This window comes from Palaemon carinicauda, unplaced genomic scaffold, assembly GCF_036898095.1.
Source record: "Palaemon carinicauda isolate YSFRI2023 unplaced genomic scaffold, ASM3689809v2 scaffold280, whole genome shotgun sequence".
Lineage (NCBI taxonomy): Eukaryota > Metazoa > Arthropoda > Malacostraca > Decapoda > Palaemonidae > Palaemon > Palaemon carinicauda.
Window position 1 is genome coordinate 118813 of NW_027170458.1, and position 72089 is coordinate 190901.

At 44.1% G+C, this 72089-nt stretch overlaps 2 protein-coding genes and 1 pseudogene across 4 annotated transcripts; 1 reads left to right on the forward strand and 2 right to left on the reverse strand.

The window, feature by feature from the left end:
- Positions 1-9663: 9663 nt before the first annotated feature.
- LOC137636374 (uncharacterized) lies at positions 9664-58773 on the reverse strand. Of its 3 annotated transcripts, XM_068368785.1 has the most exons (4): positions 58669-58773; positions 53845-54066; positions 50125-50366; positions 9664-17121 (listed from the first exon to the last, which is right to left on the reverse strand). In XM_068368785.1, exon 4 carries the CDS (start codon positions 12806-12808, stop codon positions 10088-10090), a length of 2721 nt encoding a protein of 906 aa, XP_068224886.1. In that variant the 5' UTR covers positions 12809-17121; positions 50125-50366; positions 53845-54066; positions 58669-58773; the 3' UTR covers positions 9664-10087. The 3 variants fall into 3 exon arrangements, with proteins under 3 accessions (XP_068224886.1, XP_068224887.1, XP_068224888.1); XM_068368786.1 differs by lacking the exon at positions 50125-50366; XM_068368787.1 differs by lacking the exon at positions 53845-54066 and having other exon boundaries at positions 58669-58747.
- On the reverse strand, positions 26286-26404 carry LOC137636376 (5S ribosomal RNA; annotated as a pseudogene).
- An 11361-nt stretch (positions 58774-70134) lies between the features above and the next one.
- On the forward strand, positions 70135-71805 carry LOC137636375 (uncharacterized; the record flags this gene model as incomplete). The annotated part of the gene is made up of 6 exons (XM_068368788.1): positions 70135-70221; positions 70671-70765; positions 70892-71000; positions 71123-71210; positions 71435-71538; positions 71682-71805. Coding segments are annotated over exons 2-6 (492 nt in total), but the record flags the coding sequence as incomplete, so codon positions are not given.
- Positions 71806-72089: the final 284 nt, after the last annotated feature.

Here is a 72089-nt window from a genome sequence, read left to right on the forward strand (position 1 = left end):
GAGCCCTTTGCAATTGTAAATAATTTTTACAGAGCTAATGATTTAATTCTTATTAAATGAAATATTTTTAGTAAATATTTTATGATAGTTTTTTCTTTGAATAGTCTTCGTACTGTTTCAAAGATGAACTAACGTTTAGTTTATTTATGCTACGCAGTTTGCGCTCTATCGTTACGATAGAGAGAGAGAGTATCACGGTTTCACTTTGCAGAAAGAGTAAATCGATTCTGACGTTTTGTTCTTTTTTCTTTCAAAGCTTAAATGTTTTAAAGACTATTTTAAAGGAACTTTTAATTGAAAAACCTTTCAGTTTTTTCCTTTGGTCAAATAACCTGTTTATTGACGAAAGGTAAGTGGGCTCTTCTCTTCGGTGCGAAATCAAGAGAGAGAGAGAGAGAGAGAGAGATAGAGACGGAGAGAGAGAGAGGAGAGAGAACGTTCCGATCTTTATCTCGTCCCAAGCGAGTAACGTTGTTCTCGAGTTACTCTCGTCCCTATTCTCTGTACGGGGAGAAAGGATAAAACGTTTTTAGTTTTTATTCTCGTCCCAAGGCACTTACGGTGAGAGATTGAAAACGTAGTTTTGAATGAACTAGTGTTTAGTCTCTTCCCCAGCCACTGATTTTTTTTTTTATCTTAAAATATGTTTACTGGTTTTTTGCTGGTATTAATGTTCTTACATTATACGACTGATTTCGCAATTATAACCTTTTGATAGAGGGTAGATTTGCGTGCTTCAGGTAGAAATCAGTTTTATTCATACCTAATGTGAATTGTTAAAAAATTCGATTTCAGTGAATTAAGTGCAAAACAGAAAATCGTAGTGATAAAGTGATATTGCGCAAAGTGTTATCAGTGTTGCGACCGAGGGTTCGTCTGTTCGTGCCTGTCGTTCGCCTAGTCCGGGACCTCTTGCAAGCTCCCAAGCCCAGGGGAGAAGTAATGTCGTACGACTTATGGGTTCGAGAGGCCTTGATCAGTGAACAGACGTTCCCTCAATGGTATCAGGTGTATCTTACCAAGATCACCCCTACCATAAGGCGAGAGAGACGATTTTCTCCTCGTCATCCGAAGGCTTTTCGCATAAGAAACCGTGGAACAAGGTTTCGAGGCCCTTTAAGCGAAAGTCAGTCCTTTCAGGACAGGTCCAGCGTCCTGGTTTTAACCATTAGGACAGCTCTGACCCTATGCAGTCATCGGAAGACTGCTCGCCGCCTAAACAAAAGCGTAACACAGACTCCGAGAGTCTTTTTGTAGGCAAGGTTTTGCAGTCACAGACGTTACCCATGTCTCTTACCGCAACCATTCCCGTTGATCCTGAATGGGTTGTACGGCAAGACATGCAGAATAAGCTTGCCTCCCTTATGGAAGACTATTCTGCCGATAAGTCCGTTGAGCCTAGCCGTTCATCTCATCGAAATCCTGGCCTTCAGCCACCCTAACGTTCCTTTGTGCGTCCTGTTGACGTTGGCGTAGCCAAGTCACGTCAGTCAGGTTGTTTAGAACCACACTCGATGCGGTCTCGTGAGAATTTTCAGCCACATTTGGACGTTAGGCCACTTGCTGATGCTCCTGTTGACGTTCAGGACGTTCGCCAACAATCGGAGTTGACTTGTTTTGACGCTGAGCGTCAACCTCCGCATTCTAGAGTTGTTTTGACTGCTCAGACTAGGCGGTCAAAGCAGTCTCGAGTGGACGCTGTGTGTCCTCACGCACCTGTTGTTGTTGACAGTTCACAGACTGTCAAGCAGTTACATGACGTTGCGTCCTGGTCCGCTACTAATGCACCAGTGTGTGTGCTCAGACTAGGCGGTCAAAGCAGTCTCGAGTGGACGCTGTGCGTCCTCACGCACCTGTTGTTGTTGACAGTTCACAGACTGTCAAGCAGTTACATGACGTTGCGTCCTGGTCCGCTACTAATGCACCAGTGTGTGTGGACTCTGCTTGTTAAGCATTGCCACCACGGTAGGTCTCCCTTGCTTGAGACTCGGCTATTGTCGGACAAGGTTCCTTCAGATGAGGAAGTTGCTGTTCCCCCTCCTACTGATATTCTCTTGAGGACTCTGTCAGACGGAGAGGAGCCTAAAGCTGCTTAGCCCCCTATGGACTTTAAATAAATCATGCTGATTTTAAGGATCTTTGTCCGGATCTTTTTGTAACTGCTGCTCCTCGTTCGCCTAAACGTCAGAGCTTACACTAGGCCTAGCTACTTCAAAGCCGTTGTTTTATAAGCTAGTGCTCTCTCGCTCTTCTAAGAGAGCTTTACGTTTGCTAGGCGACTGGTTTATCACCAGGAGGAGTTTGGGGGAGACAGCCTTTGCTTTCCCTACTTTTAAGCTGGCTTATAGAGCGAGAGTCTGATATGACACGAGAGAAGTTCTCGGCTTGGGAGTTCCTGCCTCTGCCCAGATAGACTTCTCAAACCTCATAGGCTCTCCCCAGCGCTCAATGTGTTCATTGTCAAGACAAACTTCACGATGAAGTCTAACAGGCTGTCTTGACAGCATTTATGGAAGGCGACTGGATGGTCTCTCTCGACCTTCAGGAGGCATACTTCCACATTCCTATACACCCGGATTCCCAACCGTTTCTGAGGTTTGTTTACAGGAATGTGGGGTACCAGTTTCGAGCCCTGTGCTTTGGCCTTAGTCCTGCGCCTCTCGTGTTTACGAGGCTCATGAGGAATGTGGCAAAATCCCGCCATCTATCGGGGATCCAAGCCTCCCTGTACTTGGACGACTGGCTTCTCAGAGCATCGTCCAGTCTTCGCTGTCTGCAGGATCTACATTGGACGCTGAGTCTGGCCAGGGAGTTGGGACTTTTGGTCAACCTAAAAGTCCCAACTGATCCCATCCCAGATTATTCTATATTTGGGGATGGAGATTCGCAGTCAAGCCCTGCTCGAAGTCCAACTAATGCTGAAAAGAAAATGTTTATTCAGTCAGGAGTTGGAACAGTCTCGTAGGGACTCTCACATCCCTGGAGCAGTTTGTCTCACTAGGGAGACCACCCCTTCTGCCTCTCCGGTTCCATCTAGCCTCTCACTGGAACTAGGACAAGACATTAGAGACGGTATCATTCCCAGTCTCCGAACCAGTAAAGGCATGCCTGAAATGGTGGGACAGCAATATCAGTCTGAGAGAGGGACTATCCCTAGCAGTCAAGAACCCAAACCACGTGTTGTCCTCAGACGCGTCGGATTTGGGTAGGGGTGCGACCCTGGACGGTCGGGAATGCTCGGGTCTGTGGACCTCAAGTCAGAAGAGCTTGCACATCAACGGCAAGGAGCTATTAGCAGTCCACTTGGCCTTGATGATATTAGAAAGCTTCTTCGAAACTTAGTGGTAGAGGCAACTCAGACAACACCACAACTTTGGCGTACATCTCCAAGCAAGGAGGCACACACTCCTTCACGCTGCTCGAGATCGCAAGGGACCTTCTCTTATGGTCAAGAATTCGAGGCATCTCCCTGTTGACGAGATTCGTCTTGGGGGACTTGAACGTCTTGGCAGACTGTCTCAGTCGGAGGGGTCAGGTGATACCCACGGAATGGACCCTCCACAAGGACGTGGGCAAGAGTCTTTGGGCTACTTGGGGTCAACCCACCATAGACCTCTTTGCCTCCTCGTTGACCAAAAGGTTACCAATCTATTGCTCTCCAGTCCTAGATACAGAAGCAATCTACATAGACTCGTTTCTACTGGATTGGTCTTTTCTGGACTTATATGCATTCCCACCATTCAAGATAGTCAACAAGGTACTGCAGAAGTTCGCCTCTCACGAAGGGACAAGGTTGACGTTGGTTGCTACCCTCTGGCCCGCGAGAGAGTGGTGCACTGAGGTACTTCAATGGCTGGTAGACTTTCCAAGAAGTCTTCCTCTAACGGTAGATCTGTTACGTCAGCCCCACGTAAAGAATGTCCATCAAAGCCTCCCCGCTCTTCGTCCGACTTCCTTCAGACTATCGAAAGACTCTCAAGAGCTAGAGGCTTTTCGAAGGAGGCAGCCAGTGCGATTGCAAGAGCTAGGAGAGCTTCTACCATTAGAGTATACCAGTCGAAGTGGGAAGTCTTTCGAGACTGGTGCAAGTCAGCATCTGTGTCCTCGTTCAGTACCTCTGTAGCCCAAATCGCAGATTTTCTTTTACATCTGAGAAAGGTTCACTCCCTTTCAGCTCCCACGATTAAGGGCTACAGGAGCATGTTGGCTTCGGTCTTTCGACATAGAGGCTTAGATCTTTCCAACAATAAAGATCTTCAAGATCTCCTTAAGTCTTTCGAGACCTCTAAGGAACGTCATTTGCCAACTCCTGGATGGAACTTAGACGTGGTCCTAAGGTTCCTCATGTCAGACAGGTTTGAGCCATTACATTCAGCCTCCCTGAAGGATCTCACCCTCAAGACACTTTTCCTAGTGTGCTTGGCTTCGGCTAAAAGGGTCAGTGAACTTCATGCCTTCAGTAAGAACATCGGCTTTTCTACAGAAAAAAGCCACTTGTTCACTTCAACTTGGTTTCCTGGCCAAAAATGAACTGCCTTCTCGTCCTTGGCCTAAATCTTTTGATATTCCTTGCTTATCAGAGATCGTAGGCAACGAACTGGAAAGAGTATTATGTCCTGTTAGAGCTCTTAAGTTCGATTTAGCTCGTACTAAGTCATTACGAGGGAAATCTGAGGCATTATGGTGCTCAGTTAAGAAACCTTCATTGCCTATGTCAAAGAATGCTTTGTCATATTTTATCAGATTTTTTTAATACGAGAAGCTCATTCTCACTTGAATGAGAAAGACCGATGTTTGCTTAAGGTTAAGACGCACGAAGTTAGAGATATAGCAACCTCCGTGGCCTTCAAGCAAAATAAATCTCTGCAAAGTATTATGGACGCGACTTTTTGGAGAAGCAAGTCAGTGTTCGCGTCATTTTACTTAAAAGATGTCCAGACTCTACGAGGACTGCTACACACTGGGTCCATTCGTTGCAGCGAGTGTAGTAGTGGGTGAGGGTTCTACCACTACACTTCCCTAATTCCAATATCCTTTTAATCTGTCTCTTGAAATGTTTTTAATATTGTTTTATGGGTTGTTCGGAAGGCTAAGAAGCCTTTCGCATCCTGGTTGATTTGGCGGGTGGTCAAAGTCATTTCTTGAGAGCGCCCAGATTAGGGGTTTGATGAGGTCCTGTTGTATGGGTTGCAACCCTTGATACTTCAGCTCCTTGGAGTCTTTCAGCATCCTAAGAGGATCGCTGGGCTCCGTGAGGAAGACAGACTTACAAGGCAGAGTAATCGTCTAAGTCAACTTCCTTACCAGGTACCTATATATTTTGGTTTTGTTATATTGATAACTGTCAAAATGAAAAAACTCTTAGCTTATACGCTGTAAACTTAATTATCTCTGGTCTCTACCCACCGCCTTGGGTGTGAATCAGCTATTATATATTCACCGGCTAAGTTAAATATTTAAAAATTATATTTTAATTATAAAATAAATTTTTGAATATACTTACCCTTTGAATATATAAATTAAATGACCCTCCCTTCCTCCCCAATAGAGACACAGCGGGACGAGAAGAATTGAAGGTTTTGTTTACATGCAAGAGTGGTATCTGGCCGACAGTTGGCGCTGGTGGGCACACCCGCAACCTTCATAGCGATCGCTCGCGAGTTTTTTTAGTGTGTTTTCTGTCGAGCCGCAGAGTTGCAGCTATTATATATTCACCGGGTAAGTATATTCAAAAATTTTTTTATAATTAAAATATCATTTTAATGTGTTAACCGTAAATTTAGTGTTGGGGTATTCTTAGCCATGTCAGTTTTGTTGCTTGTTGTGCTCTGATACTCGGAGGCTTCCTTGTTATCATGTTTGTTTAGCCTTACGCTCACTATGTCCTGTGGCTATTTTATGATTTATGCTTACTTACCTTAATATAATATATGGTTTTCCTTACATGGTGTTTTTTCTCTCCCCTCATTACTAGTTATTATTGGGCTTGGAAGGCATTCTCTGGTACATTTTCACCGGCCGCCACAGGTCGATCTAGAAAAGGGATTTTGACGAAGGAAAAATCTATTTCTGGGGAGAGGCCTGTGGCGCCCGGTGAAACCCTTCCCTTTTCTTTTGCACGATCCCACCCTTTCCTTTTCAAGCCATCATGTCCAATACAGAAGGATGTTGTTCAGATGGCGCTCGCGTCGGGGCGTGGGTGGCGTGGTTCGGGTAGCGTAGCTGGTGCCTCTATATTGGCCCATCCCTTTGACGAAGGAATTAACTAAATGGAAGGCAACCTGTGAATAGTGGCTTTCACGCGCCTTTGCTTTATACACGACACCCACAAGGTGCTCGCGCGAGGGTAGTAACCTCTGCATTCCATGCTTTTATCTTTCTCTGGTATAATTGGAAGGTTTTATCAGAAAAGGTATATTAGAAGGACCCCTTTTCACCGGCCGCCACAGGTCGACCCAGAAATGTCTTTGTAGATCTTTTTGATCTTTTGATCAAGAAGATAATCTAATGAATTGTTTTTCATGTTGAAAAGGACGCTGAGAAACAGGTGTTGTTGGTTGACATCTGTGTTCAAATGTCCAATAATGATGAGGGGATTCACATCCTCTGGAAATTATTTTATGGTCATCTGTTCCTTTGATTTGCATCTGGAACCTTAAGGATACACCAATTGGTCCATAGTTAAAGTTTTGGATGATAAAAATGCAGCGAGAGGAGACAATAGATGTGATATTTATGCTTGTATGTTGATGGAATCATTTTAGTTTGTGGATAGTTGAAGGTACTGGAAGACCTTCAGGTCATTTCAGGCTTTTGGGGGAACTTGAGTCATATTTATCCAAGTTGACCGCATTTGCCAGGTTCAGTGATGGGAGGTTGGTAGTCTTCATCCAGTTTGGTACATTGTTGGCATTGTATATTAGTTTGTAATTTGAGAAGTTGAGAATTACTGCTCTTTGCTTTTTGTCTTTTTTGCCCTTTCCTAACAAAGTTTTAGGAGAATATGAATGGATAACGACATAGTGATAGATTATGACTCTGAGAAAGTGTTGTTCCTATATATCCAGGTACAAGTTTTGTCCTCAATCGTCCTCATATTCTTGTGGGATTATCTCAGAAAACCTCTTTGGTATTATCTCTACATTTTTCTTTACTTTAATTTGGATTTGACATTCTCTCTTCTTTATGATCTAACTCCTGCTTTTGCTGCAATGAGATGTCAAGAAGTTTTTCAATAAACGATGCTCTTTGTCTCGATTGCGATTTCATTAACTTTCTTTCAGTGTAATAATGGAAAGATTATTTCTAATCTGGAAGGAAGGTCACATCTTAGACAAGTTTTATGAGAAGCCTTTTCTCTGCAGGGCAGATACTCTTATGAAAATACTTGTTCTAATAGATATTATTTCATGTGTCGTTCATAAGGACTTTTTGTCAATATTGGTTGTCTATGACCGTGTTTTGCAGTCAAGTTTCTTTGTTACAGTTATCTCCTAGACTTTGGACTTGTCCACCTTGGAGTAAAAGATTGTTTATCCAGATTTCAGTAGAGAGGCAACTGAATACCATTGAAGTATGGTACTTTATAATGAAACTACTTATCGTGAAATTTTTGAAGCAGAGCTTCTGTTTTGCGATCAAACATTTGCGTTGTTACAGAAGCTGTCTGGACTGATGAAATGACTATGCATTCCTGTGCCTTCAGGTTCTGTTCTGTACTGTATTTTTCTTCTTTGGAATATACATTATGTTGTTAACATTCCAAAAGCATATGAATTATATTGAATTCATTTGGTGCATTGATACTTAGAAGTGTGTTTCTGAGGTTGGTTCAAAAACATGTCACTGGTTGAAGAGAGGCGACTCAAATACTCTGGACATTAGCATTCCACTTTAAAAGACTGGAAGACAGTTTAGATGCTGATTAACTGTACCAAACCTACGCAAGTGTTCCATATTCAGCCGATAATGTTTTCCTCACATAACCCTGACAAGCGCTTGGGGATACCATGGTTCTTCTATTCAGGATTTGTTACAAGTCTAGTGTAAGAGGTTCGCATAGGATTCGGTCGACTACAGGCTGTGGTTTTCTTTGGAAAATTGTCTTTGGCTCTAGAGATGGAAGCGTGTGACCCATGAAGTATTCTGTGTCTTTGTCTGCACAATTTGGTGTTTATGGTTCCCGTGTAATTTATAATGGAATTTTAATAGAAGTATTTCCGCAATTATTGCCGATGCAAGAATGGCCTTAATGTCTTTTGATACTGTTTTATTGAAGTGACTTTTACTTGCATTTGACTGAAGATGATATTTTAGATAAAGATTTGTGTATCTCATCTCGTCTGAATGTATTGTGGCGTTTTAGCAACCAAAGAAATTTTAAGACGCGTAAATATAAAAAATTTATTTTGTTTTTTTAAAGAATTTCTCATAAGATTGTTCAACCAGGGAGATCGAAGGTCAGAATGTAAGCAGTAAATTAAGCAGTTCAATCTTATACATTAATGTGAAACTGTATATGACAATAAATTGCAAAAAAAAAAAAAAAAAAAAAAAAAGATGAAGAGAAAATGAAAACATTCAAGGACTTAGTAACACCTTTCTTAAAAGAATAAAAACTGCTTTAATCCTTTGTTACTAGGTGGGACTTGGGGAGGGCCTTGGTTGGGTTTTCATTTTCTCTTTTTATCTAAAAGAGAATCTTGTAAAGTTTTTGAGACGGTGGAGAAGCATTTTAAATAATTCCTTATCCATGTAAAGTCTTTTAAGAGTTATTTTCTCATACAAATATACATCAAATCCTGTACTTGTGTTTCAGTCACTCACCATTTCTAGATTCGCATTTGAACATTCTACAGAAATAACATCACAGGTTAACTTATATTATTCATTAAGAAACTTCTGTATAAAAAATAAGTCATATTTTCTCATACAATACACATCAAATGATGTACTAAATCATTTCTATATTGCTTTATACAGAAATATCACAAAGAAAAAGTGATATGTATTCATTAGAAAAGTTAGGTACTAAAATAATTGGATCAAAATAGCAGCACACAATGAGTAACAGACAAATGATTTTGACAAATGCAATACAAACTTCAGTGAACTACTTATTTTTCATCAAGAACATCATTAGACCTTTTTTTCAAATGAACAAATTTACTGGCAAGAACTATTTAAGGGTCACTCATAAATGAAGTATTCCTTCAAGTCAATTTGACTGATGAGGCAAATACTAAGTCGTCATATTTCAGACCAAAGTTACAGAACTGAACATCTGGAGGAAAATGATTGAAACAGAGACTTGGGTAAGAGAGAGAGAGTGAGTGGGACACTGAGGGAAAGAATCAGAGAAACTCGCAAATCACTAAGGAAAAGGGGAGGGGTGAATGAAGAAGTGTCTGGGATCCCATACCTCCTCCCCACCAACTCCTCTTCATCTACTTTCCTTTTTCCTCCTCTTCAGGTGGGTGGCCACACTGCACTCCCTGCCCCATGCAACCCAAGAGGTCCTTTTAGGCATTTTGACTTGTATAACAGTATTTGGGGTTAATAAAATTGCTGTCTACTTATGAATTTTTATTGTATCTTCCTCTATTAATTTTCTATTATATTGTATCTTTTTACTCACAATTCATTACTCCACCCCTTAAAAATTGATGTAAAAGCATTTTGTAGCAAAGTTTGCTCCAATCTGTGTAATTTTTTTCCTACACTATCTTGCAAATCAACTTTGAAAAGCCTTGACAATTAATTTATTTTGCAATAAACTTCTTGCACTAAATGCTTTAACATAGCTAGCTGCAATGATATCTTTGTGGGTATTCAGTAAACTATACCATTATCAACTGGTAAAGTCTTGACCTCTTTGAATATGGCCAACATCTGTGGCTTTTATTATTTCAACTCTACACATCGAGTATATTGGGTGACAGAACATTACCTCATTGTGTCTAGGCAGTTAGTCTGAGAGGTGAGGCAGCACTATTTACAATTGAATAGCTTTGTTCGTTTAAGAATGCCTTGCTTTATGCCATACATGGGCTCTTGCATTGACAGCCTGTAAAAAATAGCTCCAAAATTATTGGAGAAAAAGAAACACTGTTACATGAACGGATGAATTTGTATGAAGAGAGAGAATCACTTTGACAAACATCTCTCCAACATTGTCATGGACGTGAGGAAAAGACTCTGGATTGGCCTGCTTAATGAAATACAAGATCTGTTGTCTGATCCCTTTCAAAGTTATAGTCCCTCCCCGCTCCCTGATGAACAAGGGTCCCGAGGTCTTATAGGAAGTCCTTGATAGAAAGGACTTTAGAGTGGTAACCGGGCATAGGGAAGGATCCTGAGGGAGAGGGATAATTTTCCAGGAGGACCATCTATTCTGAGGGTCTTCATTTTTGGCCGAGAAGACCTTGTCTGGGGAGAGGAGGACCTCTCCTGACGGAAGGAACTCTATGTGGCCTGGGTCCCTTGATAAGGCAGCTAATTCCGAAATCCTGGCACCCGATGCTAAACTCACGAGAAAGAGAGTTTTTCTGAGTAGAGGGATATACTCACATGAATCGTTGACGGTTTCTGACGCTAGTTTAAGAACATCATTGAGAAACCAGGAAATCGAGCTAGGACGAGAAGATGGTCTCAGTCTGGCACAGGCTCTTGGGATCGAAACTAGCAATGAATCTGTTAGATCTATATCAAAGCCGATTAGAAAAATCTTCTTCAAGGCAGACTTGATGGTAGTAATAGTGTTAGCTGCTAAGCCCGACTCAAACAAGGTTCTAAAAAAGGTTACCGTTAGGTTTAGTGTCATAAAGTCATTATTAGAATCCTTCAAAAACTTTGCTAGTTTTTTGACCGCTGAGTCATATTGACGAAGAGTGGAGTCTCTCTTGTCATATTCTAAAAATAAAGTATTCTGGGGGTCTATGTTAGCCCCTTTGTGTGCCGCAAACTTCATGAAGTCCATAAAGTTAGGGTGTTCTGAATGTTTAAGGAAGCGAACACAGTGCACGTTTGTACTATCTGGGTAAAAGTCGGGTTGGGAATCTGGTGAGGGTGGAGATTCAGCTCCAGTAAAAGAGGAAACCAATTGCTCTTGGGCCAATTGGGGGCCACCAGGGCTACTTGACCTTTGAAGGTTCGAAGTTTGTCCAGCACTTTCATCAGTAGGTTCACCGTTGGGAAAAGGTAAATCCTTTCCCAGGTGTTCCAGTCGAGAGACATGGCATCCGTGGCGTAAGCCCGAGGGTCCAGGTTGGGGGCCACATAACATTTCAGCTTGTGGTTGGATTCCGTCGCGAAGAGGTCTACCTGGAGATCCGGCACTTGGGAGAGGATCCATTGAAAGGATTTGCGATCTAGTGACCATTCTGACTCCAACGGTACCGTCCTGGAGAGTGCGTCTGCCACAACGTTCCGAACTCCAGCCAGATGGACGGCGGATAGGTGCCATTGGTTTGAGGCCGCCAGGGAGAAGATTGCCACCATCACGTGATTGATGGGACCTGACTTGGAGCCCCCTCTGTTTAGACAACGGACTATGACTTCGTTGTCGAGGACTATCCTCAGATGTTGTTTCTTGGCCAGGGAAAGACGTTTCAAGATTAGTAAGACAGCCATGGCCTCCAGGACGTTTATGTGGAATTGTTGGAACATTGTGGACCAAAGGCCCTGAACCTTCCTGTGTTGGGAGTAGCCTCCCCAACCTGATAGGGAGGCATCCGTGTGGATGACTATCCTTGGAGGGGGGTACTGCAACGGAACCGACTTTGATAGGCTCTTGGCGGTTGTCCATGGGAGAAGCCTCTTCCGAAGAATGGGAGGAAGGCGTGTCTTCTTGTCTCGACATTTGTTGTTCGCTCTGGAGCGCCAAACCCGGTTGATGTCTTTCAGTTTCGCTTTCAGAAGGAGGTCTGTCACTGAAGCGAATTGTAGGGACCCTAGAATCTTCTCCTGGTTCCTTCTGGAAGTTTATCTTTTCCCCGAGAAAGCGTTTGGTATTTTTCGCAATCTCTATCCTCTTGGACCTGGGGAGACATAGAGTGTGAGAACGTAGGTCCCACCGTAATCCCAGCCACTGAAATTTGGTCTCTGGTGTCAGACGAGACTTTCCGAAGTTTATTTGGAATCCCAGAAACTGAAGATATTGGATCACCTTGTTTGTTGCCTTGAGACAATCCTCGATGTTGTCTGACCAGATTAGCCAATCGTCCAGGTATGCGACGACTTGGATTCCATGGGATCGGAGTTCCTGAATGACCGATTCCGTCAGTTTCGTGAAGATTCTGGGCGCGATGTTGAGCCCAAAAGGCATCACTTTGAACGTGTAAGCCTTGTCGTCCAGTCTGAATCCTTGGAATGGGCGGAAGTGTCTTGCTATTGGAACGTGATAGTAAGCATCGGTAAGATCGATGGAGGTGGTGACGGCCCCACGGGGAAGCAAGGTTCGCACCTGCGAGACGGTAAGCATGTGAAACCTGTCGCATTGAATGGACAAGTTTAGTCGGGACAGATCGAGGATGACCCTCCGGCTGTCGGAGTCTTTCTTCGGAACGCTGAATAAGCGACCTTGAAACTTCAGATATTTCGTTTCCTTGATCGCGTTCTTGCGAAGATCTTGGGTAAACAGAAGTAGGTCCGGTGTCGAGGGTTGCAAATGTAAAACTAGGTGGAGCGTAATACTAAAAGGTTTAATAATAATAAGTGAGATGGTCGTCATTAACGCTCCTAGAACTAGCGAAACAATCTCAATGGTGACGCTATCCACCAACATGCACGAATGCAGGCATACCAACATAACCTACTCCTGATGAAACGCTAACACCGATATCATAGGATAACATAAAATAAATGCTATATGAAAGCATAAAGTCGGTGTACTATATGAATATAAGGAAAAAACTCCTAAAGGTTCGAACAAATATTAATGACGGACGAACTAACGAGAAAAAGGGCAGAGGCGAAAGTAAGAACGGGGACGCCGCTCATATATAAACACTTCTCAATAATAAAAACAAAAGTTACACTGCCCAATCTCGCTAAAACTCATGGATAAAGTACTTAACTTCGATGGCGTATCTTGGGAATCGGCCATCGAGAGAAAGTTGATGATAAATCCAATGGAAAACACGAGAAAAAAACACGTTGGACTTATACGAATCAGGTGCTTGAAAGGAGTGATGGGCAAGCGTGGGTAGAGTTAGTAGTACTGGTCTGCGAGGCAGGGGAGGTTGAACTGCACCTCACTATTGAGGGATTTCGAAGAGGAGAAGTCTAAATGGTACGAGACCTCTGGTATTTCGCCCCAGTCTATACCGACACCATTAGGTGAGCGAGCTAGTTCAACCTAGCATTCCTATACATTTTTTCTCTGGTAATATTAGCAGTTATATTCCTTTGAAATGGTGCATAAGGAGCATTTCACTGGGCGGCACAGGGATTGAGCCCAGAAATAGATTTTTCCTTCGTCAAAATCCCTTTTTAATAGAAATACAGAGATACAAAATTTAAAATCCTAAAAGAATCAATTTACTCCTCTAAAAGAAATCCTATTAAAACATGACTCCCATACAGAGGCAATTCTAGAAACAGCACTTTTACCTGATATTCCTGAACATACCTAAAATGGTTCTTGCATCATATCATAAAATCAATAGAGATTCTTCCCACAGACTCAAAAGATGAGTTACAGTGCATAAAATAACAATGTCTCTATGTCTATCATCAACCGGAAAATTAAAACCTCTTCAGTTCAAAGCAAACCTAAATCACAGAACAACATCTCATTTCACAAAACCGATATTAAACAATTCTCTCTCTCCTTCAAACGTGAGTTTCATGATTTTGTCATGGCAGAGTAAAAATAAATTTATTCGCTGTAAAGGTTAATAAACATCAAAGCAATCTTTTATTTACATCACAACTTCAAAATCAATACTCTTATTCTTCGTTCCATAACACCTTTTGCAAAACGGGATTCAGCTGAGCAGAAGTTTCAGAAAAATAACGTACAAAAACTTTGACATAATTTTAAGAATCTGTTGAAAGTGTTACAAAACAAATCTCTGATGTTGCTATTCAAAACATTTGGTTGTTAGACTATTTTGAAGCCTTAAATATATGACTGACATCTATATTTCAAAGTTCATCTGAAGTGAATGTTGGACTTTAAAGCAAGCAAAGTTCAAAAGTGGTTATCAGCAAACAAACACAATTAAAAGACCATAAGAAAGATTTAAAAGTTCTAAAGAAAAGGGTCTTACGCATACAATCAAATTATAAGAAAAGGTGATACAAGAATAGTTTGTGAAGTGTTCAAACTGCAGGATAATAAGTGTCTTATGTAGTTGAGTTCAATTACTGTACTTAGGCAAGGGAAATTTCTGTTGGAGTTTGCAGTGCGTGCTTGTGTTGGTCATCAGTAGTACGCTATCTCACACAATCCTTTCTTTGGATAATGTGTCGGTAATGAATAAAATTATGTAAATAATATACTGTAAGTGGAATCTTGTGGATTCTGTTGAAAGTACATTTATGTTTTAAACATTACAAGTTAATAGTTTGCAATCAAACCTTCAAATGGTTTTGTATTGTATACTTAAGTGAACCAGTCTGAAGGTTTAGGTTCCCTGGATAAGTAATTTACAGACACCAACAGGGCTAAAGATAGATAGTAAGAAGACCAAGACACAAATTTGTGGATGGAACGTCAGAAGGACCAAGGGCTTCCGGTAAGGGCGTAATACTAAGCAAAAGAGAAGATCTCTATTAATGAATTCTGTCATTCAAATGCAATCAAGTAAAACTTTTGTAGTATCGAAAGGAAGCTTAAAATTTCTGTACCAATATACAATACATCAAACTACTCTAATAAATAATATTTTATCAAAATTAGAAATTACTAAATTCTCCCAGGGTAAAGACATTATTGAAATATAAGCAAACTAACGCAAAGTCCTAATGTTATCCAGAGGAACATTAGTCTGAACATGAATGTGGAGAGAAAGATCTGAATGTGAACAATTAAAAGTGAACAAGATATTTTACTAAATAATTAACATATTGTAAAGGTAATTTGGTAGCCTCCTTGTAGTTAGGGAAAACGGTCTAGTGTTTCAAATGCCCTATTTAAGAAATGTTTTTGAGAAAGATATCAATTCCCAAAACTGGAGTTGTCTTTTCACGACCTATGAAAGAGCTATTGTCAGTATGTATGTATAAATGTGTGTTGTTGCAGCAAATGGTGGAGTAGAAGCAGATGTACGTCAGAGAGTGAATGAAGGTTGCAAAGTGTTGGGGGCAGTTAAGGGAGTAGTAAAAAGTAGAGGGTTGGGCATGAATGTAGAGAGAGTTCTATATGAGAAAGTGATTGTACCAACTGTGATGTATGGATCGGAGTTGTGGGGAATGAAAGTGATGGAGAGACAGAAATTGAATGTGTTTGAGATGAAGTGTCTAAGGAGTATGGCTGGTGTATCTCGAGTAGATAGGGTTAGGAACGAAGTGGTGAGAGTGAGAACGGGTGTAAGAAATGAGTTAGCAGCTAGAGTGGATATGAATGTGTTGAGGTGGTTTGGCCATGTTGAGAGAATGGAAAATGGCTGTCTGCTAAAGAAGGTGATGAATGCAAGAGTTGATGGGAGAAGTACAAGAGGAAGGCCAAGGTTTGGGTGGATGGATGGAGTGAAGAAAGCTCTTGGTGATAGGAGGATAGATGTGAGAGGGGTAAGAGAGCACTAGAAATAGGAATGAATGGCAAGCGATTGTGACGCAGTTCCGGTAGGCCCTGCTGCTGCCTCCGATGCCTTAGATGACCGCGGAGGTAGCAGCAGTAGGGGATTCAGCATTATGAAGCTTCATCTGTGGTGGATAATGTGGGGTGGTGGGCTGTGGCACCCTAGCAGTACCAGCTGAACTTGGTTGAGTCCTTTGTTAGGTTGGGAGGAACGTAGAGAGTAGAGGTCCCCTTTTTTGTTTTTGTTTCATTTGTTGATGTCGGCTACCCCGTACCTTGGTATATGTATGTATGTGTGTATGTAAAAAGTATTATCAATACTTGGAATCTACAAAACTCAAATCACACTAGAATGATTGCCTGTGTAGTGATAGTATAAAAAGGGAGACCAATAACTCAAGAATCTGAACTTATGTCTTGATTGACATTATGCTTGATAAAGTACTGTGGAGTTATTGCGGAGTAATCAAAGGAAATAAATCTGCTTATTGAAGTCTTATATACGAAATGTATTACTCTGATTAGCTAGTATTTCTTTTCTAAGGAATCTAAGATCTTTATCAACATAGTTTGTATTAGCACAAGGAAATCTAAGGTACAAAGTAGGCTTACCTAATTACACCCTTTTTGGAGAGGAGCTCCTCCACTGTCCTCTGCCCTCTACTAGCCAATACCTTCAAGGGTTTCATCTTATATAGACAGAGGGCTAACTATAGGTAAATTTCAGTCATTTATTCATTCATTTTCTAAGAGAGCCAGACTATACTATCAACTCTCATCTCTGTGATTTCCTATGCCTGAGCTAGAGGATCTGTTCTCAAATGTGGGAAGACAACTTGAACAAGACAGAGTAAGAGAAGTTAGAAAGTTGAGGAAAGTGTTGCAACTGTTAGGGGAAAACGAACTGATGCTATGACCAATGTTTAGTTGAAGATTCACGATTTTCTTTGAAAAATATTAAAAAACTTTTCAATGAGGCAAAGTTCGAGGTAAACTGATAGAGGGTCTAAATCTGAAGACCAGTTGCTTACAACAGTGCTAAACAAAATACAGTAAAGTATCTAACAGTGATTAAACAAAGATGGGCTTTATGAATGAGATTTGGAGTAACCAGCTGAATATTATTAACATACAACTAAACAAAACATCTAATATTGAAAACTTTTTCAGTGACTCTAGGGTATCTGGAGAATGTTTTTCCATCCTTGACTGATATCTCTCTTTCTTCTTAGGTTGTGCAGATTTTATCCAAAAGGGATGAAGGCTGGCTGGCTCCCACGCATATTTTCTTCCTGAACACACTGCTTACGAATATTCCACTTGTGACTGGAGAATGATATCGCTCCTTCCATCAAGTGAAAGAGGAGCAAATGTACCTGAAAGATATGCAAGAATAATCATACAAATGTTATCACAAAGCTGATAAACGCATTGATGACGACAGAACATTTATAATGTAAAAGTTCTTATGATATTGAAGAGTTTACTCAATATGAACTCTAAATAATTTACTAGATATTGTCTTTGAAAAACCAAACTTTTATACTTCTATGCTATTAATATTTTCCTTGAATGGAAGGTGGACATCAAGGCAACATGACAAATTCGTAGATAATTTGTATTTTTCCTAACTATACAAACCTTAGCTATTTACATAGGGTAATTACTTCGGCGTAGCTGAATGACGAGCCATAAGAATTTTAACGAAGGTTTACTACCCCACCGCTAGTTAGCGGGGGGTAGGGAGGGGTAGCTTGCTACCCCCCCCCCCCCCTCACACACACTAGTGAGTGCTTCACTTTGCTTAGAGGTAGGACTTATCCCGGGGGACAGGGCTGGAGGGCAAATATGTGTAAATAGCTAAGGTTGGTATAGTTAGGAAAAATACAAATTATCTACGAATTTGTCATTTGTTCCGTAACTGAAATACAAACCACGCTATTTACATAGGGTGACTCAACCCTTAGGAAGGGTGGTAAGTCCCTGCCATACTGGCTTTTGGCTTCGCCCGGGGACTCAATATTTGAGTGTGTAAGTACTCAAGGAATAAGGAGTCCCTGCGCCTCACTAGCATTGCTGTGAAACTGCTGCAGCCTGCATAAGCTGTGTGTGAAGGTCCTAGGAATTTGACCTAGAGTTCTTCAGGTGGAATTCTAGGCTAGGACTCTCCCAATACCACCTCGTCAGGGTATGGGGACATGACAGTATCACTCTTAATACTAGGAACACAAGGAAGCATGGTTTACCTGCAGTGGTTTGAGGTCAGCTATGCAAAGAACCCAGGATGCTGCTTTCTCCAATGGAGGAGCAGATGAAGAAAAGAATAAGGGCCAGACAAATCTTTTCATTCACGCAGACTAAGACCGGGTAACAATGCCCTCAACCCTCTGCTACCTGTCTATTAAGGAGCCTGAGGTTAGACCAGCTATTGTGTATCCATCACAGGGCCGATAGAGAACATATTGAGCCTCCTGTGTGTCACGTATTGCAGGTAGTGGGCTGTGAAGGTCATCTGACGCTTCCACCCCTGCTTGTAGAACCTGCGTCACTGAGAAGCTCTTCTTGAAGGTCAGGGACGTTGCTGCGCCCCTTACATCATGCGCTCTAAGGCGACATGATGGAGGAGGGTCAGGATTCAGGGACAGATGGATCACCCTATGAATCCAAGCGGAGATGGTATTCTTAGTGACCCTCCTCTTGTTCTCCCAGTGCTCACAAACAAACCTTACACTTGGGGACGAAAGTAGCCGTTCTTTGAGATATAACCTCACACTTCTTACTGGACACAGTAGGAGATGGTCTGGGTCATCTGTTACAGAACGAAGACTTGAAATCCAGAAAGAGTCGAATCGAGGATCCGGCACTCTCGGATTCTGTGTTTTAGCCACAAACTCAGAGACGATTACGAACGTTACCTCCCCTCATCCTCTTGCATGGGCGATGTCATACGAGAGACCATGAAGTTCACTGACTCGCTTGGCTTGGCCGAGACCAAAGCTAGCAGGAACACCGCCTTTCGAGCTAGGTGTCGATTTGAAGCCTGGCGACATGGTTCGTAGGGAGGCCTCCTAAGAGGCCTGAGAATTCAAACCAATTGCTCTGGAGGAGGTCTCCCTTCTGACTGAGGGCGATAAGATCGTATCTTCGTACGAGTAGGGAAAGTTCCAGCGAGGAAGGAATGTCCGCTCCTTTGAGCCTGAAGGCTAGCCTTAAGGCTGAGCGATAGCCTTTCATTGCCGAGACTGAAAGGCGCATTCTTTCCGCAAATAAACGAAGAACTTCGCTCTTGCTGGAACAGTGGTATCGAGTGCAGAGATACTCCTTCACGATTCCAACCACAAAAACACTCAGCACTTTGCCCGGTAGGTCCCTGGGGATGACCTACGCAGGTGTCCAGACATCCCGTTTGCAACTTGTTGCGACAATCCTCTCTTAGTGAGGGGATGCTGGATAGTCTTCCAGGTAGTAAGTCGAAGCGAAGCTACGGTTTTGAGGGAGCTGTTGGTATGTGGTTGTTTGCTTGTGTCGCAGAGGGTGCTTTGGGATCTGGGCCTGGGGGTAATACAGTGGGAGCTTGAAGTTCAGCGCTGTAGCGAACCGATCCGCAGTCGGATAACCCCACAAAGTCGGGACTTTGTTGGCCACTGGATGATCCAAGGACCACTCGTCACTCATTATCTGAGATGCTCTGCTCCGACTGTCGGTGAGCACATTCCCTTTGTCTGGAATGAAGCGAGTCGATAGAGGGATCGAGTGGGCTTCGGGCTATCTCAGTATCTCTACTGAGAGATGGGATAGCTGCTTTAAAAAGGTACCTCCTTGCTTGTAGATATAAGCCACTACTGTGGTGTTGTCGCTCATAACCACTCAGAGTGATCCGCTAGATCTTAGTTGGCACTGATGAAGGGCCAGGAAGGGCGGCATTCATCACTAGCAGATTTATATGGAGGCACTTTTCCGATTCTGACCACAGGCCTGAGGCACCGTGGTACCGAACGTGGTCTCCCCCCCCCCTTCCTTTGAGGTGTCCGAAAACAGCCTCCAATTCAGGGAAAGGAACGAGGAGATCTATTCTTTCCCGTAGGATGCCCAGAGACCCCAGCCAGATGACAGACCACGAAGTTGCCTGCATGGCACACTTCGCTACATTCTCCTGGCCTAGGATCTCAGTAGGAGAATAGGACACGTGTCGGTTGGAGAGTCTCTTTAGAGGGACTCCCCCAGTGAGTTCTTCCACGGAGTGGTGAACCGTAAGGCCCAAACAAGTCTCCTCTAGGATCTCGAAATACCTCCTCTGATGGGCTCGAGGAGGAGGGAGGAGCTTGTTATCGGCGCTGGATCCGTTGGAGGAGGCGCACTCTGAGAGCTGGCCTTCAACCTTGTCTCTGGCACTCTTCATCCCTTGTGACCAGGGCAAAGCTGCACTGGCCCTAGAGGGTTTCTGGGTGCCCTAGACTTGGTCTAGGGCACTAGGAGGGGCCTCTGGGTTTGGAAACCTGTTGAGGTTCCTCCTGGGGGTCAGAACCTGCCAGCACGCATGTTCTGACTCTTGGTGTTCTCCTCCTGAAGAGCTAGCAGCAAAGTCTCTCATCCCCAGTGCTCTTCCTGGGGGAATTTGTGGACGTTCTCCAAAGGTCTAGCTGGCTCCTGTCTGATCCTTGTCGAAGACTTAGAAACAGTCTTCGAGTCCTTCGGTTCCCTCCTGGGAGGGATACAGGACTCCAGTAACGATGGATGCAGGCTCTTCTCTACTCCTGTGAGAAGACCTCTCAGGAAGAGGCGGAGTTTCCCCCAATGGTGTGATGGGGGAACGGACCGGCTCGTCCGACTCCCCAGAGGATAGGTAATCCTCATCCGCAGTGGAGGGGGATTAAGTCTGGGGCAAAGAAAGAGCCTTGCGCAAGGATTTGCGAGGAGACATTTTAGCACTTGGAGAAGTCACCCTGGAGGGGACTCCCCTCTTGCTCTTCAGGAGGGGAGGGAGCTGCCCCTGATATGTGACATAGGTCAGCGAGCACAGGCTTCATAGCCTGCATAAGAGCTCTGACTATGGTCCCAAACCAGGGTTGCTGGCTGACAGTCGAGCTGTCAGACACTCCCTCTGGAGGGAAGGGGATCGTTCGATCCCTTGGAGGAGTTGACAAACGAGGGTTCGCCTGAACGAAGCTGAAACAAAAAGGGGCGTTAGACCTGTCCGGAAACCTCCCCTCCACCGGCGAGCGCGCTGTTATGCGCCTGCTGGGAGGGGAACGGGACGCTGACTTGTCCGCCTGAAGCCCGGTAAAATTTTGTGCGTGATCGCGCTTGCGATCGGGGTGCAGATCGAGCTGGTGGTAGCGCGATGATTCCTGGAAAGGATCGTGCGCAGCAGGAATTTTGTGCTCACGAGCGCGCAAGGATGCGGGCGTGCGAGATTGATGGCGAGCGCGCGGGTGCACGTAGGAGATGGTTGAAGGTTGGATGGGTGCAATCAATTGATCGCATGTGCGCGGGCGCGCAGCAACCTGATGCAAGACTGTTGGGCGTGAGTGTGCAGCAGTGCGTGGGCGCGTGTCTGGAAAGACTGGGCGAGGGCGCGATTGCGCAGCCTCATGCCAGCGCGATGGTGAGTTAGCGCGTTGGCGTGCAGGTGAGCGCTGCGCAGTCTGCACAGGCATCTTACCCTGAGGAGCTCGTGGGGGTGCTGGGCGCGCAGGAGACTTGATACTCCGAGGAGTCGTCACTATGAGAGACCTCTCCCACGAATGGGAGAGGTGCCCTTCGTAGAAGAGACTTGGAGATGCCGCAGGCTGAACCACTGGTGAGCGTCTGCGATCTCTCAGGAAAAAAACTCCAACGATGTGCGCCGCAGTCGGATTCGGGCGCACAGGTGTGCGCTGTTGTGATGGGCGCGCAACTGGAAGCGTGCGTACAGGATTGCGCAATTTGGATGGAGAGTCCAGAGGTACCTGTGAGCGCCCGTGCGCTAACTTAGGCACATCCTGGACTGCGCGCTGAATTGTAGAAGTGTGCTGGGGCGTTGGTGAGCGCGTGTGCGCTATATCAGGAACTGCGCAACAGGGTGCGGGAGCACAGGTGTGCGATGGTGCGATGGGCACGCAAATTAAAGAAATGCTCGCACGCGCACGCACGCGGGCGCACCGAATGCGCACGGAAAACTATTGGTGCCCGCGCGGGGAAAAATATAGGAGCACGCGCGGGCGCGCGGGTGCATGGGCGCGCCAAATGCGCGCGGGAAACCATTGGTGCCCGCGCGTGGACTATCGTCGGCGCTCACGCGCGTATGAAGATCGTCAGCGCAGGTGTGATCGTCGGCGTTTGTGCACATAAGAAAATCGTCGGCGCTAGCGCGTGTGCGCGTGCGTAAATGCACGCATGCGCTTGGGCTCTAGGTTGAAGGATCAGCTGACAGGTCGATCAGGAACTGGGATGTGTCCCTAAAGGGAGGGCATCCCCTGAAGAAGACCAAGGCAGGTCTGCTTCAGCACAGAACCGACGATCAACACTGGAAGTACTGCGCAGGTGAGCGCTGGCGCGCTAAATCAGGAACTGCTGGTGGGCGCTGGCGCGCAGTGTGGGAGCGCAGGGGAAACCTGGCGCGTAACAGGAACAGGTGCGTGCACGTGCGCAGGTGAGCGCTGAGGCGCTAAGTCTGGAACAGCAGCAGCATGAGGGGGTGTAGGTTAAACCTGGAGCTGAAGGATTAGAGGCGCAGTTTGCGCTCTAGTCCCTTATGCGCAGTGACAGGTTTAGTCGTGGGCGCCAACAGCGCGTCAGCAGCCAGAAACGGAGACAGCAGGACAGCAGGTCTTAACTAAGGGAACAAGAGATTAAAAGGCCTAACGTAGCCTGAGTTGCGAGACCCCGAAGGGTCAGCGCAACGAGAAACCGAAGTTTCCCTGTCACTAAACACCGAAGTGTAGGAGTGACTAAAGTTACGAGAGCCCAAGGGTTCTGCGTAACTAATGTTACGAGACCCCGAAGGGTCAGCATAACGAGAAACCGAAGTTTCCCTATCACTAAACACCGAAGTGTTAGTGATTGAACAGCAAGCTGTTCTAATCAGGAACAATCCTCCGAATTAGAGTCTCTATGAGTGGCCTCTCTCGCGAACGAGTGAGGTAAACACTTCGTAGAAGAGACTGGTGATGGTGTCCCTAAGGGCCGTTGGATCAGCAAGCTAACCTTATCAGGAACAATCCTCCAGAGAGGAGTCTCTATGAGTGTCCTCTCTCGCGAACGAGAGAGGTGACACTTCGTAGAAGAGACCTATAAGGAGCAATCCTTCGAAGAGGAGCCCTTATGAGTGGCCTCCCTCGTGAACGAGAGAGGTCACAAAAATGACAAATTCGAAGATAATTTGTATTTTTCCTAACCATACAAACCTTAGCTATTTACATTGGGTTTACCTTTTAGTGCAGCTGAAATGGCGAGCCATTAGAATTTAACGAGGGTGTATTACCCCCGCGCTAGTTAGCGGGGGGGTAGGGGAGTGGTAGCTAGCTACCCCTCCCCCCCCTCACACACAGGTGAATGCTCACTTTCACTTAGAGATAGGACTTGTCTTGGGGGACAGGGCTGGCGGGCAAATATGTGTAAATAGCTAAGGTTTGTATGGTTAGGAAAAATACAAATTATCTTCGAATTTGTCATTTGTTCCGTAACCGAAATACAAACCACGCTATTTACATTGGGTGACTTACCCCTTAGGTAGGGTGGAAAGTCCCCAGCCATACTGGCTTTGGCTTTACCCGGGGACTCAGAATCCGAGTGAGTCGCACTCGAGAAAAGGAGTCCCTGCCCCTCACAAGTTCCTTGCTCCGCAAGGAACCGTGTGGCCTACATAAGCTTGTGTGTGAAGGAAGAAGTGTGACCCGTCCTAGGCAGTTGACCTGGAGTTCCAGAAGGAACTCTGGGTTAGGACGTTCCCAATACCACCTCGTCAGGGTATGGGGGACGCGACAGTATTGACTCAATACTCGGAACACAAGGAAGCATGGTTTACCTGCAGAGGTTCGAGGTCAGCTATGCAGAGACCAGGATGCTGCTTCCCCGTAGAGGGGATGATGAAGAAAGAAATAAGGGCCAGACATACTTCTTTCGTTCATGCAGACTAAAACCTGATAACAATGCCTTCAACCTTCTGCTACCTGTCCAAAAAGGAGCCTGAGGTTAGACCAGCTGTTGTGTAGCCACCACAGAGCGATAGAAAACGTATCGAAACTCCTGTGGGTCACGCCCTGCAGGAAGCGGGCTGCAAAGGTCATTAGACGCTTCCAGACTCCAGCTTGTAGCACCTGCATCACAGAGTAGTATTACTCGAAGGCGAGGGACGTTGCGATGTATCCAACATCGTGCTGTAAGGCGACGTGACGGGGGAGGGTCTGGAGACCGGTCGAGATGAATGTCCTTGAGTCCGGGCTGAAGAGATATACTGGTGACTCTCCCCCGTGTCCTCCTTGTGCTCCCAAATCGGCTGCAACTGAGGACAAACTGCAGCTGTTCCCAAAGCTAACCTCTCGATTCCTTTACTGGCAAGAAAGAGAAGGTCTTGGGACATCAGATACAGAATGGAGACTCGAAATCTTGAAGGAATTGGACCGAAGGGCCGGGACCCCAAGATTCTGAGTCTAGCCAACAACTCAGGAGCAAACCTGAATGTTGCATTCCCCTCTTCCTTAGAAAGGGCGGAGTCGTACGAGACCAAGAAGATTGCTTACACACTGGCCGCGGCCAGAGTGAGCAGGAGACCCAAGACGGAATACAATCCGAGGCCTGTCGTAATGGGTCTTGAGAAGATCTCCTAAGGGATTAAAAAGTCCGAGCCATACTCCAAGTTGGAGGTCTTCCTCCGACTAGGGCAGGGACGATCGTAGCTTCGCATGAGCGAGGAAAGATCCAGCGGGCAGGAAAAAGTTATTTCTTTAAGCCTGAAGGTCAGGGAAAGGCTGACCGACAGGCTTCATTGCCGAGGGCGGAAAGGAGTTTCCTCCCGCCGAAAGGCAATAAGACCGTTATTGCTGGAGAAGAGGCCTCAAGGGAAGAGGTATATCTCCCACGGCACCAACCACCGAAGACTCTTCACTTTGCCTGGAAGACCCCTGCTGATGACTATCGCAGATGACGCGACCTCCGTCGCGCGACTGTAGCGGGTTGTCTCTTCTTGAGGAGGAGGCGTAGTGTCTCCAGGCATGAAGCCGAAGCGACGCCCCGGTTCGGGAAAGATGTTGCAGTGTGGTTGTTTGAGTAGTCTGCGCCGTGGGAGAAGCTCTCCCGGGAGTTCCGTCAGGGGAAGCAGAGGGTCCAGAAACCGTTCTGCGCATAGTCCCAGTGGAGCTCTCCCATTGAAAGGTTGACAGACAACCTGGTCTTGTTGAGACCCATTGTCCACAGACAAAAAGGAGGGAAGACGCAGGCGTCGAAGTTGTCCCACCATCACCGGAATGCATCTTGCCAGAGTCTCGGGGTCTGAGACTGGGGGGAAGAACAGCGGAAGCTTGAGGTTCCAAGCTGTCGCGATCAGGTCCCCCAGACCAGGACTTGCTAGTTACTCAAGGCCAAAGACCCCCAGGTACACTCTCTCTACGAGGCTCTGCTCGGATAGTCGGAGAGAACATTCCTCTGCCTGGAATGAGAGAGCCAATGGTGGTATTGAGAGTATCTCAATAATCTCGGTATCTCTACTGCAAGATGTGAAGGTGTGAAAAAGCGTCCCCTGCTGGTTAACCCTTTTACCCCCAGGCTTTTTGGAAATTTCCAACCCTTAACCCCCAAGGGGTTACTTTTTTCCCAGCACATTTTGGTGTATATTTCTTTTAAATTGCTCTAACAGCCTTAATTTTTGTCATAGAGAGGTCAGGTTGGTCTCATTCTCTTGGAAAATGTCTGAATTTTCTCAAAAAATTATCAAAAATATGAAAAAAATAATTTTTATAGCATTTTTTTGCAAGGACGTACCGGTACGTCCATGGGGGTAAAGGGATGGCTTTTGTGAAACGTACCAGTACGTCCTTTGGGGGTAAAAGGGTTAAAACACGCCAGAATTACGAAGTCGACGCGCACGGAGCGACTCGGCAGGAGCTGTAGGATCTGTAGAGGGGCCAGACTACGGCCCCTAAGCCTGCCTGAATGATGGAGAGGTATCCTTCAGGTCCTGACCATAGGCCTGGACCGGAACATGCCCCCCCCCCCCCTTTCCTTTGACGAGTCCGAGAACAGCATCAAGAATGTGGGGAAAGGACGAGAATATCCACTCCCATCAAGAGGTTCCATAGGTCAACACCCATTGCAGGTCTAATAGTTCCGCTGGTCCCATAGGGGCCAGGAAGTCCGGTTAATCGTTGCCTGAAACCACCGGAACTTGGACCGCCCCACATGGAACTTATCCTGAAGCGACCGTTCGGACTATAGACGGGTCAATGAGGAAAGGAGAACTAGGAAACGTTCCAAGGTAGGGCTGAAAGCTCTGCTTGGCTGAGGACAGGTACTGCGACTCTCCTCAGCCTTGCCACAGTCAACTGAAGGGAAGGCTCGGAGGATGTGGCAACAGAATCTGGCGTCCCCAGGTGGTCACCCATCCAAGTACCGACCAGAACCGACGTTGCTTAACCTTGCTGGACGGACGAGAAGCGGGGTTTCCAACGTGGTAAGGCCGTTGACTCAATATCATGGCCAGATACTCCAGATGTTGAGGCAGAAGAAGAGAAGGCTCCTAGCAAAATACCATGAACCCACACTCATGGTAAGCATCCGGAAGCTTGTCCCAGCGCTGAAGAAGGTCGAACCCGAGCCTACCGGAGTTGACCAGCCCTCCAAAAAGCGAAGGAGGCGGAAGCCTGCACCTGAGCGGCCATGAGGAAAGCAGGGAGAGTTCTCAGGGGTAAAAAACCTGCGATGCCACGGCGGGATTGCCACACTGCATCATAAGCAGGAATACTTGCAGTCTAGGCTGAATTCCACGAGCTCCCTGGAAGATGGATGGAATGGAAACTGAAAGTACCCGTCCTTCCGATCCAGGTCCTAAGGAGTCCTGTCGCCTCGTTACCAGTCTGGTCGATTCTGCTGTTCTACGCTGGCCGAAGTTTGTTCGACAAACTTGATCAGGGCTGAGAGGTCGACTACGGAACTCCCCTCTCAGATCCTTCCTTACAAGAAAGGATCGACTGAAGAAGCCGGGGGTGAAGCCGACGATGATCCTATGGAGGACCTTCGCCTAAGGTATGGATCATTCTGCCCAACCGGGCAACTCTTACCAACGCTATGGCATAGAGGTTCAGAGACACTGAATTCGCTGACAGAGAAGGCAGGCGCAATATCCTTGGCTGATCACAGAGATCGTGCGGGAATGGGCATCGGGAAGCTGTCATCCGGATGAGTAACTTTAAGCATCCTCCCAGCGTGAAACCTGCAATCCTAGAGTTCGTGAACTCTGCCGCTCCCTCTAGGACTATGGCCCCCCCGGGGGAGCCTCCCGTGCCATCTGTTCCTGACAGGAGGAAACTGCAATTGGACACCTTGTCTCAGTTGTCGTAGCCGATAACTTAGGCCGACGTGGTTGAAAGAAAAAGGCGCTGGAGCCCTGCAGAGTCTGGAAGAAAGCGCCTTGGAGAAGTGAAAACGGAAGTCGACTTCCTCCGCACAGCCGCTGTCTAAGTCTCTGTCCTTGGGCACAAACAAACTCTTCTCAAGGATGGCCCTAGCTCTGGCACTCTTCAGACCCCGAGACCAGGGCAGAGCCGCACTGGACTTCGGGGCTTTCCGAACGTCAGACACTTCATCCAAGATCGTGTCTTTGCCTTCACGGGGGGCGATGACTGGATCCATAAGCCCGTTAAGTTGCCTTATCAGGCTTAGGACCTGCCAGAAGGTATGTTCGGATTCCTGCTGTTCTCCTCCCCGCGGGCTGGCAGCTAAGTCTCCTGCCCCAGGGATCTCTTCCTGGGGTAAAACGTGGACATTCCCCCGGGTAGTCGTGGGTTCCTGGCGAATCCTTGAGGAGGATTTCGGGACGGTCTTGGAGTCCTTGGATTCCCTCCTGGGAGGGATACAGGATCCCAACAAAGAGATTCGAGGGGCCTTTTCCTCACGAGATGATTCTCCTCCATGAAGCGAAGTCTCCCCCCTTGGTGCCAAGGGGAAGACTACCGCCCCACTGGACTCACCTGAGGACGGAAAGGCCCCGTCCACGGGAGAAGGAGAAAACACTCGAGCAGGAGAAGGGGCCTTCGCGACCGACCTCTTGGGAACCAACTTCGCCCTGGGGGAAGTCACCACGAAGTCCACTCCTCTCTTTCTCTTCAGCGTAGGAGAGACAGCCGTTGGTTTGTTACCCTGGTCGGCGAGTGCTGGTTTCATAACCCTCACTAACGCCCGCGCCAGAGGACCAAACCAAGTCTGATGCTCCAAGGACACAGAGTCCGAAATCCTCGCTAAAGGGAAAGGGATCGGGCGATCCTTTGGAGTGGACCCCACAGTACCTGCCTGAAAAGAAGGTGGGGAAGAATGATGTACTAACCTCTCCTCAGTAGTATCCTTATCCTGCACTACCAACCTGTGTTTGGGTGGAAGCGATCCCGAGCGTTGTCTAGGAACACGCGTTCCTGCTGCTACCCCCGGCTGCGGAATTCGCCGTGAACGATGGTCGTGCGAGGGCGAATGGTCGCACGGGAGTGCGGGCGCGCAGGCGAATGGTCGCGCGGCGCGCAGGGCGAGCGGTCGCGCGGGCGCGCAGGCGAGTGGGCGCGAGGGTGGGCAGGTGAATGAGCGCGTGTCTGAGGCGGCGAAAGCAAGCGTTGGCGCGATGGCGAGGAAACGCGCTGCCGCGTGGTTGAGGAAGACCGCTGGCGATGTGGAACAACAGGAGATCGGTGGTGAGCTGGTGAGCGATGACGCGCAGGTAGGCGATGGCGACGCGTTGGCGAGCGATAGCGAGCTGCATGCGCCGGTGAGCGATCGCGCGATGGCGAGCTAGTAGCCGGCGAACCATGTCCCTTTAGAACCTCCGGCTGACGAGACGTTGGAGAACGTTGGCGCGCAGGCTGTAACACACACGGGCGGTCCGGAGATCGCTGACGCGTAGAACGCTGGTGAATAGGCGATACCAAAATCGCCTGAGCGCGCTGATGAGACAGGTGAACGCTGGCGAGCAGGTGAACGCTGGCGCTTAGGCGATCGTTGACGCGTGGGAGAACGCTGGCGAATAGGCGATACTAAAATAGCCTGTGCGCGCTGGCGAGCAGGTAATCACTGGCGCGTAGGTGATCGCTGGCGAGCAGGAGGTCGACGCGTGAGATCCTGTGAAGGAACAGGTGGCGCGGCACGTTCACGAGCAGGAATAGGAAGATCGCAGGCGCGTTGGCGAACATGTGCTTTTGACAAACGCCCTGAACGATGTTGCGTAGCCACAGGGTCAGAAGACTGATGGCGAGCAGGGAGCTCAGCAGGAACTGTAGGATGGTTAGAGACCGCAGGGCGGTGATCCTCAAATGAGTGCTGACGCTCAGAAGAGAGCTGATGAGCAGGAGAGCGCTGGCGAGGAGGGCGAACATCAGGAGAGCGCCGACGAGCAGGAGAGTCGCCGACGAGCAGGAGAGCGCCGACGAGCAGGAGAGCGCTGACGAACAGGAGAGCGTTGGCGAACAGGAGAGCGCTGATGAGCAGAAAAGCGCCTGTGCGCTAACACTGAGCAGGAGCAGGCCGGAAGACCGTGCCTGTCCGCCGGAAGACCGTTGTCCGTCGGAAGACCGTTGCCCGTCAGACTGCTGTCCATCTGCACCAGGGCGGATGAAGGAGTTGTAGGCTGCAAACGTAGATTCAAAAAGGCGCCTCTTAGCACCCTTATAGGGAGATGAGAGGCCCTTACGACGAGGCGGACGGTGAGCCTTTCGGCGAAGGAGGCCAACAGCAACAGCAGCAGAAGAATCCTCCGAAGAGGAGTCTCTATGAGTGTACTCTCTCGCGAACGAAAGAGAAACACTTCGTAGAAGAGACTGGTGAGCCAGTGACCTAAAAGGAGCAATCCTCCGAAGAGGGGCTCCTGCAGTTGCCCAGCCCCTTGAGCGAAACTGCAGGTGTGACCGCTCAGCACCAAGAGCATAGTCGCACGAAAAAAAGGCAAGAGAAAAACCCCCCAAAAGGGGAAAAACTCAAGCCTGGACAGGAAAAACTTCCCTCGGAAGGAAAGTTACCCACCCAAGGAGGCAAGCCTCCTGAGTTCTAAAATGAACTGGAGAGCTGTCAATCGTCACAGGAGTATTTCCAGTAGAAGGAGACACGCCCCTGACGAAAATCCAAAGGGGAGGCAGCAACAGCCGAATCCCCAGGCCTCCACAACACAGCTCAAACCGTAGTCATATTACAGAAACGAACAAGATCGGTAACTGTAAAAAAATAAAAACAAAAAACATTAGTACACATTCATTCCCCTGGGAAGGCTCCGAAGAGGAATCCCGAGGGAAAGGAAACTAGAATTACACAACAGGCACGTGCCCTCACAACCACTTACACTCACGGAAGGAGAGCTGTAACCAAAACAGAATTATAACAATTATAATTATGAAACTATGTAATTATGTAATTTAAAAAAGAATGAATACTAAAGCAAGAACGAAAACCCCGAAAGGAATCGTTCTACAAGCTGAAAAATTAACAACTACAATTAGATTCATAAACTAATTGAGGCAAAACGTACGGCGTAGCAACCCCCCCCCCAACACGGGAAGGAAGCTACAAGGGCGTAGTAACACGTAGTAAAAGGGTGAACGACCTCAAGAGAGAGAGAGAGAGAGAGAGAGAGAGAGAGAGAGAGAGAGAGAGAGAGAGAGAGAGAGACCGAAGTCAAACTCGATCGCAACCCATAAAATTACGCCGTGGTGGCCTAACTGCCGAGGACTCCACGGAGATATCGTACACTACACACACAACTCTGAAAAGGAAACATACTGATTTCTATACTCAAATATATATACAAACATGAAAACATGTTTACATATATATTGAGTAAAAGAAAAGTAAGCGATTAAGTAAAGACAAAACAAATAATGGCTGCCAAGCGAGGACCAAGACAGAGACGTCTGTCCCAGTCCGAGCCAAAAGTGAAAGTGAGCATTCACCTGTGTGTGAGGGGGGGGGGAGGGGTAGCTAGCTACCACTCCCCTACCCCCCCGCTAACTAGCGCGGGGGTAATACACCCTCGTTAAATTCTAATGGCTCGCTATTTCAGCTGCGCTAAAAGGTAAACCCAATGTAAATAGCGTGGTTTGTATTTTGGTTACGGAACAACTGACTTGTAGCTGCTCAGCCCCTTGAGCATAGCTACAGAAGCGACTGCTCAGCCAGAAGAGCATAGTCACATCAAGTTCCATGGGCCGGCCTTGCAACCGCTCAGCCCCTGAGCATGGTTACAAGAGAGGTCGCTCAGCACTAAGAGCATAACCGCCTAAGGACCAGGAAAACCCAGACACTGGTAATGGCGCCCCTAAGGGTCATGGGGTCAGCAAGCTGACCTGTAAGGAGCCATCCTCCAAAGAGGAGTCCTTATGAGTGGCCTCCCTCGCGAACGAGAGAGGTCACAAGACTGATCCTGCAGTTGCTCAGCCCTTGCACATAGCTACAGAAGCTACATAACCATTTTTAAATCTAAAGACAAAGGCAATTAGTTGAGATCTTAAGAGTCAACAAAATCACCCTATACAGTAACTGCTTTTCTATTTGAAAATCTTACTATTCTCGTGAAAGGCCAAATATTCCACTAAGCAATATCAATGGTTATCTATTCAATCATATAATAGCAAATATAGAAGACAACCAATCACAATATTACAAAAGTGGTTGAAAATGACCTCATATAAAAGAATAAGTCTCAACTTACTCTTGTTTGAGTTTGCAGAAGTACCACACCCAACGTCCTTAATTGGTTCCTATAAAGTGACTCAGAAGGTTCCTTATATAGGTCCTCAATTTACAAACTTAATTTGTTCCAAGAAGCTTTTTGTAAGTCGAATTGTTTGTAGGTAATTTTGATTTATTTTGGCCTAAGGTAGACCTAACTTGAATCCCATGCCTATGATTTTCAGCTGCAAAAGTCAACAAATAGTCAGGTTTCATCTGAAATAGATATCAGGTTATGACAAACGTCGTTGTGCTTACTGTATTAAATGATATAGTATTGTTTCATTACAGTATTTCTTTATCTTATCTTTGTGTTTGTATCTCTCAATGTTTGTAAATCGAAGGTTTGTAAGTTGAGGACCGTCTGTACATGTTCTGAACACGGACAAGTACTTAGAACCTGCTGTCATTTTATAAAAACAAGACATCTACATTATTAAGCTTCCATCTGAAGTACACTACTTAACTATCTTGACTTAGAGATTGATGTAATGTGAGATAAAACATAAGAGGGACATTACAGTATGTAACTCTGTGCTACTACTTCTTTCCCGTCAGGTGCTTTCACACTTTTCACACTTGTATAATTGTGAATGCACAATAAGTGGAAAGAGTACTATCAAGTTACATAAGACCATAGACTGGACAACAAAATCAGTTAATTGAAGAGTAAGACGAGACTTATCTTATTACATAAGTGAATTTTCAAATTCTAATTTCCATTTGGTTTTATGTAACTTTAAATAATATCAACATTTTCTCTCCAGCTGAAAATTCACAAATATTTTAAGTAATTTTTATTTTTCCTAACTATACAAACCTAAGTCCTTTTCATAAAGCTAGGGTTATCGTTTAACATTGAACGAGGTAGTTAGAACTACTGACAGGTGGCAAGGGAAAACTTCTCAGTCAGTCAGCTGGAGACACACTTTGAACCTTAGGCCTGGAACTTGTGAAGTATTTGAGAGAGGAAACAGGCGTTATGCCCATACCAACAGTAAACTGGCAGGACAGAGAGCCAATAATTCTGATGACCTCTGGATGCCTCCTGAGAAAAGATGAAGGAGGACTCAAACTTGGTATCATGGGCAGCTGGGTCTTGACCACAAACTCCGGAACAAGCGAAGGCGGCCTCCTTTAGTCCTTCAGATTGACTGGGAATATGCAAGATGTCAAAAGCTCATCAATTCACTTTGACAAAGCTATAGTGGCTGAAAGACAATGTACAGAGTCAGATGTTTGTCTGACACTCATCTTAAAAGGTTCATATGGGGCATGCACAAGAAACTTGAGAATACTAATCACATCCCACTCTGGGGACTGAGGTCCAGGGGTGGACAAGACTAGGCTACTTGAAGCTCTTCACAAGCATAGACAACTCCCATGAGGAGAATAGATCTAGCTCCTCAGTCAAGAGGACTTTGCTCAAAGCTGAGCAATAGCCTTCCCAAGCATGACTGAGAAGCGCTTCCTTAGCGAAAACAGGGACAAGGATAATTGCAATCTGTGCTAGAGCAGTAATGATGGGAGGAGTGTCCCTTCTACAACACCAATCACAGATAAGGTCCTCTTCCTTAGATAATAACTGCAGAGGCCAATTGTAGACCTTCACACATCTCCTGCACAGTCCCTTGCTAGAAGTCTTTGCCCGGAGGAGACACTGCACAGTCTCCAACCAAAAACGACTTCACAGATTGGAGGAAGTATTCACAGTTCTCTGGGGGAACTCGACTCAAAGTGCTAACAGATCAGGATCTCACTCATATTGTGGTAATCAGGGAGCCACCAGGGTACTCCTGACACCTGGGCATGATCAAAACTCTGTTGATCCACCACAATATCACGTTTAAAGAGGGAAAGGCGTAGAGTACAAGTGATCCCATTGGTGTAGGACACCTTGCTAATAGCTCTAAAGGAGACCATTGCCCAGATGTAAACCTAACTTGTCAATTCACAAGATTGCGCGAGACAGTTGCTCCTCATAACATATGCTATTACTGTAGCGTTGTCGCTCATCAACACTACTGAGTACCCTATTAAACTGCGTTGGAAAGTTATTGTGTTAGGAATGCTGCATTCATTTCCACAAGTTGATTTTGAGGTGCTTTTCTTCTGAGACCCATTTCCCTGAAGCACTCTTGGTGGGGTTTGTGTTGTCCAGCCTCCAGATAAGATTATCCCACAAATCTCACACCACTGGAGATCGCTAGCTAACGGCCAGTGACACCTCAGACACTAATGAAGAGATTGCTTGTGGAGCCACCTATGTTGAATAAGCTTCTCAAACGGGAACGGGAGCAACACCTCTCTGGTTATGTCAATGAGATTGTCTGGTGGAAAGACTATCATATCTATCTGCATGCCAAGGCACTTGATCCTCGGTTGAGGAGGGAGAGACTGCTTTTCAAAATTCATCGCAAACCCCAAATTGCGACAAAAGAGGGTAGTCGGTGTAACACCTCAAGCAACTGCCTTTTGGAAGAAGCCAGGATCAGACAGATGACAAAACTCCTCAAAAGCCATATCCCGTCCAAGAGCCACAAAATGAGACCAGAGTGACAACTTACGTAAGCAGTGCACAGTCGAAGCACAAAGCTTTGAATTGGTCTACTAATCTCCTGAGGATGAAGCAGAAGTTCTTCCTGTAAGACTGATGAACGGGTCTTTGAAAACAAGCGTCCTTCAGGTCCACCAAACGCACAAAGTCCTTCTCTCTTCTTTCTTTCTGCTCTGCTCCAGGTTGCCCGATGTGAAGACTAGCATCCGCACTCTCTGCACTTGGAAAAGGGGACTGTCGACTTACGAGTCCTCTTACCTTACTTCTTACCTCTACCAGCCCTCCTGAACTGCCAGATCAGGCACAGTAGGGTGGAGCACTGTCAACACTTTCCATAAGAGGAAGAAGCAAACGGAGGTCCTGATCCTATTTTGGAGGCAGACAGAGCTGCTTCAAAGACAATACTGAAGGTGTGGCAGATACCAAAAGTCTCGCTGCAGCCGTCTTCGAAGGGCCTGGGCCCATGACAATAACTGCAGAGTGGATGAAGGAGCCTTCTACCACTGTTGCCTATACAGTACATCCCTCCAAAGAAAAAGGACTTCTTCTTGGCCTCCCCATAGAGATTTCATTAATAATTCCATGAGTAATTCTTACACCATAGCCACTCCCTGAATTCATAGCTTTGTCAGCCTAATCTGCTTTACTGTCTAAATATTCTCTCCAGTCATTCTTGGCTTTTCTTTTGACCTCACTATCAATACTGGAATACTTAGCATGCTATACCTTGTAATTTTCATTACTTCCTCAAAAACTTTCAACAATTAATTTCTGTCTTTGTCTCTTTTTAATAACATCACAAGTATCATTTGATATCCATGGCTTTCTCCTTGTAACTACGACTCCCGAGACTTCACTACCAACTGACTGATATATGTTCTTAACATCACACCATTCTTCATTAATTGTCAGCTCTTAGTCTTTCAAAGGCTCTAAGACTGTAAATTGATTCCTACATTCAACTGTAAATGTTTCTGTGTGCTCCTCTTCTAGAAGCTTAGTTGTATCAAATCTAGGTATTCTATCTACCTTTCTGTTGGGTGCTTTCAGTTTTAATTTATAAGTGGCAATGACGTGTTGGTGATCACTACAAATATCTGCACCTCTATAGCTTCCTACATTTCTCAGAGTCCTCCTTTTCTCTTTATTAATGGCTATGTGATCTATTTGATTTTTGTAATTGACACATGGCTGGTGAAGTCCATGTATATTTGTGGATGTCCTTGTGCTGGAAAAGAATACCTCCAATGACAAGATCTACATTCTATTACTATTATTACTAGCTATGCTACAACCTTAGTTGGAAAAGCAGAATGCTTTAAGTCCAAGGGCTCCAACAGGAAAAATAGCCCAGTGAGGAAAAGAAATAAGGAAATAAATAAAACTAAAAGAGAAGTAACAAACAATTAAAATATGACAAATTCATAGATAATTTGTATTTTTCCTAACTATACAAACCTTAGCTATTTATTAGGGGTTATACTTTCAGCGGAGCTGAAACGACGAGCCATTAAAATTTAGCGAGGGTTAACTACCCACACCGCTAGTTAGCGGGGGTAGGGGGTGGTAGCTTGCTACCACTCCCGTTCACACACCTGTGATTTAGTCACTTTGCTTGGAGGTAGGACTTCAAGGGGGATAGGGATGGCGGGCAAGTTTGTATAGATAGCTAAGGTTTGTAAAGTTAGGAAAAATACAAATTATCTACGAATTTGTCATTTGTTCCGTAACTGGAATACAAACCACGCTATTTATTAGGGGTGACTCATCCATTAGGAAGCGTGGACGTCCCTGCCAATCTGGCTTTTGGCTTTCCCCTGTGGCTCCTTATCTGAGTATGTTAGTACTAAAAAATAAGGAGTCCCTGCCCTCGCTAAACCTTGCTACGCAAGGTACGCGGCCTATGCAAGCTGTGTGTTGAGACGTGCAGAAGTGTGACTGTCTAGGTAAAGTTATTCCGAGTCTATGTAGGAAAAACCTGATGTAACCAAGACTTCCCAATACCACCTCGCCAGGGTATGGGGACGCAACAGTATTAGCTTAATACTAGGTACACAAGGGAGCATGGTTTACCTGCAGTGGTTTGAGGTCAGCTTATGCAGAGAACCCAGGATGCTGCTTCCCCCACGAGAGGGTAGGATGGAGAAAAGAATAAGAGCCAGTCAAATCTTTTCATTCACGTAGACTAAAACCGGGTAACAGCGCCCTCAACCTTCTGCTACTTGTCCAATAGGGAGCTTGAGGTATACAACCAGCTGTTGTGCAGCCACCACCGGACCCGATAGAGATCGTATCGAGTTCCTGTGGGTCACGTCTTGCAGGAGAAAGGTTGTGAAAGTCACCTGGAGCATTCACATCCTTTCTTGTAAAACCTGCGTCACAGAGTAATCTGTTAAGAAGGACCAGGGGCATAGTTATGCCCCTGACACTGTGAGTTGACATGTCGGGATGATGTTTCGGTGATCCTCCTCTAGTCTCTTCCAGTGCTGACAAGAGAAGGGACCCGGGCAGGCTGATGCCGTTTTCTTTAGGTAAAGTCTCATACCCTACCCTGGGTACAGTAACGGATGATCTGGATCGTCCGTTACCTAGTTGAGACTTTTGTAGGATCCGTCACCTCTGGAGACTGTGTCTGGCGACATACTCAGGAACGAAACTGAACATTGTCTTTCGCCTTTCCCAATAATGGGCGATGTCGAAAGAGAGACCATGAAGTTCCTTGACTCGTATGGTTGCTGTCCGAGTGTGTAGGAACATTGTGTTCTTAAATCAGGAGAAAATTTGTTGCCTGGTGAAGGGGAACATAAGGAAGTCCCTTTAGGGATCGGAGATTTGAACCATGTTACGAGAGGAAGGTCTCAATTCTGACTGGGGAAAGGCAAGTTGTAAGTCCGTATGAGTTAGGAAAAGTCTACCGATGAGAGGGTGTCCCTTTCTTTCAGTTTGAAGGTGAAGGATCAAGATTGAGTGATCATCTTTACCTGTCAGAACTGAATAGGGGGTCTTTTCCTCTTGTATATACTCGAGGATTCCGCTATTGCTGGAATCGAGGTATCGAGTGGAGAGACACACTTTCACATGACGCCAACCACACAAGACATTATACTGCCTGGTAGACTGATGCTGAGAAATTCCTCGGATATCTAGACAACCTTTTCGCAAAGAAGTATTGGGTAGTCTTCAGGCGTACAATCATAGCAAAGCTATAGCTTGTGGTAGGTGTCGAAGTGCGTTGTCTGTGATGTGGAGAGGATTCTCTTGGAGAGACTATCAAGAGCTGCAAAAGGTTTGGAGATCTTTCCGCATAATGCCATAGCGGAGCTAGGAGAGTCCTTGAGAGGTTGACCAATGTTCTAGCCTTCTTGAGTGCCCTTCTCTAGATAAAACAAGGACGAGACGTAAACGTCATTGTTGTACCCACCGTTGTTGCCAGAGAGCCTTGGGGTCTAGGGCTGGTGAGCAACGGCAGCTTGAGATTCAGGAGCGTTGCGAACAGACCCCTAGTTGGAGGACCTCGTAAAGTCGGGACTTTGTTGGCTACATGGTGATCCTAAGTCCATTCGGTATACCTTATCTGAGATGCTGTGCACAGATTGTCGGCAAGCACGTTCTTCCAGTTTGGAATGAAGCGGGCTGATAGTGGTAACGAACGGACTTTGGCCCATCTTAGTGTTTATACTATTAGATGAGAAGAGGCTACGAGCAAGTTTCTTCTTGCTTGTCGATGTCTCTATGTGGTGTGTGGTGTGTCGTCCATCACATCACTGAGTGGTCTGTTAGGAACCGATAAGGCTGCTGAAGGACCGGAAAGTTGGCCATCATCTCTTAAGAGATTTAAGTGAAGGTACTTTCGGGCTCTGTTCAGAGGGCTGAGGTTGTGTGGTGCAGCACTATGGTCCCTCCTTTCCTCCTTTTCCCGACTCAAGTCTCTTGGAATGGAAGTCGTTCTCGTTTCGAGAAGGTTTTGTGGAGATTGGTGTCTAGAATCATTCCCAGATACACCAGTCTCATGGGAGGGAAGTAGGGAAGACTTCCGTAGGTTTACCCTGATCACTGGATCTTGGTAAAAAGACTTCAGAAGTTCCAATATTAATGCAAGGTTGCCACTGAGTCTGCTATGGTCAGTCAGTCGTCCCGCGAGAGAGGAGACAGAAGCCGATCCTGTGAGACCAGGATGGGTGTAGTGGAAAGACCGAAGCACAGTGCCCTGAATGGGTGTTTCTTGTTTGTCTAGACTGAATCTTCCAACCTTCCTAGATGGATGGTTTGGACCTGGGAGTAAGTGTCCTTTAGGTCCAGTGTGCAAAAGAAAACCTGAGGTCTTAGCCCTTGTTCGAAATCCGACATGGTGTGGACATTGACCCAAAGGGACAGCTCCTTGCTGATCCTTTTGCATGGAAGACTGTCGACGCTGGAGTGTTGACTCGTGTCGTAAAGGATCAGGCGCGATACCCAGTGTAAGAATTCTTCTCAGAGAATTTCTTTAACTAACAGAAGGAAGGCAACGTTTATAAAGCCTTACCACGCGCCCTGATGGGATTGATGCTATTCCTTAGAATAGAATCAATCTGGCGAATGTTAATCAACGGTTAACCGTTGAGTATCGTGGTTACTGTGCAGTTGGAGAGTGCTCGCAAGTAGTTCACTGTCGACAAGCCGTTGATAACGGTTGTCGAATGTTTGCCGATCACTTTAATGTGATGGCGAACGGCCAGTAGCGAGAAGTATGTTGTATACCTTCTGATCTAGGAAACTACAGGAAGAGGTTGACTAGTAAGTTCGAGTCACAAACTGCTGGCGAATTGCCGATGACCGATGAATCGGAGGTCTGTGAGCCGATGGTGAGTTCGAGATCAGCAAGCTGATTATGGTCCCCCCCCCCCCCCCGGGTTGGTCAGAGATGAGCAAGCTGAAGATGGGCTGGTCAGAGACCAGCGAGCTGAGTTCAATGATTGAAGAAAGATGAGCTGCCCATCAGTGATCTAGTGATCAGTAAGCTGATGACTGGTTATTGACTAGCAATCAGTGATTGGAAACACTAGCAATTGGAGATTGTAAGTCATTGGAGGGACTAGAGGTCAAAGATCAGCATTGAGCTAGCAATTGGCGATCTGGTGATCGGCGAACTAGCGATCAGTAAACTGTGAACTAGCCATCAGCAAACAGTGATCTAGAGATCAGTCTGTTGATGCTTTCCTGTTTGCTGACGGTGGTCTGTCAAGGAAAAGGAAACTTCAGAAGAAACAGGGACCAAGGATTCCCTGATTCAATTGCCATTGTAGGATGGAATCTTCGGGATCTTGAATCCTTCTGTGAAGCCTTATTCCTCTTTTCCCGGTGGCAATGCTTATGTGTTTGCGGGGAGGATTGGGGCAATGGTGACCTGTCCAAAAAGTTTTATTCCTTTTTACTGACTATTGCGCGAGTGTGTAGGAGAGTACTGGAGCGATGGTACACAGGATGATGCTGGTGCTTAATATATGCCTGGTGCATAGGATTTGCAAGCCTTGACTCTTCGGCAAGAGCTGGCGCATTGGATCCGGGACTGTAACTGCGCAGGAGGGCGCAGGAAAGTGAGGAAGAGCGCTGACGCGCAGTAAGGCACTGTGTAGTTTTGTGCATTCTCCATAGAATGCGCCGAAGTGTGTGACTGGTTGCGCAAGGGCGGGTGCATTAGCGCGTGTGAGAGTACTATGTGGAGACTGTTGGCACGCGCGTGCGGAGGGACATTGGCGCCCGCGTGCAGAAGACCGTCGGCGTGCGCGCACTCAAGATTATTGGAGCGCACGCACGCGAAGGCCGTTGACGGGCGTGCGTGGTAGACTGTTGGTGAGCTCACGCGCGCGGAAGACTGTTGGTGCCCGTGCAGGAGACCATCGGCGCCCGTGCGCGGAAGAAAGTTGGCGCGCCCGTGCGCGGGAGACTCTAGGCACCCGCGCGCGGAAGAAAGTCGGCCCGTGCACACGAAACTGTTGCCAAGCGCGCGTGGAAGACTATTTGCGCGCGCGCAAGAGCATTGGCGCTCGCGCGGAAAATCATTGGCACACGCGCGATAGACCATTGGCGCCCGCGGGCGGAAGATCATCGGTGCGCGGGCGGAAGATCATCGGTGCGCGGGCGGAAGATCATCGGTGCGCGGGCGGAAGATCATCGGCGCTATAGAGCGTGGGAGACCATCGGTGCCCGCGCGTAAGAACAATGGCGCTCGCGCGAGCGGAAAATCATCGCAAAAAATAGTCACGCGTGTGCGAAAAATCATCGGGGCGGGCGTGGAAGATCGTCAGCGCGCACGCGGAAAATCATCGGAGGTGCGCGCAGGAGACCCTCACCGCCTGACTATTGGCGTGTGCGCGCACATCACTATTGGCGCGCGCGGGGGAGACCATCGGCACCCGCGCGCGAGGCGAAGGTAGCGCTAGTAGGTTGGCAGGACAGCTGGTAGGACGACCAGTGGCAGGACAATCAGGAACTGGGATGTGCCCTTTAAAAAGGGCGAGCATCCACCGATGGGGACCTTAAATAGGACCGAAGTCCAAAGGACTACGTTGCAGCACAAGGTTGCGCTGGTAGATCGGTAGGTCAACTGGCAGGACGATCAAAGGGCGCTGCGCTGATAGGTCTGCTTGGTCCTCCGAAGAGGTGTCTCTATGAGTGGCCTCTCTCGCAAACGAGGGAGGTGAATACTTCGTAGAAGAGAATTGAAGACACCCATGAACGCCGGTGGGTCAGCAAGCTGACCTTTAACAGTAGCGATCCTCTGAAGAGGAGTCTCTATGAGTGGCCTCTCTCGTGAACGAGGGAGGTGAACACTTCGTTGAAGAGACTTGCCAAGACTGTGCTCCGGCCCTGAAGGAAGAGAAACTCAGCAAGGGGGGAGAGAAGTCTGGGCGAAGGCAGCAACAGCAGTCGGAGACGATGAATTTATTAAGATGCGGGAAGTTCTCCCTCTGAAGGGAGAAACAACCTCACACCTGGGGAGGAAACTTCCCTCGGAAGGGAAGTTGTCCAACCCCTGGAGGCGAAACTCCTTTATCGTTCTAAGATGATCTGAAGTGCTGGTCATGTTGTCATGGGAGTACTTCTAAGAGAAGTGAGGACGCCCATGATGACGTCCTCTGAGGGACAGCAGTGACAGCAGATTCCCCAGGCATGAACAGAACAATGCTTCGTTGGCACTCTTAGTCAAACAAAGAGAAACTGCATAGTTAACTGGGAAAAAAAATAAAATTAATTATTTAACAGAAATTCCCTAGGGAGGAACCCCGAGGGAACAACATGAAATAAGTATTGCGCTGACAATAAAATGAATTATTTAACAAATTCCCCAGGGAGAACTCCGAAGAGGAACCCCGAGGGAACAACATAAAAAATAAATTTTGCGCCCTTCCTTCCCCAGTCGACATCCACGGGAGAAGGGAGGGGGAGCGGAGAAACTGTAATAAAAACAGAATTATAAATATTTAAATCAGCTAAGAAAAATCACTAATAGTGAGAACTACTGATCCTCTGAAGGGAAGTGTTCCCCACGGAGAAAAGCTGAAAAGTTAAAATATCAAAAATTTTAAGTAATTTTTATTTTTCCTAACATACTTACCGAGAACTACTTTCTTTGGAGTCACTTGTGATCTCTCTTTCTCGACCAAGGTTTTTCGCGCCGTTACCCCCTTACTCCGTTCTCTACATAGGCCTACCCCCGCCGCCAAGGAATGCGCCCCGAGGGCAGGATTAGGGCAGGTCACTGCTTCTCTGGGTCATTCTCCTCATTAAGTTCGTCGTATAGCCCAACCTGGCAATGGAAGGATGGCACTCGGGGACGGAAGGGAGGGCCATTACCCGAAAGTAGTTCTCGGTAAGTATGTTAGGAAAAATAAAAATTACTTAAAATTTTTGATTTGTTCCAACACAAAATACTTACCGAGAACTACTTTCTTTGGAGACTTATACTTTAGGAGGCGGGAGTGCTATTCTGACACTTGACTAGGCACGTAGGGCCTCGAGGGCTATGGAATGCGGGGGCCTATCAGAGTGCGGGAGTGAGGGTAACTGCGCAACCTTACGCTATTATCTAAGACTTACCTCTTAAAAAATTCTTCTGACGATTTCCTCCGGGTGTAGTCGCGAAGAATGTGTTCATCGTTGGGGACAGCCTCTGGCCTTACTGCTACACAGCTTGGAGGGCGGCAATGACTGTCCCAATGGAGAACCCGTCCAAGGATTTCCTTGAATAATCCTTGAGGTAGTGGGCAGTAAAGGTTGACTGGTGCGACCAAGTGCCTGCCTGTAGGATCTGCCCCACCGCCATGTTTCTCTCAAAGGCCAAGGAGGTGCTCAGACTCCTGATGTCATGGGGCCGGGGAGTGCCTGGCACTGCCATTTTATCCTCTTCATAGGTTCTAGCGATGACTTGTCTCAGCCAGAAGGAAATGGTGTTCTTGGAAACTTGCTTCCTATTAACACCTGTGGAAACGAAGAGGTTTTTGATATCTAGTCAGAGATGAGCTGTCCTTTCCAGGTATTTCCTGAGCGTCCGTATTGGGCATAACTTCAAATCCTCCGTAATGCCCGTCTTGGGAATGGCAGGAATTGAGAAACCTTCAAACCTCGGGTCCCAGACTGCTGGGTTCTGAGTCTTAGCCACAAAGGAGGGCACGAACCTGAAGGATATTTCCTTCCACCCTTTGGAGTGCGAAACGTCGTAAGACAGACCATGGATCTCGCCCACTCTCTTAGCCGAAGCTAAGGCTAGCAAGAAGACGGTCTTGAGGGTGAGATCCTTGTCTCCGATATCTTTCAGGGGTTCAAAGGGGGAACGACTTAGCATCTTCAAGACCTTGGCTAAGTCCCACCTGGGCACTCTCCTAGCTTGAGGGGGGCAGGATTGCTCGAAACTCCTGATCAGCATCGCTATGTGTCTCGAGGTCCCCAGGTCGATGCCCTTCAGGAGGAAGACTTGGCCTAAGGCGGCTCGAACTCCTTTAATGGCTGGAATTGACATTCCCACTTTATCTCTAAGATACACCAGAAACTCCGCTATGTCCGGGACCGAAGCTTTAAGAGGTCTAATGTGTTTCTCCGAGCACCACTTCGTGAAGGAGGCCCACTTCGCCTGGTATACCGTGGTCGAGGATCTCCTCAGGTATAGGGACCTTCTCTTAGCTATGGTGGCGGAGTACCCCTCCTTCTTCAAGAGCCGCTCGATAGTCTCCAGGCGTGAAGGCGAAGAGAGAGAGGGTTGTCGTGGAGCCTGAAGAAGTGCGGTTGGTGCAGGAGGTCTGACCTGGCGGGCAGAGGCCAAGGTGGTTGGCTCGCTAGGTCCTTTAGGTCCGCGAACCCCACTCTCTCCGGCCACCAGGGCGCTACCAAAGTCATCTTCAGGTTTCGGGCGGCCCTTACTCTGTTGAGCACCTGTCTTATCAACGTGAAGGGGGGGAAAGCGTACACATCCAGGTTGTCCCACTTGTGCTGGAAGGCGTCTTCTAGGGCTGCATTTTGGTCTGGGACCGGGGAGCAATAGACCGGTAGTTGGGCGTTGAGCTTTGTTGCAAAGAGGTCCATCACCGGGGAGCCCCAGCGTTGAATGATGAGTCTGGCTACTTCTGGGTGTAGAGACCACTCTGTCCCCACTATTTGACCCATTCTGCTGAGGCCGTCGGCCAGAACGTTTTTCTTCCCGGGGATGAACCTTGCCAGCAGCACCACTTGCTGTTCGTCTGCCCAATTTAGGATGTCTATGGCGAGGTCGCACAGTTCCTTCGATCTCATGCCCCCTTGCTTCTTTATGTAGGCCACTACCGTGGCGTTGTCGCACATTAACGTCACGGTGTTTCCCTTTAGACGACTTGCAAAGTGGAGACATGCCTTCTGGACTGCTCTTAGTTCTAGGACATTGATGTGTAGACGCTTTTCGCTTTCCGACCAGGTACCCCGTGCTGTCTCTTCCAGAAGGTGGGCCCCCCACCCTTGGTTGGAGGCGTCTGTGAACAGGAGGTACTCGGGGGGACTGGACCCGAGGGGCATCCCCTTGAGGGAGTTCGACTGGCAGTGCCACCATTCCAGGGAGGTTCTCGTGTCCGGAAGGACTGGAATTAACGCTTTCCGCGAGTCCGTCTGGGACCAGAGGCTCTTGAGGTTCCATTGAATGGGTCTGAGCCTCATCCTCCCTTGGGGAACCAGTTTCTCCAATGAGACCAGGTGACCTATCAGTCTCTTCCAATCTCCCGCCCTCCTGGAATGTTCTGACAGGAACGGTTGAATGATGTGTTTGAGGTTCCGTATCCTGTCCTTCGAGGGGAAAACCTTCCCCTGCACGGTATCCAACGTCATCCCCAAGTAGCCCATTCTGTTGGATGGGGTTAAGTTCGACTTCTTCAGATTGATTACGATTCCCAGATTCCTGCAAAACTGGAGAGGTTTCTCCCTTGTTCCTCCAAGAGGGCCCTTGAGGTTTAAAGGAGCAACCAGTCGTCCAGGTATCTGATGAGACGGATACCTCGTTCGTGAGCCCACACTGAGACTGTCGCGAAGACCCTCGTGAACACTTGAGGGGCCGTCGACAGACCGAAGCAAAGGGTCTTGAACTGCAGGATCTGGGGACCCCATTTCACCCGGAGGAACTTCCGACTCGACGGGTGGACAGGGATCTGGAAGTATGCGTCCTTGAGGTCGACAGTCATCATATAATCTTTCTCCCTCAAGGACAGCAGGACGGATTTTGGGGTGTCCATCTTGAAGTCCGTCTTCTTGACGAACTTGTTGAGGGCCGACAGGTCTATCACGGGTCTCCACCCCCCCGTTGCTTTCTCTACCAGAAACAGGCGGCTGTAGAAGCCTGGGCCTGGGAGAAGGACCTCTTCCATGGCACCCTTCTCCAACATGGAGGAAATCTCCTCTTGAAGGGCGGCCCTTTTCATCGGGTCCCTGGGGGCCAACCATTCTGTCTGGCTGGCTGAAATAAGAGGGGGTGGATCCGCTAGGAAGGGAAGCCTGTAGCCCTCCTTCAGGACGGACACCGTCCAAGGATCCGCTCCTTGTGCCTTCCATGCTTGCCAATGTGGTCTGAGGCATCCCCCAACTCGAGGCTTGGGCGGGAGTAGGGGGCCTCTCCCTCTACCTTCTCCTAGAGGGGCGGCCTGATCTGCCTCTCCTAGAGGAGGAGTAACCCGACCTGAAGGAGCTGGAAGAAGCTGGTGCTCCTCTGCGGGAGGGTTGAGGAGTTGTTGCCCAGGAGGAAGAGGGGGCGTCCCTCCTTGAAGTGCTGGGGGCGGCCTGAGATGTCACGGCGCTATCTGAGGCGGCCCTCCTGTAGGGAGGCCTTTTAGACGACGCAGGTCTGGGGACGTTGGCCTCCTTCTTCTTAGACACTTTCTCCGTCAGGTTCTCCAGTTCTTTTAATGGGAATAGTGACTCACCCCACAAGGGAAGGCTACGCACGGCTCGGGCCTCTCTGTCCGGAATCCTCCTAGATACCTTAGCTAGGACCGTGTCTCGTTTCCGGAGGACCCAGTTGGCTGTAAGGGCGAGCGCCTGGTACGAGAGAAACTTAAGTGTTTTCCCCCGGAGGTGAGAAGGTCCGTCAGGAGGCTTTGCTGTTCAGGATCTTCGGGGTCGACGGAGGCTTGTACGTTTACTAATGTGGAGGCCCACCAGTCCAGCCATGAGGAGACGTTAACTAGGTCCCGCAACATCTCCTCCATCATGGCGGCTTCCGTAGGAGAGAAGCAAGCTGGGGCTGAAGAGGCTCTTTCGTCTGAGCCGCCTTGCCCTAGGACGTCCAAGGCCGGGTCCACTCTACAGGGGCCTGGGCGACGCCCTTCCGGAATGTATACTTTACCCTGCAATTTGAGGCCCTGGAGCAGTTTCGAGGCACTCTGGGACTTGGGAGCCTCTGCATTGCTGGCCACCAAGTCGTCTATGTACTCCTGCCCTAGTACCAGGTCTGGGGCAAGAGGAAGGGCCAGGGAAGACCTCGGAAGGGCGGCGTGATGAGTAATCCTCAGGAGGCTTGACCTCCAGGAATCACCCTTCGGAGCCGAGGGTTCCGTAATCCCATGGTGCCTAATGATGAGGCCCACCACTCTTCTATATGCGGAGTCCTCTGACGGGGAAGCTTCTCCTCCGTCAGCCGAGGCCTCGGCCTGGAGTGGAGGCGCTGGGTTGCTGGCTCGGCAGACCGGTCGTCCAGCCCTTGGGTCCAGGGGGGCCGTCCTGTAACGGTAGTGAGCTCCATAAGAGGGTGGATCCCGCTGCAAGGTGGGTACCGCCGGCTCAAGGAGGGCCCTCGGTTGCCCTAAGACTCTGGAAGCGGAGGTCACGGTCCCGGTGGGCTGACCCGACAACGGGAACCGTTCTTTCCTACTCGATGGCCGCACCAGCTGGGCTGGTACGGCCAGGCTGCCTGCTAAGAAGCGCGTTTCCCCCCGCTGGGCGGGGTGAACCGGAGGCCTCGAGGACTTATGCCTCTATGAGAGGTCTTTCCTGCGTGCCAGATCGCGCGGTTCTAGGCTGTGCATAGAGAGCGGCAGCCTAGACGCACGTTCGCTGGACCGAAGGTCTGGTGAATGAAGCATCTTGGACTCTCCTGAAGGTACGTAGACCCAGGCGCCTCCGGGAGAAACATTTCTCCTATACTTACGAGATTGGGAGCGGGAGCGCTTCTTGCTAGCCCGCGACCTTGACCTAGAGCGGGAATGTTCGCTCTCGGACAGCTCCCTTCTCCTGCGACGCTTCAGCCTGACTTCCTCCTCGGAAGATGAGTCTACTTCCGACGAGTCCGACGACGCCACGTTTCTCGCGTAGCGGCTGTTCACGTGATCCGCGGGGGATTTTCCCCGACGCTGGGTGCCCGAGATCGAGGGCTGGAGAAAGTCCTCGGGAACCGCCGTGGAGATCGTCGGCACAGAGTCCAACCGTTCCATGCTAGGGGGCCAGGGGTCCAGGGTCACGTCCATTCTCAGCGGTGACCTCCCTGGCGTCTTTGGTAGCTTCCTCTAGTTTGGCTGTCCCCTGGCGGGGGAGAGCCCGACGCACCGGCCCACGAGGGCGGCGGGGACTCTGAGACTACAACACTGCCCCATAAGGGGTCTTCAGAGGACGCGTGGCCCCCCATCACAAGGCCTGACTCACCCGAAGCACTACCGGGCCCTTCGTTAGTCCTAGAGGGGCCCGCCCTTGGTTCTTCCCTCGCACTGGATTCCCTGGGAAGAACGGCTTGACCTTCTACAACACTAGAGGCTTCTTGTCCTCTCCTCTGCGAAGGAGACGGAGAAGCCGAGGCTTCGTCGGACCGATCACTGGCCGACGGTAACGAAGATACGACACTAATCTTCCTGGGGGAACGCTTCGAAGATTTCTTCTTTTTAGTACCGTAGCGTACCCACTGAATATCATCCCAACTTACGCACTCCGGACACGTGTCCGCGGAGGAGCAAACTTTCCCCCTACACGTGGAACAAAGGGAGTGAGGATCTACCTCTGGCTTTGAGAGGAAAGCCCCACACGACTTTCCGGCTCTAGGCCCAGGGCAACGGCGAACGTGATCCATCGTTCGCACACGAATGGCACAACACTAAGTGAGCTATAAGTACACTGGGGATACACACAGGGTGAACGCACGGTAACACTTGAGAATAACGCACTGCGAAAAAACACAAGTACCCACGCTGGAAACAGGTGGAACACTAACGCGCACAAAGGATCGAGAGAGACGAGAGTGAGCTGTGAACAGCTCACGACCAAGGAACTTAATGAGGAGAATGACCCAGAGAGGCAGTGACCTGCCCTAATCCTGCCCTCGGGGTGCATTCCTTGGCGGCGGGGGTAGGCCTATGTAGAGAACGGAGTAGGGGGGTAACGGCGCGAAAAACCTTGGTCGAGAAAGAGAGATCACAAGTGACTCCAAAGAAAGTAGTTCTCGGTAAGTATTTTGTGTTGGAACAAACAATATTAATTTCACTTAAAAATAATTGAGACAAACAATCGGAAGAACAACCTAACCCGCGCACGGGAAAGGAGTTTCCCCAATAGTACGCTGTTGTTGTAAAGGTGAACGACCTCGAGAAGAGAAAGGCCGTAGTCAAACTTTGAGAGGACACATTCCCTTAGCTCAAAAATCCATGTTTTCCGTAGGAAAAAAGGAAAGGCGAAGACATAGTTGAATGAAGAGAGTCCAGGCGATGACAATTCCCCTGCAGCGACCGAATTAACGGATATATGCCGACAGGAAGACTGATGGACCAGAGAGGGAGAGGTCGTTCCCCACGAAGTGGAACTGTGCTGGCCTTGCTACTACGCAAGTGTCGTTGTCGTATATGTATCACACACAGCACAAACACTGAGAAGGAAACTTAACACATTTCTATACACATATATATATACATAAACATTAAGAATGTTTTCCTATATATACAAGTATAAGAAAAGTAAGTTAAAAGACAAAAATTAATGGCAGTCCAGAATAGGCGAGGAGGGAGAGAGGGAACAACCGCTCTCGATCCGAGACAAAAGTAAAGTGACTAAATCACAGGTGTGTGAACGGGAGTGGTAGCAAGCTACCCGCCCCCCTACCCCCGCTAACTAGCGGTGTGGGTAGTTAACCCTCGCTGAATTTTAATGGCTCGCCATTTCAGCTCCGCCAAAAGTATAACCCCTAATAAATAGCATGGTTTGTATTCCAATTACGGAACAAAAAATCTTTTAAGAGGAGTAAAAAGACGAAGTGCTGACAACAGGTGTGAACTTTATCCTGTACTGCTTAGAGCTGGCTATGTTCTTCGTACGTACCATCCTTGCGTACTTGGAGAGAGATCACCAAAGACTAACTGCTACTTTGCTCAGATGTCTTATTCTTTGGGGGAAGTAGCAGTGTTCGGTTTAAGGGTACAGTACTTCCTTAGGTATGAGACCGGATATAACAGAGGTATGCACTGCTTCCTTCTCTCTACTGGGAACGATATGAAAGATCGTCCAGGAAGAGGAAAGAACACTTTCTGTACCACACACTCTCTCCCGTAGGGATGGAAACGTCAGGAGTCACAAGTACGCGTCTCCTATAGACAAGTCATTCTGGATGTTCTCAGAGAAGTCTTCCTTGGTAGGATCTAGAGGAAGAATATCCTATGTGACTGGTGATCTGGCACACGCGTAGGGTTCTTTCTCTTGGGGCACGGCATGTAGGATCTATCGGATGGTACACTCTGAAACGTACTGTAGGAATCCTGTGCAATGTAATCAAGTGAACTCTGGAGTATCTGTCCATACTAGAAGGCGAAGGTACGTTCTCAGAAGGAAGCTTGTGGATGCACACACAGGAGTCCTCTGCATTGAGTTGTAGATTTCTTGGTCTCCAGTGAAGGGAGTCGAGGGAACTCCTACAGCAGCACAGCTTCTCCCACAGTAGAAGTCTTGTGTACTGCACTTGCACATCAATGTCTAAGGCTTGCCAACCTTCTTAGGAATATGTAGTCACTGCCATCACTCGGCCACACAAGTGAGGGAATAAATAGCAAAGAGGAATGCTGTCTAACAGAAACAAGAATGTGGATATTGGCAGGTTTGAACAGACACCTGTCACACAGTTATCAGGAAACCACTACAAATCCCTCATTCCTTCCAAACATTCCTCTCCCACGATGATCTGCCAACACAATTATCAAAGAAGCTCACCTGTACTCTAAAGCAGCTGAAAACAAAGTGAGGACTCAGTGGCCAGTCAGATGTGAGGGTCTTCCCCACTACCTAGCGATAACTACCTCCACCTCAGTGAAGTTCAAACAGCTGTGACATCCACCTTCTCTGAAAGCATACTTCTGTTGGAGTACGAGGTTTGTATTTGTGTAGGAACAAACAAACACTCTTCATGCTTAACATGAGATGGAAACATGAGCTCTAGAAAGTGTAAGGTTTGAATACAGTCACAAGAAGACCTGGTGATACTCACACACTGACGCTGGCCAGAGTAAGGACAGGACACGGCATGACTTGAGAAGCATCTTTTAAGTACTCAGACTTTATAAGGTTCATGATGGCAAGATGTCTTGACTTGGGGTCGTCCTCCACGTGACATGTCGAGGTTCAGGTAGGGCAGACTGGGCTGCTAGGTGATCTGAGGTCATTGGCAGCTGCCTCTGTGGTCTGTCATGGCTGGATTTGTCTGTGTTCTCAATAAACATTTTAGTGTGTCTGTGGCGAATAAAAATACCAATAATTAAAATGTAACAGTAAAAAGGATATACTGGTTCAATGGGATTTATGAATTTGGACCAGATGGCCCAACACAGGGCCCAGGGAGGCTATTCAGCACCTGCAGCATGAAGGGAATGTTGTGAGGATGGATAGCAAGAAAGAAGAAAAGAGGAGGGAACACAGAGGTATAGTAGAAGGAAGAGAAGTGACCTTTAAGTAATGAATACAGCAGACATATTGTTATATACAGTATACTGTAGTGGGCTGAAAACATTGTTTATTAAAGGGAAAATACAATAGAAAATACAGCACCATAATATAGAAATAATGAAAAGCAAAACATTGGCTTTATTAAATAAAAAATATAACAGAAAATATCACAAATTCTAAAAGTAATTTGTATTTTTCCTGACGACACAAACCTGAGTCCTTTGATAGAGTCTGCTCTCAGCTCAGCTGGAACTGGGGCTGTTAAAATTCATAACAAGGTACTTACTGGAGGATGGCCAGGAAGCCCCCACCCCTCCCAGTATTATTATTATTACTTGCTAAGCTACAACCCTAGTTGGAAAAGCAGGATGCTGTAAGCCCCAGGGCTCCAACAGGGAAAATAACCTGCTTTTCCAACTTAGATAGTAACAATAATGATAATGATAAGAATAATAATAATTCAATTAAGATATCAAGTAACTTTTATGGTAAATATGATTTAATTGAAGTAGTTTTGGACCAAAGGAAATAAACTAAGAAGCTTTCTATTCTAGCAATTCCATTATTCAAAATGAGCAAAAATTCACAGAAAACAAGTCTGTACAGCAAGCTTCTTGAGAGACTCAAATACCCAGATGGAAAAAACAAGAGGAAGAAATAAGAAATAAAAATAAATATACCAAACAAATTAACTTCTGCTACAATGTAAATTCAGGGACTGTATAGGATAAATAAAATATGGTCCATCTTGAAGTATTATCAAGACTTTTCTTCTTCAAGCTGTGAGCCTCAAAATCAAAAGTAATGCCACAGAGATCATTATATAACTTTAAAGGAAATCAAGTATTTTTGGTACCTATACACCAAAAAGTCTGAAGGCATCAAGGAGATATCCCGATTTAATTAGATCCTACCACGGAAGAATGGCAGGCATAGTAGAGTGTCACGACAGATGGTGTAGGCATGTGGTGAGGATGGATGGTGAGGAGGGATGGAGAAGGGCTTGGAAGGAACCTCTTAAAGGGGAGAAGATCGAGAGGGAGGCAGGGAATTAGATGACGAGATAAGGTGAAGGAGGATGTGGAGAGAAGAGGTTTGGTGGAAGAAGATGCATTTGAAAGAAGGCATTGGAGAGGGCGCATCAGGCAACCGACCACTTATGATAAGAGGAAGACAAATAATCACATATTTTAATTAGTACCATTATTGACAAGGTTTGCTTGATTTACATAAAGTGAGTATAGGGCCTTGCCTGCAGTTGGGTGTTGAAGAAGACTAAGTGATCTCAACAGACGTCTGGACTCTTCCAAGCAAACAGACACTATTTCACAAAGAGAAAATCAAAACCTCAAGCAAGTTTGCCTTAAAAGATAAAGATTCAACGTAGCTCCTGACATGCAGACAGACAGTCAATATTGCAATAAAGGTGGAATATAACATTTGAAGCAACATCTGCTGACTTCTTAAGCATAATGAACCTGGATAGGGTCTATCAATTGTCCTCGTTCAACTCAAGTTCAGTTTTCTGCATAACTTATAAAGAAGCTACTCATTGAACATTCAGATGTCATCCAGAAATATCTACTGCAAACGAGAGATGAGATACGGATCTAATGTATAACTCCTGTCAAATGGATCTAAATACAAAAGATATCTGAATTATCCGTCCTCTTTTATAATCCAGAGGAGAAACTCCAAACATGGCCTTAACGTCTAGAAAGAGTTAAAAAGACTGCGCTCAAACTCTGCTCAGCTATTATCATTGATTACAACAAAATCAGTGTGAATCATATTCTCCTTTCCATTGCTGTTTTAGTATCAAGAATATCACCTTTTAATCGCTTTCAAAATCCTAATCAATTGTTGTCAATTATGAAAACATTTGGTTGAATTCTTGTGCCAAAAAGTACCTCTACACTAATGACCCAAAACAATAAAGGAGTAAAGACATAACTTCTTTGGTACTCCAAAAATGGGGAAGTTTTGACACGACACAAAAAGGGACAAGGAACGGTTGGTCAGGAGAGGTTTAGCCATGGAGGCTGCCTCTTCTTGACCTGTAAGAAGGTCAAAGGGAGTACAAGAAAACCTAACAATGATATCAGTTTGGGAGAATCGAAGAGAGTGGAGGGAACTCGTTTCACATGTAATCCACATTCAAAATAGTAATCTTGACTGGTCCAGTGTTACGGAAAATAAATAAATGATGGATCTTGAAATATTTCCCTTCAAATTACAACAACCAGGAAAACTGATAATGTGTAAGTGACGAGTGATCGTCCTAATGATGCACACACTATAAGATTACAATGAGACACTTTTGATACAGAGTCTGAGCACAGCACAGGAACTTTGTCTGGTTTACTTATTTTGGAATCTTGAAGGGAATTCGAAAGTTATGTTGTGGTTTTCTCAGAGGGACAAAATGATTGCTTCAAAGTTTTTGAAGTATTGAAAATAACTTTGATATAATCTTCTAGTTCACAAATTTCTGGATCACCATCACTTAAGCCTCGTTTACAAGCATTCATCAGGAAATAACCTGTTTACTAATGGTATGAAGTTTTACCAGACACAAAAAGAGAAAGAAGGATAGCAAGAGCCATGGCTAAAACAAAGGACACTGCCACTCACAAAAACATCCTTGCATATACGGTACCGGTAGTCATGAAAAAAAGGGGCGAACATACAGAAGTTGCATCCATAAGAACTACGAGTGTCCCAAGAAGTCCCCTTCTTGAAATAGATACTCCATCATACAGCACTTTACTATTAGACCATTAAGATAATTGGTCTGTAGAGTTTAGACATAATGCTTTCTGCCATCCCTCCCTTCAATTCTAAGCAATTTCAACTCGGGTCTTCTGATCTACTGAAGCTTTCCGTTGGTCGCCCCCAACACTTTCCAGCTTAATCCTTCTTTACTTCTTTCGTCATATGTCCATTTCAAACTCTGAACATCCACGAAATAAAAAAGAATGGCCACGTGTGGGGAGAAAAAGTCAGATCTCGAAGAACTATGGTAAAGCACAAATAGAAATAATACATACGTCATTGAAATCTCATTGACCGAGACGATTTGAAAATCGTTTAAGTCAATGAAGTGGTTCAAATGGAATAAAGTGGCATAGAACCAATATAACGGCTCAGAACGCAGGGCAGAAAAGGGGCATTAGATTGCAGAGAATGGAGAGAACTCATTCACTTCAATCCCATAGACTTTATAAACCAGACATCTGAAAAAACTCTGATAAGAATTAAATACCTTTTCCATGTACCACAAGACTTGTGAAGGGGTAAATGTACTTTAAATGCTGCTGCAACTTTTCATTGGAGCTTCTCTTCAAATAGACCCTTCCAAGATGCACCTCGTACACTTCCCCTTCGTTGATGCAGCCACCTCCCATCTGACCCGTGGCGACGAAAGGCATCATGCTAGGAGCTTCGCGTTTGGCGTCGTACATCTTTGACGTCATGGCACAAGGTCCTGAAATTGTCAAAAGGAATTTCAGCACGTAATACAGTACAGCAATTCAGTAACATACAATGTATAAAATATAGTAACGTATCAAAACACATACAAAACTAAAGAACTGTATTAGCATAATGCATATCAATATCTTCAGAGAAAACATTTTTAAGAAATTTTTTTTTTCAAGTACAAACTTTTCATTTGTCAATACTTCAGCCTATTCTTATGTCCAATTCAATTTCAGACATTCCCTCTTTCAGTACACCACATTCTCCTGTCCTCTTGGTGAGGGTAGAAGAGACTCTTTAGCTATGGTAAGCAGCTCCTCTAGGAGAAGGACACTCTAAAATCAAATCATTGTTCTGTAGTCTTGGGTAGTGCCATAGCCTCTGTACCATGGCCTTCCACTGTCTTGGATTGGAGTTTTCTTGCTTGAGGATACACTCAGGCATACTGTTCTATCTTATTTCTCTTCCTCTTTTTTTTTTTTAAGTTTTTATGGTTTATATATGAAAGATATAATTCAATGTTGTTACTGTTCATAAAATATTTAATTTAAATTGTTCATTAATTCTCTTGTAGTTTGTTAACTTCCTTTCTTCACTGAGCTATTTTTCCTTGTAGGAGCACTTGGGCTTATAGCATCTTGCTTTTCCAACCAGGGTTATAGCTTAGCTTGTGATAATAATAATAATAATAATAATAATAATAATAATAATAATAATAATAATAATAATAATAATAACAGTTCATGTGCACATATTTTCTTTGCACTTCCACCAGATCATTCATGAAGATCATATTAGACTGTGCGCTCTCTCTCTCTCTCTCTCCCTCTCTCTTTCTCTCTCTCTCTCTCTCTCTCTCTCTCTCTCTCTCTCTCTCTCTCTCTCTCTCTCTCTCTCTCTCTCTCTCTCTCTCTCTCCCTCTCTCTTTCTCTCTCTCTCTCTCTCTCTCTCTCTCCCTCTCTCTTTCTCTCTCTCTCTCTCTCTCTCTCTCTATATATATATATATACTGTATATATATATGTAATACAAACCAACGATCTTTATTATTATTATCATTACTAGCTAAGCTACAACCCTAGTTGAAAAAGTAGGATGCTATAAGCCCTTATAAAAAAAACAGCCCAGTGAGGAAAGAAACAAAAAAACAGGTAGAATCATGTGCCTGAATGTACCCTCCCAAGAAAGTGGAAGACCATGGTACAGAGGCTATGGCCCTACCCAAGACTAGAGAACAATGGTTTGATTTTGGAGTGTCCTTCTCCTAGCGGAGCTGCTTTATCATTACTGTTCTATCTTATTTCTCTTCCTCTTTTTTTTTCTTAAGTTTTTATGGTTTATATATGAAAAATATAATTCAATGTTGTTACTGTTCATAAAATACTTAATTCTACTTGTTCATTAATTCTCTTGCAGTTTGTTAACTTCCTTTCCTCACTGAGCTATTTTTCCTTGTAGGAGCACTTGGGCTTATAGCATCTTGCTTTTCCAACCAGGGTTATAGCTTAGCTTGTAATAATAATAATAATAATATTTTCTTTGCACTTCCACCACATCATTCATGAAGATCATATTAGACTGTGCTCGCTCGCTTGCTCGCTCTCTCTCTCTCTCTCTCTCTCTCTCTCTTTCTCCGGAAAACACAGCATGAACTGTCACATTAAGCGCGCTAACAATGTCAAATGGGTTTTCTTTCGCAATCCATGGCTACAACTGGTACAGCAAATAGGGAGGGGAGGGGAGGGGAAGGGGCAGGGGGAAGCCCCACCCCTCTGACAGGTAGAGCAACCTCCACTTTGACCTTCGGCCTGGGTGCTTGTGGGGGGGGGGGGGGGGGGTTTTGAGGCAGCTCATGAAACTTCAAGGTCTCCGATTTGTAAAGTTAAGAAAAAATACAAATTACTTTAAAATTTGTGATTTGTTCCTACATGTAACACAAACCATCAATCTTTTTTATCAATATCATTACTAGCTAAGCTACAATCCTAGTTGGAAAAGCTGGATACTATAAGCCCTAGGAAAAATAGCCCAGCGAGGAAAAGAAAGAAGAAATGGATAGAATCATGTGTCTGAGTGTACCCTCAAGCAAGAGAACTTTAACCCAAGACAGTGGAAGACCATGGTACAGAGGCTATGGCCCTACCCAAGACTAGAGAACAATGTTTGATTTTGGAGTGTCCTTCTCCTAGCGGAGCTGCTTTATCATTGCTAGTCTCTCTTCTACCTTTACCAAGAGCAAAGTAGCCACTGAACAATTACTGTACAGTGCAGTAGTTAACACCTTGAGTAAAGGAAAAATTTTCAGTTATCTTTGTGTTGTTTGGTGTGTGAAGGAGAATGTGTAAGGAATAGGACAGACTATTTGATGATGTAAGGACTGTTTTAAGTGCTACAAACCATTCTTTAGTCTAGAGAATGAGATGGAAATCCATATTTTCTGTGCATTCGGAATGTATGGCAGACAAGGGCTCCAGTATTTTGAACGTTTTTCATGACAATAACCAGCGAAAACTAAGAAGTTTAAAACATATTATCATCAATGACATGAAACATACGAAGAATTACGGTCTCTTTCAGGAAGTGGGAACCTGTTTCTCCCGATAAAGTCTTCTTTTCGGACTCGTCAGGGGGTTAGACAATCAGAGAAGTCTGACTCAAGGGCGAGATATTAGCCGGATACTCAAGATCACACCCAGAGATTTATTCCCCTTCAAGGATTTAAGTCCAAAGGTGCACCACAGCGTCATCACTGAGAACAAATGCCTTGTCCAAGAGTTAAAGAGAGAAAATCTTAAAGAGCAAGTCTGAAGAGAAGCCAATGCCCAATAGCACGTTTGTGTTCTTCAGCGGCAGGGAATCAAAGTGACTGTGTTGTTTGCGGGCAGAAAGGGGGGCTTTCCCACCACTAGCGAGTATCTACCGGCTACTGCCAACAACTCATTGTAAAAGTTTTTAACTGTTAAGTTCCAGCTATGCTTTAATCAATCTCTAATAAAGAACGAAGGTTTGTAAATGTGTAGGAACATCTATGCGTTTCAAACAGTCGTCCTTATCAAAAAAACATTCAAAACACCATGTACGTACCAGCCTAATTGTATAATTAAATCCCTCTTATAAACTTTGTTGTCCCTGAAAGTGATCATCATAAAAAACCAGTTGCAATAATCACAATGATTAACAATAATGAAACACGGTCTAAACACTGGAGCTTTTGTTTGCCAGGACTTTTGGACACACAGAAAACGTGACTTTCCATCCCATTTTCTATTGTCGTTTGAAGCAGCGTTCATCCTATTGCAAATAAACTCCTTACTTAACCCTTTTACCCCCAAAAGGACGTACTGGTACGTTTCACAAAAGCCATCCCTTTACCCCCATGGACGTACCGGTACGTCCTTGCAAAAAAATGCTATAAATTTTTTTTTCCATATTTTTGATAATTTTTTGAGAAAATTCATGCATTTTCCAAGAGAATGAGACCAACCTGACCTCTCTATGACAAAAATTAAGGCTCTTAGAGCAATTTAAAAAAAATATACTGCAAAATGTGCTGGGAAAAAAATAACCCCCTGGGGGTTAAGGGTTGGAAATTTCCAAATAGCCTGGGGGTAAAAGGGTTAATTGAGCTAATGATGTATGGGTTATATGCTCTGAAATAACCATGACCTCATTGTTCCTTCCTATGTTCTGGCAAACAGAACATGTCTCACTATACGCATCAACCCTGTGGGATGGTATTTGGGTGTTATCAATTATAAAAACTTAGATTTGATTACTTCCATTATCATAACCCAGCAATTCATGGTTAAGGGTTTAAATGAACTTGCTAGTAATTTTCTATTGAAATTTTCTAAATAAAATTGTTATGTGAAAATTTTTGTTAATATAAATATAAAATGAAATCTAAATGTTCTATAACTTAGCGAATTAAACACTTTTCTTTATTAAATTATGTATCTAAATTAACAGTGGATGCCGACAGTAGGCCATGGGATTCAAAATGCTGTATTTAGAGAGATCTATTATATTATGCAAGTTCCAGAGCCTTTGTATATGAGAGGCCAGTTCCTCACACGTTCATTAAAGATGGACGTCAACTAACCTAAACTTTCCCCCCTAACCTAACTCACAAACCATGTCCTTACCTATTTACCTAATGGGGGGGGGGTGGACTGACGCCCCCTATGCCCCCCACCCCCCTTACACTGCCATACTGTAAGGTAGACATAATAATACATACAGGTGGCCGCTTTCATACATACACCCCCAAGTTCCAATGTCCTAATTGATATTGTACTAAACTATAATAAAACTAAAGGGACAAACTATGCAATTTAAATTACAATTGTGAAAATTGAATTCTGGAGTATATTGTGAATTCACAACACAAATTCAATTATTTACACCTTCACATTGCATGAAACAATCAAGCACAAGTCATAACTAAGCAAAGGTGATGTTGAGGACCAATGGACACCACAAATCAAATCTTGCTTGGGGTCACCTTAGGGGCTTCAGCCGGTCCTGTCATAAAATGAACTTGTACATTAGAAAACGTAATTACGTAACTATAAACAGAAATAAAGGGATTCATTTGTAATATTAACTTACTTTTGTAGATAATAAAGGAGGAATTAACGAAGAATTGACGAAAATCGAAGAATTAATTTGCCGGCGATTTGAGCAAGCCGCCATGTTTGTTTACATACATCATCAGCTGATTGAACTTTGAAGAAAATTAAAAGTTATCGTACAATGTCAAAACTAATATACGAAACTCGGTATAGAATTGCTTTTCAATTATAATAATTCTTTTATAAAATGTAAAATATACATATTCTATTAATTTTTCATCAATGAAATATGATGTTTTGTTATTTAGGATTTTGAAACTATTTATCTTACGTCTGACAACGAATTCTTGTTATCGTACAAATGTCAAAACTAATAAACGAAACTTGGTATAGAAATACTTTTGAGTGATAATAATTCTAATATAAAATGTAAAATATACACATTCTATTTCATGATTGTTCAATTATGTAATGTATTTAAGTGATTAGTGGTGTAAAAAAACGAGGCTCAAAAGGCAAATAAAAGTAAACTTATACTGTATGGCTAATAAGAATTTTCAATCATAGTTATATCCAATTATTCCATATAAGATCAGGAATCAAACTCCTATAGATATATTTAGAAAATATCCTTTATTTCAAATGTGCTTGAATACGTAATTCTTGAACAGCTAATTAGCCACTTAGAAGAAATAGAAGCATTATCGAACAGCTAGTTAGCACATAATTAATTATGTTTGTGTGTGTGAGTGTGTGTGTGTTTCTGTGTTAAATAGAAAATCACACAAAACTACTTAAACACATTGACAGTTTTCGCAGTACAAAAATTCATTCAATGTATTTTTCCTCTTCGTAAAAAAAAAGAAAAGAAAAAAAAAGGATCTAACCAAGTTTTAACACCTTTTTCTCCTATCTTTTCTTCTTTGTGGCTTTTCGAAGAGAAGACAGCGGGCTGTCGTAAGTTGATTAAGAGGTGCTCTAAGCCATTAGAGGTCATATTCCTGTGTTGAAGCAACGGGAAATGGACTTTATTGCATGGCTGTGGAGGGTTGAAGTTGGCCTTTTGGGTATGTTTGCTAAGAGATTCGAAATAATAATAATAATAATAATAATGATAATAATTATAATAATAATAATAATAACAATAATAAATAATAATAATAATAATAATAATAATAATAATAATAATAATAATAATAAAAATAATAATAATAAGGAGAGTAATAATGATAAATATACATAATAAAATGATAATAACAATAACAAAAGTATTAACAAAAAAGTTATAAAATCGCGTTACTACTACTACTACTACTAATAATAATAATAATAATAATAATGATAATAATAGTAATAATAATAATATGAGATTAATAATAATAATAATAATAATAATAAACAATAAAATAAAATGAGGATAATGATAATGTAATAATAATAATAATGATAATAATGATAATAATAATAATAATAATAATAATAATAATAATAATAATAATATCAAAATTAAGATTGAAATCACGTGAAAATGTTCTGATTCATCTCCTTTATAAAATATAAGGTTCAGTAATAAACAGTATTTTAAAAGTTTTATTCCACCTGTGATCAGACTGTGGAACTTCATAAGTTCAAACTTATTGCAAATGTTTATATATATGTTACTGTTCTTAAAATATTCTATATTTTTATTCATTATTTCTCATGTATAGTTTATCCATTTCCTTATTTTCTTTCCTCACTGGGCTGTTTTTCACGGTTGGAGCCCTTGGTCTTGTATCATACTGCTTTTCCAATTAGGGTTGTAGCTTGGCTAGTAATAATAGTAATAATGTATAGAATTTATCATAACACTATTTTTCATACCAATAAACTCCCTCTTCTTTGAGCACCATTAGTTCCACTGTACAGAAGGGTCGGCCGCTTGAGTCAACTTTCTCCAGCTACTTCTATTCCTTACATTTTCCCTACTTACTATATGGCCATAGTATATCAGACAAGCTTCCTTAAACCTTCTCTACATTACATATACCACACACACTCTACTCATATCTTGACTCTCCCTCCATTCCAGCAGTGATATTCCAGCATTCCATCTTACCATCCTCATCTTGGTTCTCTCAAAAAGTCCTGCTCTTTCTTCTCAAGTGCCAAAATCTCTGTCTCTCATAATAGTACTGGTTTGATATCGGTCTTATAAATCTTCGTATTGAGTTTTATTGGAATAATCTTGTCTAAAACTACTTCAGTTACTTTCTCTCTCTCTCTCTCTCTCTCTCTCTCTCTCTCTCTCTCTCTCTCTCTCTCTCTCTCTCTCTCTCTCCTCGTTATCATTGTTTTGTTTTAGCACTGTAATATCTTCCAATTTTACCATCTTCATGTCCTCTAATGCTCTTTCCAAAAGAGAGAGAGAGAGAGAGAGAGAGAGAGAGAGAGAGAGAGAGAGAGAGAGAGAGAGAGAGAGAGAGAATAACGCCAAGTATATGATGAAACATGTAAGATCACTTTACTAAAGTGTGTTGACAATAATTCGGATTTACGTACAAGAGAGAGAGAGAGAGAGAGAGAGAGAGAGAGAGAGAGAGAGAGAGAGAGAGAAAGAGAGTGTGTGTGTGTGTGTGTTGGGTCTCGTTGTTGCCAGCAAAAAATTAGGATACGTCTGCAAGAGTATGTGCATATTGCAATGTCAATAATAATAATAATAATAATAATAATAATAATAATAATAATAATAATAATAATGATTACAACCACAACTCCCAAGGAGATTTCCAACAAATTTTAACAATTAAAACAAATGAACAATTGCACGGCTTGAAAGAAAGCTCGCCTCCGTTTCACATAGGATGTTGCAAGGCCCAATTAATGCAATTCCTTAACGAATCTGATATTGTAAAGCTTTTAAAAACTGTGAATTTATTATGAGCGTTGATTGGTTGCAAATGTTTACATGTTGATGTGAAAGGGTGAGATAATTTGATCTCTCTCTCTCTCTCTCTCTCTCTGTAAGTGTACAGTGTGTATGTATGCATATATACATGTATATATAAACAGATATGCACACACACATATTCAACCCTTCGCACCCCCACCTTCTTTCCTAACTACCTCTTAGGGCACCCCTTCTCACCACGGGAGAGACCGAGTAGTTATATGTCTGTCAGTGCCGCAGAGCATGACCAAATATATATATATATATATATATATATATATATATATATATATATATATATATATATATATAATGACGCAGCCTTTGAAACTTAAAATAACTCTGTGGATACATTTGAATGACTACAATGTAAAGGCTAAAGGTTAGTCTGGTTTCAGTTCCAATTTTAACAGAGCAGTAACCTCCCCAGTAAACAGCTTAAACTCACGGGAAGTTTTGGGACTTGATCTGCAGTCTATGCCAGGGATGGGGAACCCTTTTTGGATGAAGGCCATCTTGCAATTCCTCAATGCTCCTTAAGGCCGCATAGAATTTTGTTGGTTATTTTATCCTCCAAGTAATGTATTAGTAATCTAAAGAAAGAGTGACAGGTTTATAAAAATTTAAAGCATTGCATTTTCAAATATTCGAATCAAGTACTTTTCATACAAGTAATCAGTAAATGAATTATGTTGAAAACTAAATTTTGAAATATTTCATTCAAGTTTGGATGGTTTTCAAACTAGCGTAAGTGAACGAATAATGTCGAAAGCATGTCCTTTTCAAATTACTTTAGTTAGGCAATTAGGTTCTTTGTATTGAAGTGATAAGTAAAATAATACTAATCTTTTGGAGAAGATAGCTTATAAATATCAACAATATAACCTTTTCAGATATTTTATATTGGCGAGTAGATACTTTTTATACAATCACATCTCATAAAAATGCAACATCCCAGTAAAATATTGCGTCTGTTTAAACACACTTAGCTGTTTTTATAAAAAAAAATCAATAATTTGCTTTCTAAAGATGTTCAATAAATCCCTAGTGTTTAGCCATCATAGCTGGAACACCATCAGTGCATAACGTATTATAATAAGGAAGTAGAATTTAGTCCTCCTTTATTGAAGTTGTTAAAATGTCTGTTCCTCTTGTCCTTGCGTTAAGGTTACCTAAGGGAAGCTGTTTTTCATACAATCAAAACTCATCAGTGGAAGCACATACGTTAAATCAGTCACTCGTTGCAACTAGCAGTTTTTCCTTGTCAGCTACAACAGCTGCTGCAGCTAACAAGGAAATGGCTAATTGTATTCAGTTAAGATTCATTGAAATCAAGGAAAAATTGCTTCCATTCTAAAGGAAGTACGGTACATCACTGAACACAGTGTGTACATATTTGTATGTGTGTAGATAGATAGATAGATAGATAGATAGATATTTCCATTGACCACAATACAAAATAATCTGAATTTTACAAAAGAATATTTGGTCCAAATTACAAAATTAAATACAATAGATTTTGCACTATATCTTATGCATACTAAATTAATTTCAATTACACATATATTGTACTAAAACTAAAAACAAAACCAATTTAACTATACGCCATCAACAAGTTCCTGTAATTACAAATTTACACATTATAATAATGTTACATCCAATACAAAGAAAGAAGCTCATGTACAATTTTGCATACTACATCATAATCAGTTCTGGTTACTAGCAAGTCCAAAGCTGTGGTAACGTTATACGTCTGCCTGATCTGTAACGAAAGTTCACAATTTTCAATGACATTAGTCTCCGTCTGGACTCCACCGCATGAACACAACCTCTCATCCATTGGCAGACGGCCTCTGCCTCTTCTGTTCCACCGACCTGTCTCAACTACCAATGAATGAGCACTTGACCGCATTCTTGTCCATGATACACGTTCTATTTCATTAAGTCTTAATCGGTTTGTATAAATGTCATGAACGACTAAATCTGGGTTAAAAGTTTTATAGAATACAATCTACTGGAATTGGAGTTCACATTTTCCTTCCTCGATATCATCAGTCTTATCAGAGATAAGGTTTCGTATATACCTCCAAACAGAGTCATTATAGCTCATCACTATTCACATGGCATGAATTAAAGGGTCCTCCTCCATATTATTCCTTTCAAGCCACATCTTTTTCAAGAATTTCCTTTGCCTCGATTGCATTAATGCCCTCATCGGCGGAAGTCCCAGTTCTACCATACATAAGTCATTATTAGTAGTTTTCCTGACCCCCAAAAGTTGTTTAATACACCATTTATATTGCTTTTCGATGGGTTTAATATCACCATTTAGCCATGACTCACGTGAATATAGTATAGTTGACATAATAGCTGTAGAATGATTTCAAACACACAATATTCAGTGTCAAAGCAGAAATATACTTTACATATATTGAAGGCCGTAGAAGGCCGCACTTGATGGTCCAGAAGGCCATATGTGGCCTTGAGGCCGCAGGTTCCCCATCCCTGTAGGTCGCTTACAGCAAACCAACCTAGTATGGGTGGCCCTGACTAGTACAGCTTTGCTGATCATGGCGATACACAAACTCTTTCATCACGTTTAGGTATCCCCTCTCAGAAAGGTATATATATATATATATATATATATATATATATATATATATATATATATATATATATAAGTGATTAAAGTACATAGACGTATGCCGATGAAATTTTGATCATATTTATCAAGAATTTCTATGATCAGGAATAAATGACTTTTTTTCAAAAAATTGTATTATAATAAATACAAAATTTAATAGAGGTCAGATTGCTACTCTGGACTGCAGGGGAGAGGAGAGGCCATCCTGTACCTATATACACTATTTGGATGTCCCCGATTTCCCCAGCAACAACCCCTAAACAACAGCCCCTCCTTTCCCCATCCCTTCCCCACCTCCAGGGCGCACCTTAGCTCAATACGTAGTATGAATTTGCAAGTGACATTTCGTTCTTATTTTGTGCTGCATTCTCTCTCTCTCTCTCTCTCTCTCTCTCTCTCTCTCTCTCTCTCTCTCTCTCTCTCTCGATAATGCAGCGACTATTTAATGCGCTGCCAGCTCATCTAAGAAACATATCAGGAGTGAGCGTAGATGTGTTTAAGAATAAGCTCGATAAATACCTAAGATGCATCCCAGACCATCCAAGACTGGAAGATGCAAAATACACCGGAAGATGCATTAGCAACTCTCTGGTGGATATACGAGGTGCCTCACACGGAGGGACCTGGGGGAACCCAAACATTGAATAAGGCAATAAGGTAATAATGCTCTCATATTATATATATATATATATATATATATATATATATATATATATATATATATATATATATATATATATATACATACTAAGGTCTACATTACAGCTCTACTCTCTGACTTGTTTAACAACTTATGACTCTCGAGTGAGAATATGTAAACAAAACTCGTACACATACATACAAAAACTACTGCAATACAAAAGTAAGAAGAATCACATCCTAACTATAGGGCAATTAATGAATGATTAAATCCTTCATAATATTCGATACTACACTTTTAAACTATGTCCAAACACGTTCTATCAATGCAATACTGTGCAACATTACTCTTCATATCCGTAGCCCATATAGTATTACAGTACAAAATACATAACAGTGCCCATGAATGAATTCAGTGTGTTTGAAGTCGAAGCTATCATTAAAAAACTCAAGAGATGGAAAGCCCCTGGGTGCGATGGAATAACTGCTGATATGATATTGGCTGAAAATGAAGTGACACAGAGACTACTTATGAGATTATTTTACAGAATGTGGCAGGAATGTGTGATGAATGGGAGCTAGGATTGTTGGTGAAAATAGCAGAGGCATCACACTTAAGTCAGTTGCCATGAAACTATTTAATATGCTCATTCTACACAGGCTAGAGAGAAAGATTGATCAAGAGCTGAAAGATGAACAAGCGGGATTTATAAAAGGTAGAAGTTGTACTGACCAAATTTTCATTTTATGACATGTTGTACCAGCCAAGTTTATGGAGAGTCCTACATTAATATATATATATATATATATATATATATATATATATATATATATATATATATATATATATATATATATATATATATATATATATATATATATATATATATACAGATTGTGATTCAGATCATTACATGGTGACAGCAAAAATACGTATAAAACTAACAACAAAGAAAAAGAATGGAGGGCAAACATCTAAGATAGCTACTGAGAAACTGAAGGAAGGGGAAACAAGATTACAATATCAGGTTGAAGTAGAGAACAGATTTGCAGCTTTGGAGGTGGATGATGATGTGAGTTGGGACCAAGTAAAGCCTATAGTGCTGGGAGCAGCAGAGAGAACTGTTGGTAGGGTGGGACGACGAAGGGGAGGACGATGGTTTGATGAGGAATGCAGAGAGGCCGCCCAAAGAAGAAGAGAAACAAGATTAAAATGGATAGAGAATAGAGGAAATGCAGAGAGGAGAAGGATATATACAGAGGCAAGAAATGAGGCATGCAGCACTAACAGAAGGAAGAAAAGAATGCTGATCAATAGAGAGCTGGAAGAGATTGAGAGCAATAGCAGACTGGGAAATGTGAGGGCCGAGTTCCATGGAATAAATAAAATCAGGAAGGGATACCAGGCCAGACAAGGAATGGTGCGCAGTAGAAATGGCGATCTTTTAGTAGAGAGTGGGGAAATTGAGGAGAGATGGGTAGAACATTTTAGAACTTTGCTAAATAGAACAGCACCACCTGAACAACCTGCGGAGAATGAAGAAATTTTATTAGGAGAAGATGAAGAGGATCCAACCATAGAGGAAATTCTGGAAATAATAAAACACTTAAAGAATAATAAGTCTGCTGGCCGTGACGAAATTAGTGCAGAACTACTGAAATATGGAGGAAGACAGCTACAAGAAGCAATGGCAAATATAGTGATTGGAATTTGGAGAAGGGAAGAAATGCCTGAGGAGTGGGAGGAGGGACTGTTTGTGCCAATTCACAAGAAAGGTGATAGAACTGAATGTGGGAATTATAGAGGCATTTGTCTCTTAACTGTTGGATATAAGATTGTAGCTAAACTATTATATAATAGACTGAAGAGACATAGTGAGACCATATTAGGAGATTACCAAGCAGGGTTTAGAGCGTCTAGATCAACCATAGACCAAATATTTATTGTAAGGCAGATCCTGGAGAAGTACTGGGAATATGATAAAGAGTCCTGGCATGCCTTTATAGATTTTAAACAGGCATATGACAGTATCCAACGAGAGGCGCTATGGAGAATACTTAGAGAGTTCAGAATACCAGAGAAACTTATACGCCTAATAAAAATGTGTTATAGAAATATGAGAGGCAGAGTACGGATTGGAGGGGAAGTAACAGATCCCTTTGAAGTTGATAGTGGTTTAAAGCAAGGATGTGCACTGTCTACGATTCTTTTTAACCTAGTGCTGGAATGGGTCATGAGACAAACACCACAGGGTAATGGAGTACACCTTGGGGGTACTATGTGTGATAGATTAGCTTATGCTGATGATATTGACTTTTGTGGTGAAAGTATCCAAGAAATTGATAGAAAAATAAGAATTTTTAGAGAAGTTGCAAATCGAGTTGGCCTGGAAATAAATGAGTCTAAAACCAAAATCTTGAAAGTTTCAAGGCAAGAGAGGATACTGGGTAACATCAGGTGTGGAAACATGGAGTTGGAAGCTGTTGAGAGTTTCAAATACCTTGGCTCAACAGTTACAGTTGAAAATAGAGTAGAGGAAGAGGTCAAATTAAGAATAGCAGTGGCAGCCAGATGTGGTTGGGCTTTAGCCAAAGTTCTCAACAGCAATATCTTATCAAGGAGAACAAAGGTGAACACCTATACAACTATTATTAGACCCGTGTTAACGTATGGCTGTGAAACCTGGAGGCTGACAAGGGATCTGGAACGAAGGTTGGAAGTGTTTGAAAACGGAATCTTGAGAAGGATATGTGGACCGGTCTTTGATGTGGAGATGGGGCAATGGAGAAGAAGGCATAACAATGAACTGAGAGAAATGACAGAAGTACCCCTGATAACAAGCACAATTATGGCACAGAGACTGAGGTGGGCAGGACATGTGGCCAGAACCGATGAGGATAGACTGATAAGCCAGATTACTAGAGGACAACCAGAGGGCAGATGACCTCCAGGAAGACCCCGTATGAGATGGTCGGATAATATAAAAAGGGACATGACAAAGCTTGGAGTGGATGATCCAGGGGATTGGTGGGATTTTGCGCAGGACCGTGGTCGTTGGAAGCTTCTTGTAGCGGCGGCAAAGAGCCATGGAGGCCCGCAGCCAGTGGAGTGAGTGTGTGAGTGAGTGAGTATATATATATACATACTAAGGTCTAAATTACAGCTCTACTCTCTGACTTGTTTAACAACTTGTGACTCTCTAGTGAGAATATGTAAACAAAACTCGTACACATACATACAAAAATTACTGCAATACAAAAGTAAGAAGAATCACATCCTAACTTTAGGGCAATTAATGAATGATTAAATCCTTCATAACATTCGCTACTACACTTTTAAACTCTGTCCAAACACGTTCTATCAATGCAATACTGTGCAACATTACTCTTCATATCTGTAGCCCATATAGTATTACAGTACAAAATACATAACAGTGCCCATGAATGAATTCAGTGTGTTTGAAGTCGAAGCTATCATTAAAAAACTCAAGAGATGGAAAGCCCCTGGGTGCGATGGAATAACTGCTGATATGATATTGGCTGAAAATGAAGTGACACAGAGACTACTTATGAGATTATTTTACAGAATGTGGCAGGGATGTGTGATGAATGGGAGCTAGGATTGTTGGTGAAAATAGCAGAGGCATCACACTTAAGTCAGTTGCCATGAAACTATTTAATATGCTCATTCTACACAGGCTAGAGAGAAAGATTGATCAAGAGCTGAAAGATGAACAAGCGGGATTTATAAAAGGTAGAAGTTGTACTGACCAAATTTTCATTTTATGACATGTTGTACCAGCCAAGTTTATGGAGAGTCCTACATTAATATGGAGTTCCTCTTAAATATGTAAATTTTATGAAGCATAGTAAGTGCAAAATTAATGTTAGTGGAGTCCTATCAATTGAATTTCCAGTAGACAGTGGAGTACTCCAAGGGAATGTGTTGTTACCTGTGTTGTTTATCCTCCTTATGGATTTTGTAATGCATAAAACAGTTGGAGATGGTGGAGAAGGATTGGACTGGATTAGTAATAGAAAATTGGAGTACTCTGCTGATCACTGGAAATTCATTTGATAAGACTCCATTAACATTAACTTTGGACTTGCTATGCCCAGGAACAGACTTAATCAAATTTATATATTTAAGAGGAATTCCATAATAACGTAGGACTCTCCACAAAATTGGCCGGTGCACAATATCAAAGGCTTTTTCATAGTCCACAAATGCCATCAAAAGGGGATTTCTATATTCTACGCATAGATTTAGTAGGTTTGAGAACAAAGCCCTCAGAAGGATATTAGGAGTAAACTGGCAGGACAGGATTAGAAATGAAACTATAAGAGAGATTACTTGTGTGCCATATGCAGATGAGATAATATTCAGGGGTAGATGGAGATGTTTTGGGAATGCTCTTCGCACTCTCCAAGAGAGATTAGTTCATCAAACATTCAGCTGGGCTCCACAAGTCACTAGAAGAGTTAGAAGACCCAGGCCTACATGGTTGAGGACTATGAAACGCGATGTAGATGATGAATGGAGAAGTATTGAATTGAAACCTCAAGAGAGACACGACTGGCGAAATCTAACTGACGCCCTTCGCGTTAATAGGCGTAGGAGGAGATGATGATGATGATGATGATGATGATGCATATATATGTATAAATATGCATATGTATACTGTATATATGAATATAAGTAGATATTTACATACATGTGTGTATAGAGTATGTATGTATGTATGTATATATAAATATATATATATATATATATATATATATATACGTATGTATGTATATATATATGTATATATACATATATATATATATATATATATATATATATATACATTATATATATATCATTGTAAATCCGTGTATACACGCATGTATGTATATATATATATATATATATATATATATATTATATATACATACATACATGCATATATATGCAGATTTACACTGTTATATATATGTATATGTATATATATATAAATATATATATATATATTTATATATATATATATATATATATATATATATATATATATATATATATATGAAGAGAGAGAGAGAGAGAGAGAGAGAGAGAGAGAGAGAGAGAGAGAGAGAGAGAGAGAGAAGCGGCATAAACTAGGAACGAAAATGACAGATAGGTGGGGAAAGGGGAGGGGGTGCGGGAGTGAGAGTTCTCGAGTCGGCCTCGGTTCTCGGCGGGTGGGGGGGGGGGAATCAGGGATATCCAATTGGTATTTAAGGTCCAGGATAAGCTCATCCCAGCAGTCCTCCCGAATCACAAGCACTCTTGTGGTGGTGTCCTTCAGATCTACTCTGCGTCCTCCGTCGTCTCCTTCTACAGGACCCAAGACATTGTTGTGAGTTGGACTTGGTCTCTTTGATAGTCAGTCATTCTCTGGGGACTGAGATGTTTCTATTGCCAGCTCGCCTTTCATGAGTTGATGAGAACAAAACTTTAGAAAAGACCCATTTCTAAAAGTGAAATATTCTTTCATACAATTTGTACTGATATTAATATGGGGGCATTACTGTTTCTAATAATTATAGTGAGTTATATTTGAAATTACTCCTTTCTTTTATATGTCTACTGAGAAATGGTCTCGAAGCTGTTTCAGAATGACGTTAAGATTGTTCACAGTTTTACCTGACTGAACTGTGATCAATCTCTTTTCAGACCACATGTATTTCAATGTAAAAAGAGAAGGAGAGTTGAACAAGTTCTAAAACTAATATATATATAATTAATCAGTCTCTCTCTCTCTCTCTCTCTCTCTCTCTCTCTCTCTCTCTCTCTCTCTCTCTACAGGTCGTCATTGAAACCCTCTCCGTCAGCCATGTTCCAGAGAACATTGATCCTGGTGGCAATTTCAGCTGCCTTTGCATCAGGGTTTCCGCCTCCAAGTAAGTAAACAAAGAGGTTGAAAGAGCTTTGTGAAATTGTGCTGTGTCTGAGTTCTCATTTCTGAAGTTGTTTACTGATGTTTGCTTTGCTCATTTAGTTTATGTTAAATTTTCCTTTCCTTTCAGTTTCACCGTGTGACCCAATTACTGAGAAACTACAAAGGGCGCTTAGTCCCAAGGATCCACACACGTTCCCCAATATCTCCAATGTCGATTATATTCATTACAGAGACATGTAAGCTATGAATAACAAAAGAGGACGTGAATTCAACATTAAAAACATTTTGTGACATTTTATTACGAAGTGAGCATTGTCATTTCTTCTAACCTGAAGTTGATTTTTTATTTTTCTTTCAGGTACAAATTTGACTTCTCTAACCTGACATTAAAAAGCTTTTCCAATGTTAACTGCACCTCCTTCCATGATTTTGAGCAAGAAAGCGTGGTAAGGAAGCATTATAAAATCTTCATACTTTGTTACCTAATTTTGTGTTATTCTGAAAACAACTAAACAAAACAATTAATTGTTTGTGGCTCGTTTGATTTTGTATATTGTTTCTTTAACAAGAAGAAATGAATCATTTGTCTTCTTCCTAATTCTCATCTACTTCTAATTAATTAATACCACACGAATTCTCTGTCTCTACGAATAATTCCTGATCTTTATAGGCAACACTGACCTTCGAAGGACCATCTTTGGGATTCTTAACCCATGATGCCGTAATACGTTCTAATAAATCAGGTTTTTCTAATCCACTAAAAACCAGCTTTGAGTGAGTATTTCTAAAACCTACTTTACCCGTATATTACCTGTCCCTCCTGTAGCATTGTTGAACAAAAATTCTTGTCGAATTTGAACATTAAGATATAAAAGATTAGTCAATTACCGTTAACAATGTTTTTTTTCTACTGTCAGTTTGCGGCTGGCTGATTATACTCTGGAGATGTCGTTCGTAATTGACAGTTACAGGTCGTATCCCTTCAGTCTCTGCATCTCCAGAGATTCTCTCGGAATGACCTTCTATGCTGAAAGAATATGGGTAAGTGCCCCCTTTTCTCTTCCTCAATTAAGTCCCTTATATGGTCAACTCTTATTATTCAGTTCAGTCATCACTTGCGTGTTTATAAGAACTAAATACAATGGAGAAAATGTTGATCTAACAAAACAAAACAAAAAAAATATGAATGATTGGACAGTATCGTGAAATTGGTGTTATGAATGTGATTTCCACCATGTCTATTTGTATCTTTCCTCATAGATCACCTTAATCAGTCTAGAAGTGATTTGGGAGCTGACTGAACATCCAGATGCAGTGTTGGAGGC

What these genes read in the sequence shown, in the direction of transcription:
- LOC137636374 (XM_068368786.1), bottom strand. Translation starts at nt 12,808, where the DNA reads ATGTTGGTATGCCTGCATTCGTGCATGTTGGTGGATAGCGTCACCATT.